The following is a 72,089-nucleotide window of genomic DNA, read 5'->3' as shown; positions in this document are numbered from 1 at the left end:
GTACGTTGGGAAGAAGCACTACATTCCTAAAGTTGTACTTAGAAAATTTATACTCATTAAATAAAAGATGTCTTTGTAGAAAAAGAAATCTGAAAATAGATCTACCATATGACTCAACCATCCCACTTCTGGGAATGTACCCAAATGAAATCATCACTGAGAAAGTTATATGTACTCACATGTTTACAGCAGCACAATTCACAGTATCTAAGACATCAACCCAGATGTCCACCAACTGGTGACTGGATAAAGAAAATGCGATATACTTGCATGATGGAATACTACTCAGCTGTAACAAAGAATGAAATCCTGACTTTTGCAAGCAAAATTATTTAACAGGAGACCATTATGCTTACTGAAATAAGCCAGTCCCAAAAGACAAATATCACATTTTGTCTTATTTGGGATTGCTAATATATAAAGTACAAAAACACCTTAATATCTATGAGTGAGATTACCATAGAGATTAATTAGTGTTTATAACCATTGTATATATTTCTGTTAAACAGTGGACTTTCAACTTTTAATTTGATGAACTCTTTTATAAGATTTCTTTTTTTTATTTGAAGGGAAAATTTACAGATAGGCAGTGGCAGACAGAGAGAGAGAGAGAGTTTTTCTATCTGCTGGTTCACTCCCCAGAGGACTGCAATGGCCAGAGCTTCACCAGTCTGAAACCAGAAACCATGATCTTCTTCTATGTCTCCCACAGAGGTGTAGAAGCCCAAGGACTTGGGTCATCTTTCACTGCTTTCCCAGGCTATAGCAGAGAGCTGGATCGAAAATGGAGCAGCCAGGATATGAACTAGGTCCCATACAGGGTGCTGGAACTGCAGGCAATGGCTTTGCCTGCTATGCCACAGTGCCATCCCCAGTGACCTTTATTTAGTGGGTACATTGAGCCTGTGATTATAAAGTAAATTAAAAAATGTTATCACAAAATTAAAAAGTGGGGAAAAAGAGAAAAGAAGGGGGTGGAGATGGGGAAAGAGGGAAGTATCAGTATATTCTTAGAATTGCAACTAGGAACTACTTGAAATGTTTTCTCTTCAAAATAGTAAACTTGTTATTGAAAATAAAGCATTTTCTATGAAAGCTGAAGATTTCCCATTTCAGGAAGCAAATAGGACACCAAACATACATGATCCAAAAAGAATCTCACCGTTATACCTTATAGTCAAATTCCCAAAAGTGCAACATATAGAACCAAAAAAGTATAAGAATGAAGCTGACATCTGATTATTTCATTATTGTATATATTCCCTGTCTATATTCCTACTTTTTACTTGTTGAAATTTGTGGTTGGTTTTGACTTAAGTCTGGGATCATGAAGTAAATTAAAATTATGTTATTGCAAAAATAAAAAAAAATAAAAGAAGGAAGGATGGGAAGTGAGGAAGGGAGGGAAGTATGGTGACCTTCTTAGAATTTTGTCTATGAATGGGCCATCAAAAAAGAAGGTACCTTTCTCTGAAGGGAGGAGAGAACTTCCGCTTTGACTATGGCCTTGTCTAAATAAGAGCGGAGTTGGTGAGCTCAAGAGGCTTTTATAGCCTTGGCAGCTCATGACTAGAGCCTGGGGAGAGTACTGACGTCATAAACAAGAGTGTCAATTGTGAAATCAACAACAGGAGTCACTGTGCACTTACTCCCCATCTTGGATCTCTGTCCTTAATGTGTTTTACTCTGTGAATTAACAGTATAACTAGTACTCAAACAGTACTTTATACTTTGTGTTTCTGTGTGGGTGCAAACTGTTAAAATCTTTACTTAGTATATACTAAGTTGATCTTCTGTATATAAAGATAATTGAAAATAAATCTTGATGAAGAATGGGATGGGAGAGGGAGGGGGAGATGGGATGGTTGCAGGTAGGAGGGAGGATATGGGGGGGCTGCTATAATCCAAAAGTTGTACTTTGGAAATTTATATTTATTATACAAAAGTTAAAAAAAGAACTTTGTCCATGAAATATTTTTAAAATTTTATTTATTTGAAAGACAGAGTTACAGGGAGAGATAGAGACAGAGAGAGAAGTCTTCCATCAGCTGGTTCACTCCCCATGTGACTGCAACGGTCAGAGCTGCACCAATCTGAAGCCAGGAGCCAGGAGTTTCCTCCAGGTCTCCTATGCATGTAAGGGTCCCAAGGACTTGGGCACCTTCTACTGCTATCCCAGGCCATAGCATACAGCTGGATCAGAAGAGGAGCAGCCAGGTCACAAACCGGAGCCCATATGGGATGCCGGCGCTTCAGGACAGGCTGTTAACCCACTGCTCCACAGTGCCGGCCCCTGAAATCTATTTTCTTCATATTAATAATTTTTTAAGAAAGAGAGAACTCCAAAATATGAAAAAGAAAATCTCCATGCCACTTTTAAATGAACTTCCATTAGGTTGCTTATTATTCATCAGAAATCTTACAGGCAAGGAGAGACACAGTACAAGACCGGAAGAGAAACTTCCCAATCTATAATACTTTATTCAGCAAAGTAATCTTTAATAAATAAAGGATAGTTAAAATATTTCTAAGACAAATAAACACTGAAGAAATTCATGACTAACTGTCCAGCCTTAAAAATAATAATTAAGGATAAATTACATACAGAATAAAGAAAGGTTACATCTGTCCTGACAGTGTTGGATACTATAAAACCTACCAGAAAAAGATCTAAGAATATTTGAAGCAAACAAAAGAAACTTTAAAGGAATAGGGCCAGAAAAAAATCCTTACTTATCAATAATATCCTTAAATGTAAAAGAACTAAATCTTCAATTAAAATATACAGGTTCTCTGAATGAATTTTTGAATGACTTAACAATAAACCTCCCCAAGAAAGTCTCTTTACAAGTAAATGCACACATACACTGAAAGTAAAGAAAAAGATGTTCCATGCAAACACAAACCAAAAGAAGTAGGAGTAGCTATGTTTGTATGAGGCAAAATAAACTTTAAAACAGAAACTGTAAATGAGAAAAAGAAGGTCACTATATGGTGATCAAGGGAACAAGCCAACAAGATGTTGTTATTGTAAATGTAAATGTAAATGCAACTATGCCAGAGCATTAGTTTAATAGAACAAATGTTATTGTTACTAAAGGGAGATGTAAGCTCTAATACATTGATATTGTTGGACTGTAACACCACACTTTGATCAATGGACAGATCATCCAGACAAAAAATCAACACAGAAACCACAGAACTTACACAAACTATTGACGACATTGACCTAATAATATTTATAGAATATTCCATTCTACAACTGCAGAACCCACATTCTTTTCATCAGCTTGTGCAACACTCCTTGAATAGACTATGGACTACAAAATGAATCTCAAGAATTTTTAACAAATCAAAATCATATCATGTATATTTTCTGACTGATAACCACTAGAATTGTAAATCAACACAAAAGAAGCTGAAGACACTAGGGCCTCAGAATGAGACCCTGAGGCATTTGGCTCTGACTAAAAAGCCCATGAGAGTTTTGCAGGCATGGAAAGCAAAGACACTGTGGCAAAAGGAAAATGACCTAAATGAAAGATCTCTGTGAGTGATCCCAGCAGAAAGAATGGGCCATCAAAGAAGGAGGTACCTTTCTCTGAAGGGAGCAGAGAACTTCAAATTTGACTATGGCTCTGTCTAAATAAGATCGGAGTTTGTGAACTCAAGAGGCTTCCATAGCCTTGGTAGCTCATGAGAAGAGCCTCGGGTGATTATTGAAGCCATAAATAAGAGTGTCAATTGTTAAATGGACAACGGAAGTCACTGTGCACCTGCTCTCCATGTAGGAACTCTGTCCTTAATGTGTTGTACTATGCAAATTAACGGTAAAACTACTACTCAAACAGTACTGCATACTTTGTGTGCCTGTGTGGGTGAAGTCTGTTGGAATCTTTACTTAGTATATACTAAATTGATCTTCTGTATATAAAGATAATTGAAAATGAATATTGATGAAGAATGGGATGGGAGAGGGAGTGGGAGATGGGATGGTTGCTGGTGGGAGGGAGGTTATGGGAGGAAAAGCCACTACAATTCAAAAGTTGTACTTTGGAAATTTGTATTTATTAAATAAAAGTTAAAAAAAGAAGCTGGACTTACCTCAAACGGTAGAGTTAGAAACATACCAGGGATTCCAATTCAATCCCATCAAAGTGGCATGTACCAATGCCATCTCACTAGTCCCAGTGATCAATTTCTGTTCACAATTGATCGTAATGATAGGACTAAGAACCAAAGGGATCACATAAACAAGAACAGTGTCTACAAATACTAGCTGATAGAATCAAAAAGGGAGAGAATGATCCAACATGGGAAGTGAGATACACAGCAGACCCATAGAATGGCAGATGTCCCAAACAGCACTCTGGACTCATAATCAGGCCTTAAGGCATGCGATCTGGCTGAAAAGCCCATGAGAGTATTTCAGGCATGGAAAGCCAAGGCACTGTGGGGAAAAAAAAAAAAAACTAAATGAAAGATCTCCGCGAGTGAGATCCCAGTGGAAAGAACGGGTCATCAAAGAAGGAGGTACCTTTCTCTGAAGGGAGGAGAGAACTTCCTCTTTGGCCATGGACTTGTCTAAATATGATCAGAGTCGGTGAACTCAGGGGGCTTCCATAGCCTTGGCAGCTCATGACAAGAGCCTAGGGTGATTACTGATGCCATTAACAAGAGTTAATTTGTTAAGTCAACAACAGGAGTCACTGTGCACTTACTCCTCATGTAGGATCTCTTTCCTTAGTGTGCTGTACATTGAGATTTAATGCTATAACTAGTACTCAAAGAGTATTTTTCACTTTATGTTTCTGTGTGGGAGCAAACTATTGAAATCTTTACTTAATGTATACTAACCTGATCTTCTGTATATAAAGAGAATCGAAAATGAATCTTGATGTGAATGGAAGGGGAGAGGGAGTGGGAAAGGGGAGGGTTGAGGGAGGGAGGGGCGTTATGGGGGGGAAGCCATTGTAATCCATAAGCTGTACTTTGGAAATTTATATGCATTAAATAAAAGTTAAAAAAAAGAAGCTGAAGAAATTATACAACTAAATGGAATAGAAATAGCATGAATTAACCACGAACAATGTTTACTGGAGAAAGGAATAGGAAACTTAAACATTTCCTTGAAATTAATGAAAATAATACATATCATATGTTGAAAAGTTGATTCTGTTGCCAGCATTGTTGTGCAGTGGGATAAGCCACTGCCTGCAAAGCCAGAAATCCACATGATTATCAGTTCAAGTCCAGGTACTCCACTTCCAATCCAACTCCCTGCTAATGCACTGGGCAAGTAGCAGAACATGTCTCAGTGCTTGGGCCCCTATCCTTAGGAAGACCAGTGCAGTGGAGGAGGTACATTGATTAAGTTACACTGCTAGAATTTTTGTTAGTACTTTATGGAAAGGAAAAGGAACCTCAAGTTGATGTTAAGTGACAATTAAGCAATTGAGTGCTAACTGATTCTTTGCTGTGTTCTTTCAACAGGAGGCTGGTAGAGTCTGCTCGGTGGCTGATTACCACCAATCAACTAGTTGAGGGCACCAAGGCACTTAGAAGGGTTGCACACATCAATGGAAAAGAGAGTGCTGGAGAGATCCTGACCCTTGAGGTGGTCTGGAAAGGGGAGCTAGTTACTGGGATAAAATGCCCTGAACTCACAATCACCCTCATCTGGGTTGTATTTTTGGGAGGACACAAAAGCACTCACTATAGCTTAATGGGCTAGGAAAGGATTATGAGTTAGCTGTTAAAAATGATGAAGAAAGGCATTGCAAACATCACAGAAACTGATTGGTAGCTGTGCAACGGTGACTTGATCAGCATAATCCTGACTGTTAATGAACAACTTAATACATTATCCCTCTTAGTAGTTTTTTTGTCTATTCTACTTAATATGACTGGTTTAATTCTGTAATTAATACACAGTTATTCTTAAGTGTTGAAATTTAACTGAAATGTGATCCCTGTTAAACATAAGAGTGGGAATAAGAGAGGGAAGAGATGTACAATTTGGGACATGCTCAAGCTGACTTGCCCCAAATGGTAGAGTTAGAAACATACCAGGGGACTCCAATTCAATCCCATCAGGTGGCATGTACCAATGCCATCTCACTACTCCAAGTGATCAATTTCAGTTCACAATTGATCATAATGAAAGTTCTAAGAGTCAAAGGGAGCACATAAACAAGTCTAGTACCTGCTAACACTAACCGATAGAGTGATCCAACATGGGAAGCGAGATACTCAGCAGACTCATAGAATGGCGGATGTCCTAAACAGCACTCTGGCCTCAGAATCAGCCCTAAAGGCATTCGGATCTGGCTGAAAAGCCCATGAGAGAATTTCAGGCATGGAAAGCCAAGACACTCTGGCAAAAGATCTCTGTGAGTGAGATCCCAGTGGAAAGAACAGGTCTTCAAAGAAGGAGGTACCTTTCTCTGAAGGGAGGAGAGAACCTCCACTTCGACTATGACCTTGTCTAAACAAGATGAGAGTCGGAGAACTCAAAAGGCTTCCATAGCCTTGGAAACTCATGACTGGAGCATGGGGAGATTACTGATGCCATAAACAGGAGTGTCAATTTGTAAAGTCAACAACAGGAGTCACTGTGCACTTACTCCTCATGTAGGATCTCTGTCCTTAATGTGCTGTGCATTGAGATTTAATGCTATAACGAGTACTCAAACAGTATATTTCACTTTGTGTTTCTATGGGGGTGCAAACTGTTGAAATCTTTACTTAATGTATACTAAACTGATCTTTTGTAAAAAAAAAAAAAAGAAATTATCAATTCCCAACTTGACTCTCACTGGGATTAAACATGACAATAGGTCTGATCTGATTTCATCATCATTTAAAAAAATCATCTATTATTTTTCACTTTATGTTTCTGTGAGGGAGCAAACCGTTGAAATCCTTACTTAATGTATACTAAGCTGATCTTCTGTATATTAAGATAATCGAAAATGAATCTTGATGTGAATGGAAGGGGAGAGGGAGTGGGAAAGGGGAGGGTTGTGGGTGGGAGGGACGGTATGGGGGGGACGCCATTGTAATCCATAAGTCGTACTTTGGAAATTTACATTCATTAAATAAAAGTTAAAAAAAAGAGCCTCGGGTGATTACTGATGCCATAAACAAGAGTGTCAATTTGTTAAGTCAACAACAGGAGTCACTGTGCACTTACTCCTCATGTAGGATCTCTGTCCTTAGTGTGCTGTACATTGAGATTTAATGCTATAACTAGTACTCAAAGAGTATTTTTCACTTTATGTTTCTGTGTGGGAGCAAACTATTGAAATCTTTACTTAATGTATGCTAAACTGATCTTCTGTATATAAAGAGAATAGAAAATGAATCTTGACATGAATGGAAGGGGACAGGGAGTGGATAAGGGAAGGGTTGCGGGTTGGAGGGACGTTATGGGGGGGAGTCATTATAATCAATATTCTGTACTTTGGAAATTTATATTCATTAAATAAAAGTTAAAAAAAAACAAATAAAATCAGAAGAATGCAATTATTGTCTTGTAAAATGATACTAGATTATAGGTACCACAATGAGAATTTAGAGCTAGATTGTTCAATGAATATTCCAAATCTGGTGCTCACTGGAGTATGCTATTGTGATTCAACTATTAAAAATTTCACTATGATGAACAGGATGGATTATTGGTGCAGCAGATATACTGGCATATGTATGATCTAGGATTTTTGAAAATTTCAAGAAAAATAATAACTAATAGGACGTTAGCACTGGATAGCTATAGCAAGGGACCATCAATGCAAAAGAGTAGACTCTGATAACAAGGTCAGAAGAGATGTTTACAGTAATGATTAAGATGCCTGTGTCCCACATCAGTGTACCTGGGTATGATTCCTAGCACTGGATCATTCTCCTGTATTCACTTTCTGTTAATGCAGATCCAAGAGGGTCAGTGTTGATTGATAAAGTAATTGGGTTCCTGAAGCACACTTAGTAGACCTGGATTGTGGACTCCTAGTTTCATGGTCATCCCAGTCCATGCTGTTGCAGGCATTTGGAGAATGTAAAAACAGATAAAAGCTCTCCGTGGGCTATTTCTGGCTCGCTCTCTCTCACTCACTCACTCTCTCTCTCGAAAAATATCACAAGGTTTACATATTGTAAAATCAGACAAGGATATTTTCTATCACGTGAAAATGGGGTGGGCAGCTTTGAATCACCACTTCTATACTACTTTCTGGTATTTATACTTCTGTGTAATCCTCTCTTCTCAAGAGACGTTTGCTTCTAATAAACAGAATAGAGCAAGAATCATGGTCTGCTACATCTATGGGTAGATTATAAAAGACTGTGACTTCTGCCATACTGGGTTCCCTCTCCAGCTACATACTTTATCTAAACACTGTCATATTGGAGGGATCCATATGACCATAAAGGAGTCCTCAGTTCAACCATCTGAGAGGAACTTCACCCTTCCAACAACCATGTGAGTAAACTAGCAAGTAGATCCTTCCCCAGTGAAGACTTGGATAATATCATAGCTGCAACAGCTGTCTTGATTGCAAACTGTGAGAGACTGTTAATAACGGACCAAGGTAATCCCTTCCTACATTCTTTAAAGACCCTATATTTTGAGGTCATTTGATTCATGCAATAGAGTACTCTATCTAGTGTTGGCACAGGGAGTGCAGTAGAGCTATTAGAAATAGCTAAAAATTTGCAAATGGATTTGGAATTAGAAAATACATGAAGGCTAGGAGGATTTTTCTGGATTATGATAGAGAATTCATTTAGGAAGTAACTTCAAAACGTAAGTGGAAAATGCAATTGGCCAGCACCGTGGCTCAATAGGCTAATCCTCCACCTTGCGGCACCGGCACACTGGGTTCTAGTCCCGGTCAGGGCTCTGGATTCTATCCCAGTTGCCCCTCTTCCAGGCCAGCCCTCTGCTGTGGCCAGGAAGTGCAGTGGAGGATGGCCCAAGTCCTTGGACCCTGCACCCGCATGGGAGACCAGGAGAAGCACCTGGCTCCCACCTTTGGATCAGCGTGCTGTGCCGGCTGCGGCAGACATTGGAGGGTAAACCAATGGCAAACGAAGACCTTTATCTCTGTCTCTCTCTCTCTCACTGTCCACTCTGCCTGTCAAAAAAAATGCAATTAATAAATTTGTGGGTGCAAGAAGTTTGCAATCTATGCTTAGTTTTTTTATAGTAGGCATATCTATGAACTTTTTGAAGACCATTCTGTTGCCTTGAATGATTCTAGCAGAAATTTGTGTATTCAGCAAGCTCCTTCTGAAGGTATAGAGTAAGTGATAAACATGTAAGAGAAAACACAAATAAAAATACAAAAATTCTGTAGTTACACTACTACACACTTAGGTAGTCTCATCCACATTTGGGCATCATTTAAATGTTATAATTATAGACTTTGAAAATAAGCTATAAGGATATTAGTTTTTCTTGGACATTTGGCAAGTAGCAATTTATTTATCATATAAGGGAAATGGAGTCATACTCAGAGGCCAGAAACATTGTGTTTTCTTTGATCAATATTTTATTCTATGAGACAATGTTTTCCTTTGTGGTTGAATGGGGTTTTATCAGTTGCACAGCTACCAATCAGTTTCTGTGATGTTTGCAATGCCTTTCTTTTTTTGTTTACTTTTAGTTAATGAATATAAATTTCAAAAGTAAGGCTTATGGATTACAATGGCTTCCCCCCCATAACGTCCCTCCCAGGCGCAACCCTCCCCTCTCCCACTCCCTCTCCCTTCCATTCACACAAGATTCATTTTCAATTCTCTTTATATACAGAAGATCAGTTTAGCATACATTAAGTAAAGATTTCAATAGTTTGCTCCCACACAGAAACATAAAGTGAAAAATCATAGATGATTTTTTAAATGATGATGAAATCAGATCAGACCTATTGTCATGTTTAATCCCAGTGAGAGTCAAGTTGGGAATTGATAATTTCTTCTTTTTTTAAGAGAAGATCAGTTTAGTATACATTAAGTAAAGATTTCAACAGTTTGCACCCCCATAGAAACACAAAGTGAAATATACTGTTTGAGTACTCGTTATAGCATTAAGTCTCAATGTACAGCACATTAAGGACAGAGATCCTACATGAGGAGTAAGTGCACAGTGACTCCTGTTGTTGACTTTACAAATTGACACTCCTGTTTATGGCATCAGTAATCTCCCCATGCTCCAGTCATGAATTTCCAAGGCTATGGAAGCCTTTGAGTTCTCCGACTCTCATCTTGTTTAGACAAGGTCATAGTCGAAGTGGAGGTTCTCTCCTCCCTTCAGAGAAAGGTACCTCCTTCTTTGAAGATCTGTTCTTTCCACTGGGATCTCACTCACAGAGATCTTTCATTTAGTTTTTTTTTTTTTTGCCAGAGAGTCTTGGATTTCCATGAAATATTCTCATGGGCTTTTCAGCCGGATCCGAATGCCGAACAGAAGTTGATTTTGGCTTTGACTGCCTGTGCCTCCCGGGTCTTTTCCAGAAATTCTTTGCTGTGCCAATATCTGGAAGGGTTTCTCCAATGTTCTCTAGTAACTTGATGGTGTCAGGTCGTAGATTTAGGTCTTTAATCCATGTTGAGTGGATTTTTGTGTAAGGTGTAAGGTAGGGGTCTTGCTTCATGCTTCTGCACGTGGAAATCCAGTTTTCCCAGCACCATTTATTGAATAGACTGTCCTTGCTCCAGGAATTAGTTTTAGATCCTTGATCAAATATGAGTTGGCTGTAGATGTTTGGGTTGATTTCTGGTGTTTCAATTCTGTTCCATTGGTCTATCCATCTGTTTCTATACCAGTACCATGCTGTTTTGATTACAACTGCCCTGTAGTATGTCCTGAAATCTGGTATTGTGATGCCTCCAGCTTTGTTTTTGTTGTACAAGATTGCTTTAGCTATTCGAGGTCTCTTGTGCCTCCATATAAATTTCAGCACCATTTTTTCCAGATCTGAGAAGAAGGTCTTTGGTATCTTGATTGGCATTGCATTGAATCTGTAAATTGCTTTTGGGAGAATGGACATTTTGATGATATTGATTCTTCCAATCCATGAGCATGGAAGATTTATTCCATTTCTTGGTATCCTCTTCTATTTCTTTCTTTAAGGTTTGTAATTTTCATCATAGAGATCTTTAACATCCTTGGTTAAGTTTATTCCAAGGTATTTGATTGTTTTTGTAGCTATTGTGAATGGGATTGATCTTAGAAGTTCTTCCTCAGCCATGGCATTGTCTGTGTATACAAAGGCTGTTGATTTTTGTGCATTGATTTTATACCCTGCTACTTTGCCAAACTCTTCTATGAGTTCCAATAGTCTCTTAGTAGAGTCCTTTGGGCCCCCTAAATAAAAAATCATGTCATCTGCAAAGAGGGATAGTTTGAGTTCTTCCTTCCCAATTTGTATCCCTTTAATTTCTTTTTCTTGCCTAATAGCTCTGGCTAGAACCTCCAGAACTATATTGAATAGCAGTGGTGAGAGTGGGCATCCCTGTCTGGTACCAGATCTCAGTGGAAATGCTTCCAACTTTTCCCCATTCAATAGGATGTTGGCTGTGGGTTTTTCATAGATTGCTTTGATTGTATTGAGGAATGTTCCTTCCAAACCCAGTTTGCTTAGAGTTTTCATCATGAAAGGGTGTTGTATTTTATCAAATGCTTTCTCGGCGTCTATTGAGATAATCATATGGTTTTTCTCCTGCAGTCTGTTAATGTGGTGTATCACATTGATTGTCTTGCGCACATTAAACCATCCCTGCATACCAGGGATGAATCCCACTTGGTCTGGGTGGATGATTTTCCTGATGTGTTGTTGTATTCTATTGGCCAGAATTTTATTGAGGATTTTTGCATCTATGTTCATCATGGATATTGGTCTGTAATTCTCTTTCAGTGCTGCATCCTTTTCCGGCTTAGGAATTAAGGTGATGATGGCTTCATAGAAAGAATTTGGGAGGATTCCCTCTTCTTCGATTGTTCTGAATAGTTTGAGAAGAATTGGAGTTAGTTCTTCTTTAAATGTCTGGTGGAATTCAGCAGTGAATCCATCTGGTCCTGGGCTTTTCTTTGTTGGGAGGGCCTTTATTACTGTTTCAATTTCTGTCTCAGTTATGGGTCTGTTTAGGTTTTCGATGTCTTCCTGGTTCAATTTAGGTAGGTTCTATGTGTCCGGGAATCTATCCATTTCTGATAGGTTTCCCTGTGTGCTGGCATACAAGTCCTTGTAGTATTTTCTGACGATTTTTTTTTTATTTCTGTGGTGTCTGTTGTTACATTTCCTTTTTCATCTCTGATTTTATTGATTTGGGTCTTTTCTCTTCTTTTTTTAGTTAGTTGGGCCAATGGGGTGTCAATTTTGTTTATTTTTTCAAAAAACCACCTCCTCGTTTGGCTGATTTTTTGGAATGATTTTCTTGATTCAATCCTGTTGATTTCTTCCCTGATTTTAATTATTTCTCTTCTCCTACTAGATTTGGGCCTGGTTTGCTGTAGGTTTTCTAGATCCTTGAGGTGAATTGAAAGCTCATCTAGTTGGTGCCTTTCCAATTTCTTGATGTAGGCACCTATTGATATAAACTTTCCTCTTAACACTGCTTTTGCTGCATCCCATAAGTTTTGGTATGTTGTGCTGTTATCCTCATTTACTTCCAGAAAATTTTTGATTTCTATTTTGATTTCTTCTATGACCCATTGTTCATTCAGGAGCATGTTGTTCAATCTCCATGTGTTTGCGTATGCTCTAGGGATTCCTGAGTTGCTAATTTCCAACTTCATTCCTTTATGGTCTGAGAAGCTGCATGGTATGATTCTAATTCTTTTGAGTTTGCTGAGACTTGCTTTATGGCCTAGTATGTGATCAATCCTAGAGAAGGTTCCATGTACTGCTGACAAGAATGTAAAATCTTTAGCTGTAGGATTGAAAGTTCTGTATATACCTGTTAGATCCATTTGGGCTATAGTGTCATTTAAATCTACTGTATCCTTGTTGATCTTCTGTCCTATTGATCTGTCTATTTCTGAGAGTGGAGTATTGAAGTCCCCCAGTACTATTGTATTGGGGTCTAAGTCTCCCTTTAAGTCCGTTAACAAATCTTTTAGATAAACCGGTGCCCTGTAGTTAGGTGCATATACATTGATAATTGTTATATCTTCTTGTTGTATTGATCCCTTAATCATTATATAGTGCCCCTCTTTGTCTCTCTTAACAGTTTTTGTGGTAAAGTTTATGTTGTCTGATATTAAGATGGCTACGCCCGCTCTTTTTTCATTTCTGTTGGCATGGTATATCTTTTTCCAGCCTTTCACTTTCAGTCTGTATGCATCTTTGTTGGAAAGATGTGTTTCTTGTAAGCAGCAAATAGATGGGTTTTGTTCCTTAACCCAATCAGCCAATCAGTGTCTTTTAACTAGACAGTTCAGGCCATTCACGTTCAATGTGACTAATGATAAGTGGTAACTTTGCCCTGCCATTTGCCAAAGATAGGTTCTAATATATGCTTTGAATTACCTGTGATCTTATGCTGTGAGGTTTCCTTCCTTGGTTTCCTTCCTTTACCTTCTTTGATATTGATGACCGTGTTCCTGTGTTTCTGTGTGTAACACATCTCTAAGCATCTTTTGCAGGGCTGGACGAGTGGCGACAAATTCTTTCAATCTCTGTTTGCTATGAAAAGTCTTTATTTCACCTTCATTCACAAATGATAGCTTTGCAGGATATAATATTCTGGGCTGGCAGTTGTTCTCTCTTAGTACCTGGGCTATATCTCGCCATTCCCTCCTAGCTTGTAGGGTTTCTGATGAGAAGTCAGCTGTGAGTCTGATTGGAGATCCTCTGAGAGTAATCTGACGTTTCTCTCTTGCACATTTTAGGATCTTTTCTTTATGTTTCACTGTGGAGAGTTTAATTACAACGTGTCGTGGTGAGGATCTCTTTTGGTCGTGTTTATTAGGGGTTCTGTGAGCTTCCTGTACTAGGATTTCTCTGTCCTTCTCTAAACCTGGGAAATTTTCTGCTAATATCTCACTAAAAAGGCCTTCTAATCCTTTCTCCATCTCCATGCCTTCAGGAACTCCCAGAACCCGAATGTTGGGTTTATTAATAGTATCCTGAAGATTCCCGACAATATGTTTTAGATTTCTAATTTCCTCTACTTTTCTTTGGTGTGACTGTATCCTTTCCTGTTCTCTGTCTTCTAAGTCCGATATTCTCTCTTCTGCTTCACCCATTCTGTTTGTAAGGCTCTCTATTGTGTTTTTCATTTGATCTATTGAATTCTTCACTGTTTGAGGTAAGTTAGCTTGAGCATGTCCCGAATTGCACATCTCTTCCCTCTCTTATTGCCACTCTTATATTTAACAGTGATCACTTTTCAGTTAAGTTTCAGCACTTAAGAAGAATTGTGTATTGATTACAGTATTCAACCAAAAGTATTAAGTAGAACAAACAAAAAAAATACTAAGAGGGATAACATATTAAGCTGCTCATCAACAGTCAGGGTGAGGGCTGATCAAGTCACCATTTCTCATAGTGTTCATTTCACTTTAACAGGTTTCCTTTTTGGTGCTCAGTTAGTTTTCACCTATCAAGGAGAACAAGTGGTATTTGTCCCTTTGGGATTGGCTTATTTCACTCAACATAATGTTTTCCAAATTCCTAACAGGGATCACTTTTCAGTTAAAATTTAAACACTTGCGTATAATTGTGTGTTAATTACAGAGTGCAACCAATGGTACTAGAACAAAAAAAATACTAAAATGGATAAAGTATTACATTGTACATCAACCATCAGGACTAGAGCTGATCAAGTCACTGTTTCTCATAGTGTCCATTTCACTTCAACAAGTTTCCCCTTTGTTGTTCAGTTGTCACCGATCAGGGAGAACATATGATATTTGTCCCTTGGGACTGGCTTAATTCACTCACCATGATGTTTTCCAAATTCCTCCATCTTGTTGCAAATGACTGGGTTTCATTGTTTTTGACTGCTGTATAGTATTCTATAGAGTACATGTCCCATAATTTCTTTATCCAGTCTACTGTTGATGGGCATTTGAGTTGGTTCCAGGTCTTAACTATTGTGAATTGAACTGCAATAAACATTAATGTGCAGACTGCTTTTTTGTTTGCCAATTTAACAGTAGAGTTAGAAACATACCAGGCGATTGAATTCAATCCCATCAAGGTGGCATGTACCAATGCCATCTCACTAGTCCCAGTGATCAATTTCTGTTCACAGTTGATCGTAATGATAGGACTAAGAACCAAAGGGATCACATAAACAAGAATAGTGTCTGCAAATACTAGCTGATAGAATCAAAAAGGGAGAGAATGATCCAACATGGGAAGTGAGATACACAGCAGACCCATAGAATGGCAGATGTCCCAAACAGCACTCTGGACTCATAATCAGCCCTTAAGGCATGCGGATCCGGCTTTAATGCCCCTGAGAGTATTTCAGGCATGGGAAGCCAAGACACTCTGGGGGAAAAAAAATGAATGAAAGATCTCCACGAGTGAGATCCCAGTGCAAAGAATGGGTCATCAAAGAAGGAGGTAGCTTTCTCTGAAGGGAGGAGAGAACTTCCACTTTGTCCGTGGCCTTTTCTAAATATGATCAGAGTCGGTGAACTCAGGGGGCTTCCATAGCCTTGGCAGCTCATGACAAGAGCCTAGGGTGAATACTGAGGCCATAAACAAGAGTGTCAATTTGTTAAGTCAACAACAGGAGTCACTGTGCACTTACTCCTCATGTAGGATCTCTGTCCTTAGTATGCTGTACATTGAGATTTAATGCTATAACGAGTACACAAACAGTATTTTTCACTTTATGTTTCTGTGTGGGAGCAAACTGTTGAAATCTTTACTTAATGTATGCTAAACTGATCTTCTGTATATATAGAGAATCAAAAATGAATCTTGATGTGAATGGATGGGGAGAGGGAGTGGATAAGGGAAGGGTTGCGGGTTGGAGGGACGTTAATGGGGGGAAGCCATTGTAATCCATATTCTGTACTTTGGAAATTTATATTCATTAAGTAAATTTATATTCATTATATTCATTCCACAGTCAAACTCTGACTCCTACTTCACGCTGGGGAGTTGACTCGTGTGAGCAGCTGCAGTCTTGGAGTAGGCTAGCTGCTTTGCTGTCCTTTCTGCCCCTCCTGAATCTGCACTAAGTGCCCTTGCAACAGGGCAAAGCCACACAGCACACGTCTATTCTGCTACTAACAACACTGTAATCAGGGTCAGGGCAATGCGTACAGCAAAGGACAGATCCCCTGCACCCTGCAACTGGGGGAGTCAGCCCCAGAGCTATGCTCATGCACTCTGTGAGCCGTGGCTGCTGGCCAGGGTATCAGTAAGCCAAGGATGGAGAACTGGTGGTTTGGCAGCTCCTTGGCTCTGAAAGAAGGTAGGCAGTGCTGCCTGATGGCTCTGCAGGGGCATCCGTGGGCTTTGCATTCAGGCAACCTGCTTGGTTACTACCTGGGACTCTCAGAATGAAGGTGTGCTAACTCAGCTGGTTTTTGGACTGGGTGTGATTGAAGGGAGCAGCCGTGAGCTGCCATAAAAGTGGCCTTGATAAAATAGAAAAACAGGAACTGAGACAAACAGTTCCAGAAACAGTCATGGGAAATGGGGGAGTAAACTGGTTCACAGAATAAGCAGTTGGATACTACTCAGAGATACGGGCGACAGAACATCCTGTTATGTACATAAGCCCCCTCCCCTGTGCTTGCTCAAGCTCAACAAAGAAACCGCAAGGCACGTAAGGCACGTAGCCACCCGTTTCTCCTCCTCAACGACCCCTCCCCTTGTAGTTGCCCAATGAACTTACGCCACCCTGTAATATGTTAATCTTGTGGTTTTGCCCTTTAAAAGCTGTGTGAAAAGATTGCTCGGGGCTCTCTCTCTCTTTCCCGCTGCTTGCAGCAGCAGAGGGCCCATTTGCGCAAATGAAATAAAACTGCCTATTGCTTTTTGCATCGCCTGGTCTGGAGTCTGTGTTTCTGGGGTCGTCACAAAAGGGCACCACTTTTTGGGGTCCTTCATGATGAACTTCTGGGGGCAGTTGTTGGCTGTTTTAAGGACACTGAATGGATGGATACTCAAGAAGGCACTGTGCATGAAAGGCCAGAGTGGAGGAAGGCATCACATGGGCTGGGCTATTTCTCTGGGGCACTGTAGCCATGTGTTCACCTAGAAGCTCCTCCAAAAGTTTCAGGGCCTGTGAGGGCTCCAGACATCTCCAGCGGCAAATGCTTCAGATTTCTGTGGCATGAGTAGGAGTCCTGCTGATCATTTTCCTGTCAGTGTCCCTTCTGCTATAGAGTTTCCTGAGTGTTGGGATTCTGAATGCTGTGGGCTTAGTTTCCCTTTTTAAGGCCCTTGTGTATCTCCATGCTTGCAATATCACTCTCACTTCCCTTCTCTGTGGGGAACCACAGGCTGGCCACCTGTGGGAACTTCCTCACTTGGCTGTTTGCATGGCCTGTTGTAACAACTTGTGCAAAACAAGTTAAGGAAGTGCTGGCTGCTGAGAAAAACAAGTCAAGGAAGTGCTAACCACAGGATGTCCTGAAGACACAAACAACCCCGATGGAGCAAGATGGACTTTCATCCTGAGGCACTATGTGCCCTTCGACTTGATTGGACTGTGCCTGCATGGACTGCATGTGAACAGACTTGCCATTGGCTGGGAGCGTCCTGCTAGGGGAACCTTGGGTATATAAGGGGGATTATATTGTGCAGAGCGAGGGCTTGGCTTCTTTTCTTTCACCTTGCATCTGGATGAATAAAGTTCCATGAGAACCGAGTAAGCAGCGATCGTGTCTTTACTATGCTGGACTCTCGCTGGCGAGTGTCTGGCACTTCTCCCCTCCAGAAGTCTGCCTCAGACACTCCAGTGAATAAGCTGTTTTTTTTCCATCATGGGCAAGTCAACATCAAGTCAAATAGTCTTTGAAATGAGTTTTTAGGTAAATCACCAGACAGGTCAAATGATGACAACTTACTGTGAATGAGGCTATGAAATACTCAAACCCTGTTCTCCTGCTAATACTAAGAATGTACACGATATTTTTTTCTTCAAGGCTATACCATATATGGAGAGTAGGAAATAAAATTTGGATATTTTTAAAATACTCAAAATTAACTATTCTAATGGGATTCAGATATTTTTCTTGAATGAAAGATTCACTAAATCACTGCAGGCCTGAAAATGGTGATTCTTAGTATGTTTTTAATGTTTTTTGTTTGTATTAAGGGCCCAATTTTTGTAGGTCTTTCACTTTAATTTTCCTAGAAGGTGCCTCCATGCCATTTCTCAATGCTGCAGAAAGCATACTCTTCTTATGTGAAACACTTACAGAGAAGCTCATTGTCTTTAGTGCAGTGTCACTTACATGGACAAGAGACACCACACAATATCCATGTCATAGTGCCTTCCAAAGTTACATAATTAATGTCATTGCTTCATCACTCCATACATATTGTTTCTATTAAAATAATTTCATAAATAGTTCTTTGTACTGTACTGCAATGATGACTACCAAGTCCCAGTCTCCATTTTGGATTCCCATTCTCTTCCCTCTTCTGAATTTCAAGTAGTTCAATGGTTATTAAGAGACCATGGCTCAGTGTCAGGCTAGTACCAAACATGTTAAATCTCAAGATTTTCCTGTGTGTTCCCACAATAGTTTCCCCATGCTAGTACATACCTGGAGAACAAGGAGAGGACAAACAAGGGTATAGACACAGTCAGATGCAGTGTGTGCCAGTCTCGAATGGCAAAAGCTAATCCTCCCAAGAGTATCTGCCCAACGCCATAGGCATATAACATCAGTGTTACTCCTAAATATTGTGACTTGGCAACTGTCCACTCTGATACTGAAAAATAAATACACAATTACTTCAGTCAAAGGGCAATTTAAAGGTCAATTCAAGGCATAGATACAATGAAAACCTTAAATTTTGAACTTACCAAGAATGAAAGAGTTTGCCATAACAGTTGTGGCAGAAAATCCAGCCAAGAAGCGCAGAATGTAGAAGATGAGGAAGGTGGGAGCAAAGGTGGCACAGGTGTCCATAATGGCCGTCTGGAGGAGACACCATGTGTAAATCCCCTTCCTTCCATACCTAAGAAATAAGATTATTTAGGAAGTAAATATGTGTGGAAAAAAAGAAAAAAATAGCACATCTTACAAATCATGATAAATGTTTCACATTTGGAACACTGCATTGGAGGCTATTGGAAAAATTTTATTTGCAAAAGCAGAAATCACAGATGTGATCCTCCTAGTCCATACAAGACCATTATCAACTCTCTGTCAGTCAACAATCACCGGAAGACTTTTTCCATATGAAAGGCAATGAATTATGAGTAGTTATCCCAAAAGTTTGTTATACAAATGTATGCATTGAATATAGTGAGTATTTGCCTTGTGTTTAGACCAGCGATGAATGAAATCAAGAGATCTGTGCTTTGTCTCTGAACCATCAACACAAAGCCTTTTATAAAATAAGGTACCCATTAAACCACTCCCTGGTCAGATAGAACATTGTGCTAGAAATGAATCCCAATTTGTGCATTCTGTTAACCCCTACTCCCAATAAAGCATATAATTTAAAACTTAAAATAACATATATTAATATGTTTGGTTTCTATTTTAAAAATAGGAATAATATAACATGTGATCCTATGTTATATATATTGTTTCCTGGATATTGATGCATGTGATGATAGCTTATTTTTCTTATTGTTGATACAAATGTACTTGTGGGACAGGCATTACGGTGCAATGCTTAAGCTATCAGTTGGGATGCCTGCCCTCCAAGTAGGACTGCTACCTTGAGTCCCAGGCATTCTGTTTCTCATGCAGCTTTCTCATAATGCATCTTGGAAGGCAGACAATTATGGCTCTAGTTCTTGGGTGACTGCTGCACATACGGGAGACCCAGAAAGATTTCTGGGCTCCTGACTTCACCCTGGTACAACCTTGGCTGTTTTGGGTATTTTGGGTATGAATCAACAATGGAAGATCTCTCTCACTTGGTAACAGCCTTTTAGTAATGAAAACACACTTAACAAATAAACTCAGATGAATATGTCATATTTTAAAATTATACTGCTTAAAAGTGTAACATAAAAATACGCTTGAAGAAAACTTATTCAGATATTATCTAAACTGTTTCATTCATTTGCTCACCTACTCATTCTACAATTTCAATTGTAGTACTGAGGTTGGAGTTTGAAAACTAGGGGCAGAGATCTCAGGTGGTTAAACAGGGAACTACATGTTGACTTTGACCACAGGAAGATACCAGAAGAATTGGGGAGGGACCATATTCCAGGGGAGAGTTGGAAAAAAATTTGTAGTGCAAAGTCAACAGAATAAGGGAATAGACAGAATGGAAAGCTAGGGGCAAGTTAATTCTGTACATGTAATATGTAACTGTGTAAGCTCAAAGTCATAGCTTTTAACAAAGACAAGTGAATGGCAATGAGCTTCTGTAGTTCTCTGGCTGTTCTAGTAAGAGATATCCTGTCGCTCCCCCTCTTCGTGGAGGAATGACACAGGACCCTGCGTTGCTCTTTCGTCTGCTCGGCCCTCCCCGGGTTTGCTGCTGGTTCTTCCCGGGTTTGCTACCGTCCCTTCCACCTCCGTGGAAGGGCGGTTCCCCCTGCCACCTTCCCCACTTCCGCGGGGGAGCGGCACACCGCCAGCCGGCTCTCTCGGGGGCTGCACAGGTGTTCCTTCAGATAGATGTTCCTTGGTGCATGTTGTCTCTCTCCTCCTTTATAGTCCTCTTCCACCAATCCCAACTCTGCTACCCACACGCCGAGTACGCTGCTCTCCTCCAATCAGGAGCAGGTCCTGCTGTTTATTGGTTGAACTGGAGGCAGCTGTGTAGAAGCTGTTTCCTCCTCTCCCAGCGCCATATTGTGGGAGAGCAGATGCATAGAATAAGTCTTAATTCCAGTAACTTAGTCTAGTCCGAGTTGCTCCCAGTTGCTCCCCAAAGATCCCCCTTTCTTTTTATTTTTGGCGTTGAAACGTACCTGTCTTCGGTGCCCCACGGCACACACTCTGCTCTGCTTGCTAGAGTTGCCCACAGGTGCTTACAAGCCCTACCAATCAGGCAAACCGAATCCGGGTCCTCTCTTCGCCATGTTGTGAGGAGGTTTTTAGGCGCTGATGCGTGCCTGTGTTCGGTACCCTGCAGCGCATGCTCTGCTCTGCTAGAACTGCCTGCAGGTGCTTACAAGCCCTACCAATCAGGCAAACCGAATCCAAGCCTTCTCATTGCCGTCTTGTGGGGAGACTTATTGGTGTTGATAACGTGCCTGTCTTCAGTGACCTGCAGCCGCCCACAGGTGCTTATCGTCTTACTAATCAGTCAGACCAAATCCAAGCTCTCTCATTGCCGTGCGTGTTGGGAGGCCTTATTTTTCTCTATTTCTCTATCTCCAGGCATTCCTATTTCTCCTATTTTACTTCTATCTACCAGCATTCTTATTTCTCTCATTTTACTTCTAAACTTCTGTTTCTCTTATCCCTGCAGCTTCCCGGCGCCCGCCCCGAGGCTGCTTCTCGGCGCCTCGCCCCGCGGTGGCTTCCCGGCTCTGATCCGCTTCCCGGCGCCCGCCCTGCGGCGGCTTCCCAGCTCTGCGCGGCTCGGCTTCGCATGCTCAGTGGTCTCCACGCCCTTCGTGCCCGCACCACAGCCTTAGCGCCAGCCCCGTGTTCCCTATCTATTCACGCCCCGTGCTCTCTCTGCACACGGTGGCTTCCGCGAGTCACACAGCCTAGCTCACGTTTCCGCCACTGGTATTCAGTCTAAGTTCCCCGGGCTAACCTGGCGAATTCAACCTAGCTCACGTCTGCGCCTTTCTGTTTGGCTTCCCGTCTTTTGCTCCCTGGGCTAATCTGACGGATTCCAACCTGGCGGCCCACGTCTCTGCCTCTGGTTGCAGATTTTTGCCCCTTGTTCCCCGGGCTGACTTGAAGAATCCCAAGATAGCTTACGTCTCCGCTTCAGCCTGCCCCCGCGGCTTCATCCTCCCTAACATATTTTTCTCTACCAGGTATGTTTCCTAACTTTTCTTCCAACAACATTCCCCTCTCATTTCTCCTGGCCTCTTCCCACAGTCTGTATCCAAGTCTAAGTTTCTTATAGGTTTCACTTTCACTTTCAACCCGCAGTCCGTATCTGAGTCTAAGTTTCTTCTTGCTTTCACTTTAAATCCTAACTTCTTTCCCACAGTCCGTATCCGAGTCTATGCCTAGGCTTTCGATAGCTTCTTCCGGCACCTTTTCCGTCCGGCTTTTCCCTAGGCTCTTTGCTAGTCTCTCTCTCCAGTATTTTCCCACTTCTTCCCGTTTCTTCCCTCCTAGGTTTCTTATCTGAGTCACGGCACCATTATGTCGCTCCCCTTCTTCATGGAGGAATGACACTAAACCTGCCTAGGCTTCATATCCGAGTCACAGCACCATTATGTCGCTCCCCGTCTTCGTGGAGGAACGACACAGGACCCTGCGTTGCTCTTTCGTCTGCTCGGCCCTCCCCAGGTTTGCTGCTGGTTCTTCCCAGGTTTGCTACCGTCCCTTCCACCTCCGTGGAAGGGCGGTTCCCCCTGCCACTTTCCCCACTTCCGCAGGGGAGCGGCACACCGCCGGCCGGCTCTCTCGGGGGCTGCACAGGTGTTCCTTCAGATAGATGTTCCTGGTGCATGTTGTCTCTCTCCTCCTTTATAGTCCTCTTCCACCAATCCCAACTCTGCTACCCACACGCCGAGTACGCTGCTCTCCTCCAATCAGGAGCAGGTCCTGCTGTTTATTGGTTGAACTGGAGGCAGCTGTGTAGAAGCTGTTTCCTCCTCTCCCAGCGCCATATTGTGGGAGAGCAGATGCGTAGAATAAGTCTTAATTCCAGTAACTTAGTCTAGTCCGAGTTGCTCCCAGTTGCTCCCCACTATATCCTTAGTGACAGGCTTGGTTGTCTCTTTCAGGAGAAGCTGTTCAAGACACAAGAAATCTCTAACTTCTTATACCAAACCATGCCATCATAATTTCTTAAGATTATTTACATTATTTTATGGCTGCAAAAAATACCTATTGTACCTATTTCACAAAGATCAGCTCTCAGGTTATTGCCGTAAGTTTTACCACCATATCTACCTAAATCTCTTTCACAAGAAGAGATTTTACAATAACTACCCACTGTACATGTGCATCTATGCTGCAACGCAAAGTGATGCCAGTCTACAAGTGTCCATCCTCAGTGACCTCACAGGTTCCAGGTGTTTCATATCATTGCCAAGGCCAACAACATTATTTCACAATTTTGTGGTTTTGAACATGCCTCAAATACTCTACCTGTCCTTGCATTGAACTAACTCCAATTCATAAATTCCATACTCTCCAATATCCTTTCAAAATCACTCATGAAACTTGCTTGAATCTTATTTAGATGTCTCTTTATGTCTCCTATTATGCACACAATGAATAGATTTGTCATAACAAATTATAATATCCAGGTCATGTAGCAAGTATGCTTATTTTTGTAACTCCCTGAAATCAGACAATTAGGTGAGTATGTAGCCCAGCATAAAGGGCACAGTGTGATGTGTGGATCATGTGATCAACAACCCCAAATAAAGTGAGGTGACACTTACCTGTCTGAGAGATAGCCAAATATCAGACTTCCCAGCAGCGACCCACTCAGGAACAGGGTTTGAACCACTGATTTTTGTGACTGAGATTCACAGACGAGGTCCCACTGGAAGAGCAAACAGCGTAGCAGAGTGTTAGGAGAGCTTCAGCCCTTTGGTGGAGCCTGACCACAAACTCCTCCATATGATACACACGGGCTCCTGCTATGGGGTTCTGCCTTCTTCTCCAATTTCATCTACAGTCACTTCCCTCTGGTTGCCCACACTCTAGAAATACTGAAACTCATATCAACCTTTCAAATGCCACTGCCTCTTTTACGCCATACCCTTCTGATAATCTGTTACCATGTGTGTACACAACTTCAGTCATTTTTCTCCTAGAGCACCAAATCCATTTACTGTATTACTGTTCAACACATTTGTGAGGTACCATAATGAAAATCACATAAAATGTAATTTTAAGAAACTAAATTACCAAAATATATATACTTAGGAAAATCCAGTTTTTTTCCTTTATCATGTCACTAACATGTTATTCAATAATTTATGCTTAATTGTTATAAAATGTTTGGTTTTTCTTTTTAAAAATTTTCATTTTAGATGTTTGAAAAAATAAAGCTAGAATTTTAGTCATGTGAAAAGTTCCCATATAGCCCATTCCCAGCTTCCACTATTTTTTTTAATTTATTTGACAGGTAGAGTTATAGACAGTGAGAGAGAGACAGAGAGAAAGGTCTTCCTTTCGTTGGTTCACTCCCCAAATGGCTGCTATGGCTGGTGCTGCGCTGATCCAAACCAGGGCTAAGTGCTTCCTCCTGGTCTCTCATGCGGGTGCAGGTGCCCAAGCATTTGGGCCATCCTCCACTGCCTTCCCGGGCCACAGCAGAGAGCTAGATTCGAAGAGGTGCAACCAGACTAGAACCTGATGCCTATATGGGATGCCAGCACCAAAGGTGGAGGATTAACCTTGTAAGCCATGGCGCTGGCCCCAGCTTCCACTATTTTTAACGTCAAATATATCTGCCACAACTCATTAGCAACTCCAAATTTTTCCTGTAGTTTTTGAAAATCCAAAATCCCTCTGTGTCTTGCAACTCTCCCAATCTTTAGTAATCAACAACTATTTTTATATTGAGGTTTATTTTAGCTCCCATATATGAGGAAGAACATGTAACATTTGTATTCCTGTGTCTAACTTATTTCAATTAACACGATGTCTTTCATTTTTATTCAGTTTGATGCAAATGACAGGATTTCATTCTTTTTAAATAACTGAGTGGAATTCCATTTACTTTGGAAAATATAACTAATTACATATTTGAAAGTCAAAGTTACAGAGAGTTAGAGAAAGACACACACAGAGAGAAAGATCTTCCATCCACTGGTTCACTCCACAAATGGCTGTAATAGCCAAGGCTGAGATGGGGCAAAAGCCAGGATCTGGAACTCTGTCTCAGGGGCCTAAGCACCTGGCACATGTTCTTCTGCTTTCCCAGGAGCATTAGCAGAGAAGTGGAGCAGTGGGCCAACAAATCAGAGCTTACATTGGATGCTGGCTTTGCAGGTAGCATCTAAACCCACTCAGCCACAATGTTGGCGCCCATATTTATTAATTCATGTTATGATGGAAACCTGGTTGATGTCAAATCCTGGCTACCGTGAAGAGTAATGACCGTGGTAGAACAGAGATGACTTTTTGAAACAATTATTTCAAGTCTTTTGGATATATACCCAGTGGTGAGTTTGCTAGGTCATGTGGCAGTTCTCTTTCTAGTTTTGAGGAAGTCTTATACTGTTGTCCATAATGGCTGTACTAATTTACATTCCAGCAGTAGTGTGTAAGAGTTCCCTTTCTTCCACATTCAGGGCAGCCATAGTTACTTTATGTCTTTTTGATAATATCCATTCTAACTGGATTAGGTTTTGATTTTATTTTCATATTTGTAAGAGCTAGTAATATTGACCATTTCCCCAGCATATCTGTTGGCCATTTGTATTTGTCATGCAAATCAGCTAAAGAGCTTCAACAGGACTGATGCCTCGGTCTTATGTATACAGGTACTGATTTACTTGCACTGTGCATCAGTTTTGCAATCAGTACTTAGTAGCACTGACCTAGCATAAATTTTGCCTGTAGCACTTCAATTACTTTTAACATTTAGGGTTATCCTCTCTATGTAACATGATATAGTAGTAGGTTGAGGTATAGTTTGTTCAATTCATTAACCTCCATAGTAGCACCCTTGATATTGTGGTACAGATAAGGAATTGCTAACTGCTGAAGGAATGAAGACTTTCTTCATTTGATAAAATAAGCTGGTAGAGAATTCTCAGTCCATTCTTTGTGTTAACTCCAAACACCTTCAGTTCACATCACTTCTCTATAAAGAGGTTAAATGAGGACTCTTACCTTAGTCACAATGGTGGAGGAGAAGGAGCTCTGATCGTACACCCAGCCATCCACACAGGGCTCTGTGTCTGACTCACTTACATTGGGGAAGGTCCTGTTCAGATGAAGGAGCTGCCACTGGGGATGGGTGAAGCGACGGCACTTCTCTGGCCTCAGGTTTGAGTCCAGCGGGATGGAGACTCTCAGGAGGGCGTCTTGGCTGAGGATGTCAGAGGCATTGCCAGAGGCGGTGTGGTTGTCCAGGAGGGGGACCCAGCAGCGATGCCCAGGGATGGCTGCAGTGAAGTTCTCTAACAGAATATGAGTGTATGTTATAACATTGGTGACAAAAAAGAAGGCAATCTGAAGGATCTGAAATCTCCCCAGACTTCCAGCTTGATCCAGGAGCACGTCGAAGCCCATTGAGGCTGAGCAGGTTGTCTCCAAGGTGAAGCACAGTGACTATGGAGATAAGTTCAGAGGAAGAGAATGTTTCCTTTCTCCAAGTCCTCTAGTGCTGTGTTGATCTTGGCCCCACTTCCTCAATAGGCCCAGTCTCTGCACTGCAGAAGAGCAGAGATAGGAGTTTCCACAAATTCTTTGATGTTGGCAGCCAACAGGTTAAAAAAAGTCACAGATGTAATTATTTTACTGAGAGATGTCAGTTATTGATGACTGACCCTGCTAAAACACTTCTCCATGAATTTTCGTGACCCCTGAACTTCACAAGATTGGAGCAGACTCTCAGCTGGAAGGAACTTCCATATGACCTAAAGTATACAAGCTCAATGTCTGTGCTTATTTCCAGAGAAGGGTTGTTGGAGACTCACAAGTGAAGTGCCTGCTGGTGTGTCTCTCAAGCATCATAGCAGGACTTTTTTTTGGGTTAGAAATGGATTCAGACTCAAGGTTAATGAAAAGACTCTTTAGTTAAAAGAAAGCAAAGTGGAATGTTGACTGGAAATGCTGACTGCTGGTAATTGATATTCTGCTTCAGTAAATCACACCAGTGTCAGTGATTTTAAGATTTTTGCTAAACAGAATAAAATAGTAATTGTTCCTCAATTGTCAGGACAAGAGCTGATCAAGTCACAGCTCTTTTTCTATAGAAAGCTTTTATTCATTAAATATAAATTTTGTAATTACAACTTTTCGTTTATAGCTGTTGCTCACCCCATACCCACCCTCCCACCCACAACCATGCCACCTCCTACTCTTCTTCCAGCCCATTCTTCATTAAGATTCATTTTTAATTATCTTTCTATACAGAAGATCAACTCCATACTAAGGAAAGACTCAATAATTTGCACCTACACAGGCACACAAAGTGTAAAGTACTGTTTGAAAACTTCTTTTACCATTAATTCTCATAGTACAACACACTAAGGATGGAGGTCCTACATGGGGAACAACTGCACAATGACTCCTGTTGCTGATTTAGCAATTGACACTCATGAGGTTCCAAGATGGCAGAATTGGGAGGGAGCTCAATGATAGTCCAGGAAAAGATAGTTTAATAAAAGTGGAGACACTTTAGTCTCAGGGAATAGGTAGGGAAAAAACTGCAGAGGAAATTCTTTCAGAATTAGTGGGACACAGTGGACCTACGTGGTAGGCATGGGCGCCCATGGCTCTGGAACCCAGCTGCCGAGTCTATGCACCAGAGCTAGAAAGGCAGGTGAGGTGAAAACTCAGTAGTCTAAGACACTGGCAGAAAAGTGGCAGAAAGAGTGTAGAGGGAACCTGGCTTGAAGCCCCATGGGAGAAAGTACACCAGCCTAACTAGAGGAGAGAAAGAAAAAATAAAAGGGACCAGCACAGACATGATTCTCTCTCCACTCACCTTACAAAGACGGGGAAGACAATAGAGCAGGTGCCGTTTTGGACAAATGTAACAGCTGTGCCACTTCAGGCTGTGCCTGCCCTCAGCCAAGCAGAAAAACCTGACTCTGGTGGGGAGAAATAACAGGAGATTTAGACCTTTGGAATGTGTGGAGCTTATGACAGGGACTGTGGATAAAAACTGAGAGTGTGTGGGAGAACTCATGGTGTGGCTGAGACGTGAGTAGTCTTGGTGGGAGACTCCACCAATTCAGGCAGCCTTTTCTACCCGGTGGGAGTTTGCAGGAGAATCTGAGCTTACACTGAGGACTGCAAAGACCCTTTTTGTATGGTCCTTTGGAAAGAGCCAACAAATATTATACAAATACTATACCCACTGGGGCTAGCGCTCAGGCACTGTATGCCATCAAGGAGAAGAGCTCAGCTGAGTGGAATTACTTCCCTTGTAAATAAAAGAGAGAGAGAGAGAGAAGGCTTACCATGCCAAACCAATGCACAAACCTTGGGCACACCCTTAACCCTGAAGAACTGTACAGAGCTCTCTGGCCACACCCACCAAAAGCCTCTAGAGATTCACCAAAAACAGACAGTCCACTTGATCTAGAGTCATAGTATAATGAGAAAAGCCACCACAGCAAGAAAAAAAAAAAGAAGAAGAAACCAAAGAATATCTCCACAATGCCAAACAGCAAACACAGACACTGAGGAAAGAAGTACAAGGAGGACATTATGATGCCCACAAATGAACAGGACACTCTAATTCAAGATTATGAAGGTGATGAGATAGAAGAAATGCAAGATACGATTTCAAAAAATTTATGATACGAACCTTTGGAAGTTATCAGAAACAAATTGATTAACTACAGAAATCTGAAGTGGATAGGACAGAAAATCTCTCTCGTGAAAATGAAATCTTAAGGAGGAATCAAAATGAAATGAAAAATCTAGTAGAACATGAAACTGTGATAGTGAAGAGAAATCAAAATGAAGTGAAGAATTCAATAGATCAAATGAAAAACACATTTGAGAGCCTTAATTACAGAATCAGTGAGATGGAAGAAACAATATTGGACTTAGAAGACAGAGCACAGGAAAGTATACAGTCAAACCAAAGAGAAGAAGAGGAAATTAGAAATCTAAAAAATATTGTTGGGAATCTACAGGATACGATTAAAAAAAAAAACAACATCTTGGTTCTAGGAAATCCTGAAGCCATGGGGAGAGAGAAAGAATTAGAAGTCCTTTTTAGTGAGATACTAGCAGAAAATTTCCCGGGTTTGGAGAAGGAAAGAGACATCCAAGTACAGGAAGCTCATAGAACCCCCAATAACTATGACCAGAAGACATCCTCACCATGATACGTTGTAATCAAACTCACCACAGAGAAACATAAAGAAAAGATCCTAAAATGTGCAAGAGAGAAATGTCAGATTACTCTCAGAGGATCTCCAATCAGACTCACAGCAGACTTCTCATCAGAAAACCTACAGGCTAGGAGGGAATGGCGAGATATAGCCCAGGTACTAAGAGAGAACAACTGCCAGCCCAGAATATTATATCCTGCAAAGCTATCATTTGTGAATGAAGGTGAAATAAAGACTTTTCATAGCAAACAGATTGAAAGAATTTTTCGCCAATCGTCCAGCCCTGCAAAAGATGCTTAAAGATATGTTACACACAGAAACACAGAAACACGGTCATCAATATGAAAGAAGGTAAAGGAAGGAAACCAAGGAAGGAAACCTCACAGCATAAGATCACAGGTAATTCAAAGCATATATTAGAACCTATCTTTGGCAAATGGCAGGGCAAAGTTAGCACTTATCATTAGTCCTGAAGGCATGGAGAGGGAGAAAGGATTAGAAGGCCTTTTTAGTGAGATATTAGCAGAAAATTTCCCAGGTTTGGAAAAGGACAGAGAAATCCTAGTACAGGAAGCTCACAAAAACCGTAATAAACACGACCAAAAGAAATCCTCACCACGACACGTTGTAATTAAACTCTCCACAGTGAAACATAAAGAAAAGATCCTAAAATGTGCAAGAGAGAAACGTCAGATTACTCTCAGAGGATCTCCAATGAGACTCACAGCTGACTTCTCATCAGAAACCCTACAAGCTAGGAGGGAATGGCGAGATATAGCCCAGGTACTAAGAGAGAACAACTGCCAGCCCAGAATATTATATCCTGCAAATATATCTCATTTGTGAATGAAGGTGAAATAAAGACCTTTCATAGCAAACAGAGATTGAAAGAATTTTTGCCACTCGTCCAGCCCTGCAAAAGATGCTTAAAGATGTGTTACACACAGAAACACAGAAACACGGTCATCAATATGCAAGCAGGTAAAGGAAGGAACCGCACAGCAAAAGATCACAGGAAGTTCAAACCAGGTATTAGAAAATATCTTAGGAAAGATGGAAGGGCAAATTTAGTACTTGTCAATAGTCACATGGAATGTTAATGGCCTCAACTCTCCAGTTAAATGCTCAGACTGGCTGAATGGATTAAAAAACAAAAACCATCTATTAGTTGATTACACAAAATTCATCTTTCCATCAAAGATGCATGCAGACTGAAAGTGAAAGTTTGGAAAAAGTTATTCCACTTCAACAGAAACCAAAAAAGAGCTGGCGTAGCCATCTTAATATCAGACAAAATAAACTTTAACACAAGAACTGTTAAGAGAGACAAAGAGGGGCACTATATAATGGTTAAGGGATCAATTCAACAGGAATCTGTAACTATTATAAACGTAGAGGTGCCTACATCAAGAAATTGGAAAGGTACCAAATAAACAAGCTATCAGTGCATCTCTAGGATCTAGAAAAACTGCAGCAAACCAGACCCAAAACTAGTAGGAGAAGAGAAACAATTAAAATTAGGGAAAAAATCATCAGAATTGAATCCAAAAAAATTACAAATATCAGCCAAATGAAGAGCTGGTTTTTTGAAAAATAAACAAATTTCACACCATTGGCCCAACTAACTAAAAAAAGAAAGGAAAAGAGGGAAGTAAACAAAATCAGAGATGAAAAGGGAATGTAACAACAGACACCACAGAAATAAAAAGAGTCATCAGAAATGACTACAAAGAGATGTAAGCCAGCAAACAGGGGAATCTATCAGAAATGGATAGATTCCTGGACACATACAATCTAGGTAATTTGAACATTGAGGACATAGAAAACCTAAACAGACCCATAACTGAGACAGAAAATCAATCAGTAATAAACGCCCTAGCAATGAAGAAAAGCCCAGGACCAGGTGGATTCACTGCTGAATTTTACCGGACATTTAAAGAACAACTAACTCCAATTATTCTCAAACTATTCAGAACAATCACAAGACAGGGAATCCTGCCAAATTCTTTCTATGAAGCCAGCATCACCTTAATCGCTAAGCCTGAGAAAGATGCAGCATTGAAAGAGAAATATAGACCAATAATCCTGATGAACATAGATGCAAAAATCCTCAATAAAATTCTGGCCAATAGAATGCAACAACACATCAGAAAGATCATCCACCCAGACCAAGTGGGATTTATCCTGGGTATGCAGGGATGGTTCTATGTTTGCAAATCAATCAATGTGATACACCACTTTAACAATCTGCAGAAGAAAAACCATATGATTATCTCAACAGATGAAGGATTAATAACCAGAATCTACAATGAGATCAAGAAACTCCACATCAAAACGAACAACCCACTTAAGAGATGGGCAAAGGACTTCAATAGACATTATTCAAAAGAGGAAATCCTAATGGCCAACAGACACAGGAAAAAATGTTCAGGACCACTAGCAATCAGGGAAATGCAAATCAAAACCACAATGAGGTTTCACCTCACCCTGGTTGGAATGGCTCACATACAGAAATCTACCAAAAATAGATGCTGGTGAAGATGTGGGGAAAAAGGGACACTAACCCACTGTCGGTGGGAATGCAAACTGGTAAAGCCACTATGGAAAGTCAGTTTGGAGATTGCAGAGAAACCTAAATATAGCCTTGTGAAAGAGATCAGTGTAAGTTCATAATTGATCAAAAAGATAGGGTTAAGTATTAAAGGGCTTACATAAATAAGACCAGTGTCTGCAAATCATGGATAGAATTAAAAAGGAGAGAATGATCCTACATTGGAATCGTGATACACAGAAGATTCATAGGATGGCAGATATCCTAATCTGCACTCTAGCCTCAGAATCAGCCCTTAAGCTATTTGGATATGGCTAAAAAGTCCATGAGAGTAATTGAGACATGGAAAGCCAAGAAAATGTGGCAAAAAAATGGCCTAAATGAAAGATCTCTGTGAGTGAGATCCCAGCAGAAAAAAATGGGCCATCAAAAAAGGAGGTACCTTTCTCTGAAGGGAGTAGAGAACTTCCACTTTTTTTTGATTTGTGCATGATTTTATTTTTTCACTTTTATTTAATAAATATAAATTTCAAAAATTCAGCTTTTGGATTTAGCGGCTTTCCCCCTCCATAAGTTCCCTCCCACCCACAACCATCAAATCTCCCACTCCCTCTCCCATCCCATTCATATCAAGATTCATTTTCAATTATCTTTATATACAGGAGATCAACTTCATATACACTAAGTAAAGATTTCAACAGTTTGCACACACACAGAAACACAAAGTGTAAAATACTGTCTCAGTACTAGTTATAGCATTACTTCACATTGGACAACACATTAAGGACAGAGATCCTACATTGAGATTAAGTGCACAGTGACTCCTGTTGTTGATTTAACAATTGACACTCTTATTTATGACGTCAGTAATCACCCGAGGCTCTTGTCAAAAGCTGCCAAGGCTATGGAAGTCTCTTGAGTTCACCAACTCCGATCTTATTTAGATAAGGCCATATTCAAAGTGCAAGTTCTCTCCTCCCTTCAGAGAAAGGTACTGCCTTCTTTGATGGCCCATTCTTTCTGCTGGGATCTCACTCACAGAGATCTTTCATTTAGGTCATTTTGGTTTTTTGCCACAGTGTCTTGGCTTTTCATGCCTCAAATGTTCTCATGGGCTTTTTAGCCAGAACTGAATGCCTTAATGGCTCCTTTTGAGGCCAGAGTGCTGTTTAGGACATCTGCCATTCTATGAGTCAGTTGTGTATCCTGCTTCCCATGTAGGATCATTCTCTCCCTTTTTTATTCTATCAGTTAGTATTAGCAGACACTAGTCTTGTTTGTGTGATCCCTTTGACTCTTAGACCTATCATTATTGTGGGGAGCAATTCGGACTAGACTAAGTTACTGGAATTAAGACTTATTCTATGCATCTGCTCTCCCACAATATGGCGCTGGGAGAGGAGAAAACAGCTTCTACGCAGCTGCCTCCAGTTCAGCCAATAAACTGTAGGACTTGCTCCTGATTGGAGAGCAGCATACTTGGCGTGTGGGCAGCCGAGTTAGGATTGGCGGAGGAGGACTATAAAGGAGGAGAGAGACGGCATGCACCAGGAACATCTATGGGGAACATCTAGCTGAAGGAACACCCGTGCAGCCCCCGAGAAAGCCGGCCGGCAGTGTGCCGCTCCCCTGCGGAAGTGGGGAATGTGGCCAGGGGGAACTGCCCTTCCACGGAGGTGGAAGGGATAGTAGCCAACCCGGGAAGAACCAGCAGCGAACCCGGGGAGGGCCGAGCAGACGAAAGAACAGCGCAGGGTCCTGTGTCGTTCCTCCACGAAGACGGGGAGCGACATAATGGTGCCGTGACTCGGATATGAAGCCTAGGCAGGGTTTAGTGTCGTTCCTCCACAAAGAGGGGGAGCGACAATTATGATCAATTGTGAACTGAAATTGATCACTTGGACTAGTGAGATGGCATTGGTACATGCCACCTTGATGGGATTGAATTGGAACCCCCTGGCACATTTCTTTTTCTCAACTAGGGGAAGTCCAGGTGAGCATGTGCTGAAATATACATCTCCTCCCTCTCTTATTCCCACTCTTACATTTAACAGGGATCACTTTTCAGTTAAATTTAAACACCTAAGAATAATTGAGTGTTAATTAAAGAGTTTAACCAATGGTATTAAGTAGAACAAAAAACACAAAAAGGCATAAAATAGTAAGTTGTTCCTCGACAGTCAGGACAAGGGCTGATCATGTCATTGTTTCTTACAATGTCCATTTCACTTCAAAAGGTTTCCTTTTTTGTGCTTAGTTAGTTGTCACCGATTAGGGAGAACATATGATATTTGTCCATTTGGGACTGGCTTATTTCACTCAGCATGATGTTTTCCACATTCCTCCATTTTGTTGCAAATGACCGGATTTCATTTTTTTTACTGCTGTATAGTATTCTATAGAGTACATATCCCATAATTTCTTTATCCAGTCTACCGTTGATGGGCATTTAGGTTGATTCCAGGTCTTAGCTATTGTGAGTTGAGCTGCAATAAACATTGAGGTGAAGACAGCTCTTTTCTTTGCCAGTTTAATTTCCTTTGGGTAAATTCCAAGGAGTAGGATGGTTGTATGGTTGGGCTATATTTAGGTTTCTGAGGAATCTCCAAACTGACATCCATAGTGGATTTACCAGTTTGCATTCCCACCAACAGTGGGTTAGTGTCCCTTTTTCCCTTCATCCTTGCCAGCTTCTGTTGTTAGTGGATTTCTGTATGTAAGCCATTATTGGGGTGAGGTGAAAACTCATTGTGGTTTTGATTTACAGTTTTATATAAATGCTGTGATTTGTTTCTAAATATCTAAGAACAATCTGGTTGTTGTTCCTTTTTTTAGATTTCTATTATTCTATACTGGACTCTGGGTTATTGGCTATTAATTTAATGATCTAATATATATTCCATTTTGGCAAATACAAACATTTTAAAATATATATTTTCTACAGTTACTTTTAGGTGTTTTATATAATCCAACTCATTCAAGAGGACAAAGATGTTGTATAAGACACTGCTCTATTTCTATTTTTTCTTCTAGATTGATTTTTATTACCTTGAATATAGACTCTCCAATACACCTGATTGTGCCATTTTCTTTTTTTTTTTAGAATTTAAAAATTTTTTTTTATTTTTTTAACTTTTATTTAATGAATATAAATTTCCAAAGTACGGCTTATGGATTACAATGGATTCCCCCCAACAACGTCCCTCCCTCCCGCAACCCTCCCCTTTCCCACTCCCTCTCCCCTTCCATTCACATCAAGATTCATTTTCGATTATCTTTATATACAGAAGATCAGTTTAGCATATAGTAAGTAAAGATTTCAATGGTTTGCTCCCACACAGAAACATAAAGTGAAAAATACTGTTTGAGTATTAGTTATAGCATTAAATCTCAATGTACAGCACACTAAGGACAAAGATCCTACATGAGGAGTGAGTGCACAGTGACTCCTGTTGTTGACTTAACAAATTGACACTCTTGTTTATGGCATCAGTAATCACCCTAGGCTCTTGTCATGAGCTGCCAAGGCTATGGAAGCCCCCTGAGTTCACTGACTCTGATCATATTTAGACAAGGCCATGGTCAAAGTGGAAGTTCTCTTCTCCCTTCAGAGAAAGGTACCTCTTTCTAATCCCAGTTGCTCCTCTTCCACTCCAGCTCTCTGCTCTGGCCTGGGATGGCAGTGAACGATGGCCCCAAAACCCACATGTGAGACCAGGAGGAACCCCTTGGCTCCTGGCTTTGGATTGGCGTAGCTCCAGGCATAATGGCCATTTGGGGGGTGAACCAGAGGAGGGAAGACCTGTTACTCTGTCTCTCTATCTCTCTGTCTAAACCTATCTGTTAAATAAATTAATAAGATCCTCAGATCAAGAAAAAATGTTAAAATGCTTGAATCATAAGAGATCCTAAATAACTAAAGGAATAAGAACAAAAACAAAGCCACAGGGTTTTCACTACCAGATTTCAAGACATTGTACAGGGTAGTTATAGTCCAAACACATGGGTACTGTCACAAATATGGACAATAGGGCCAGCGCCGCGGCTCACTAGGCTAATCCTCCGCCTAGCGGCGCCGGCACACCGGGTTCTAGTCCCGGTCGGGGCGCCGGATTCTGTCCCGGTTGCCCCTCTTCCAGGCCAGCCCTCTGCTGTGGCCAGGGAGTGCAGTGGAGGATGGCCCAGGTGCTTGGGCCCTGCACCCCATGGGAGACCAGGAAAAGCACCTGGCTCCTGGCTCCTGCCATCGGATCAGCGCGGTGCGCCGGCCGCAGCGCGCCGACCGCGGCGGCCATTGGAGGGTGAACCAACGGCAAAGGAAGATCTCTCTGTCTCTCTCTCTCACTGTCCACTCTGCCTGTCAAAAAAAAAAAATATGGACAATAGATCTATGGAACAGAGAAGAAAACCCAGAAGTTAATATGCATCTTTACAATCAATTATTCTTTAACAATGAGCTAAAATCAATGACAGGAGAAAGGAAATTCAACAAATGGTGCTGGAAAATATGCATGCAAATTTGAAAATAGATGCTTACCTTACACCATATACAAACATCAACTCGAAATTGATCAAGAATCTACATCTATGACCTCCACCATCAAATTACTAGAAGTAAACATCAGGGAAACTCTGAAAGACATTGGCATAGGCAAGGACTTCTTGGAAAGGACCCCAGAATCACAGGAAATAAAAACAGAAGTAGAGAAATGGGATTACATTAAGCTAAGAAGCTTCTGCCCTGCAAAGGAAACACTCAGCAATGTCAAGAGTAAACTGAAAGAACAGGAGAAAACATCTGCAAACTACACAGCTAATAAAGGATTAATCTCCAAGATCTATAAAAGCCTATGAAATTCAACACCAACAAGAGAAACAATCCAGGTAAGATATGGCAAAGAACTTAAAAAAAGTATTTTTCAAATGATGACATTCAAGTGGCTCAAAGTTGGTCAGGATCTCTAAGCAACAAGGAAATGCAAATCAAAACCACAATGAAGCTTCACCCCACCCCAATTAGGATGGTTATCTTCCCCAAATCAAAAAATAAGAAATGTTGGTGAGGGTGTGGGAAAAAGGTATCCAAATGCACTCTTGGTAGAAATTTAATCTAGTATAACCATTATGAAAAGTCTGAAAATAGATCTACATTTGAAGAGTTATCTGTACCCCATGTGTGTTACAACTCAATTTACAACTAAATAGATATGGAATCAATGTAGGTGTCCATCAAGTGATGACTCCTCAAAGAAAATGTGATATATCTACCCTGTGGAATATTACTCAGCCACAAAAAGCAAATGACATCCTGTCTTTTCCTATAAAATGGAAGCAATTGGAAACCATTATACTTAGTGAAATGATCAAGTCCCCAAAAGACAAACATCATATATTGTCTCTGATACGTGGCAGTTAACATAGAATGCCAAAAATGTATAGGCATGAAAAGGCATCTTGTGGTATGATTGTTGTTTTTAGCCCTTGTTTTCACTCCTGTGAAACTGTGGTCTTCCTACATTTTCCTTGTTGAATATTATGATTAGTGGTGAATTAAGCCTATGATTGTTGAATGTGTTGAAATTATGTTTTTGTAGTAATTAAGAAAAATAGGAAGAGTAAAGGGATTAAGGGAGAGAGTTGAGGAGGCTTGTCTTCTTGAACTATATAAAATATATGAATTCTGTTCTTTTTAAATTAAACATAAAAAGATGAAAAATTAGTTAATCAAAACACATGCTTTAATTTCCACACTGAAACAAGACATTCAGAATATATTTCTAAATATTATGTTTGGAATATATTCTTAATAAAGAACCAAAAATTCACAACCTAATGAAAATAGACAAAGGACAACATAAGGAATTCTTCATGACCATCACCCAGTGTAACTCACCTCAGGAAGCTCAGGTAGAAAATCCTCATGCGCAGTTTGGGTGCCTGGAACACCTAGACCACGGATGGTTTGGTTGAGGCTTTGTCCATCTCCTCCTGAATGGTGGACCTCACAAACTTTGACAACAAAAACAACAACAAGCATTTATGAGATGTCAATGTGTGTAGTGGTGAGTCCTGGAAGATGAGATAGATCCAGAGTTCACTATACTCACAACTCTTCTACATAGGGGGGATGTGAGCATTCAGTGTTCAATCTCTTGTGTGGAGAGTTCCAAAAGGTGTTTAACAGCTGTTAAAAATAACTAAAAATTTTGGGAATAAAATTGGAATTGGGCAGTGGATGAATGCTAGGAGGATTTACCAAGGTTATGAAAAAGAAAGCGTATAGGAGGGAACTTCAAAAAGTAGGTGGAAAATTGAGTTAATATATTCATGTTTTTGCAAGAAGATTGAAATTAATGCCTAGTTTTTCCTATTGGGAATCTTCATGAACTTATTGAAGACTATCTTATTGAATTGAATGATTGTAACTGAAATCTGCATATTGAGCAATCTCCTTCTGAAGGCCAATAGAAAGTGATAAGCATGTTGAGAAGACAGAAGTCCAAATGCAAAAGTTCTGTAGTTAGAGAACAGCACATAAGTGGTCTATCCACAATGGGGCATCAATTAAATGTTAAGATTATAGACTTTGTCTTTTTTTAACTTTTATTTAGTAAATATAATTTCCAAAGTACAGTTTATGGATTACAATGGCTTTTCACCCCCATAACTTCCCTCCCATGTGCAGCACTCCCATCTCCCGCTCCCTCTCCCATTCCATTCACATCAAGATTCATTTTCAATTATCTTTATGTACAGAAGATTGATTTAGTATATATTAAGTTAAGATTTCATCAGTTTGCACCTACACAGAACATAAAGTGTAAAATACTGTTTGAGTACTAGTTATAGCATTACTTCACATTGGACAACACATTAAGGACAAAGATCCCATATGAGGAGTAAGTACACAATGACTCCTGTTGTTGACTTAACAATTTGACACTCTTGTTTATGACGTCAGTAATCTCCCTAGGCTCTAGTCATGAGTTTCCATGGCTATGGAAGCCTCTTGAGTTTGCTGACTTCGATCTAATTTAGATAAGTTCATAGTCAAAGTGGAAGTACTCTCCTCCCTTCAAAGAAGGGTACCTCCTTCTTTGATAGCCCATTCTTTCTACTGGGATCTCACTTGCAGAGATCTTTCATTTAGGTCCTCTTTTTTTTTGCCAGTGTGTCTTGGCTTTCCATGCCTAAAATACTCTCATGGGCTCTTCAGCCAGATCCGAATGCCTTAAGGGCTAATTCTGATAGGTCTAAGAGTCAAAGGGATCACACGAACAAGACTAGTGTCTGCTAAAAATAACTGATAGAATAAAAATGAAAGAGGACAATCCAACATGGGAAGTGGGATATACAGCAGACTCATAGAATGGCAGATGTCCTAAACAGCACTCTGGCCTCAGAATTAGCCCTTAAGATTATAGACTTTGAATATAAGCAAAAATGAAATCAGTTTTTCCTGGACAATGGGCAAATGGCAATTTATTTATCATGTGAGGGAAATGGAGTCATTGTATCAGAGGCCAGAAACTTTGTGTTTCCCTTGATCAACATCTTATTCTGCAAGGCATTGCTTTCTTTCATGGTTAAATGGGGGCATTTTTCAGTTGCACAGCTACCAATCAGTTTCTGTGATGTTGCAATGCCTTTCTTTTTCATTTTAACAGCTAACTCGTAATCCTTTCTTAGCCCGTTAAGCTAGAGTGAATACTACCTTGTGTCCTCCCAAAAAATATTCTGCATATAATCTTAATACCTGTTTTATACAATAAATTCTTAATCCTGTATCCAGTTGTACGATGGGAGTTTCTTGGAGTCAGTGACTCTGAGTTATGTACCTGCTAGTATCTATTACCCTGCTGGTGCCCTGTATGTACATAAATGTTTTAATATGAAACAGTGAGAAGCACGTGGATGAGTCACATCAGGATCTGGCTTCCAAACATGATGAAGGAAACTTTGAAAAAAAAAAAAAAGAAATCCTGTCACACCTGTCAGAATTTTTTCCACACAATGAGGAGGATATAGATAGCATTATCTACCTACCACCATATCCACATTATGTAGATAAGCACATCTTATATGTAGTGCATAAGAAATTTTCAATGAATTATTGAATAAATGCATGAATGTCAAAATTTTGCTTTTAATTTTATATTCTACGTGGACAACAATCTTTTATTTTATAGGCTTTCTGATTACCTCAAAGGGAACTTTAAGATAGTCAAAGAGGAGCAGCCGGCGCCACAGCTCACTAGGCTAATCCTCTGCCTTGCGGCGCCGGCACACCGGGTTCTAGTCCTGGTTGGGGCGCCGGATTCTGTCCCAGTTGCCCCTCTTCCAGACCAGCTCTCTGCTGTGGCCAGGGAGTGCAGTGGAGGATGGCCCAAGTGTTTGGGCCCTGCACCCCATGGGAGACCAGGATAAGCACCTGGCTCCTGCCTTCAGATCGGGTGCACCAGCCGCAGCGTGCCAGTCGCAGCAGACATTGGAGGGTGAACCAACAGCAGAAAAAGGAAGACCTTTCTCTTTGTCTCTCTCTCTCACTGTCCACTCTGCCTGTCAAAAAAAAGAAAGAAAAAGAAAAAGAAAAAAAAAAGAAAGAGGGGCCGGAGCTGTGGCACAGCAGGTTAAAGCACTGGCCTTAAGTCCTGGTATCCCATATGGGCGCCGATTCTAGTCCCAGCTGCTACTCTTCCGATCCAGATCTGCTATGGCCTGGGATAGCAGTGGAAGATGGCCCAGGTTTGGGCCCCTGTACCCAGGTGGGAGACCCAGAAGAAGCTCCAGCCTCCTGGTTTTGGATTGGAACAGCTCCAACTTTTTGTTTTCACTGATTAAGATTTAGGGGTTTCATGTTTCTATATGAATTTTAGGATCTTGTTTTAGATCTCAGAAGAATTTCCTTGGTATTTTGACTGTGGTCGTATTGAATCCATTCATTTTTGGGTAACAAGGGCATTCTGTTGATATGAATTCTTCCAATCCGTGAGGATGGAAGACTTTTCCCTTCTTGGGCCTTCTTCTAGTTCTTTAATGTTTTGTTGAGATCTTGTATATCATTGCTTAAATTTACCCCAAAATATTTAAATTTTTGTAACTATTGTGAATGGCACTGTTCTCACAAATTCTTTTTCAATCATGGCATTGATAGTGTACACAAATGCTACTGATTTGTATGTGTTAACTTTGTACACTGCAACCTTGCCAAATTGTTATGAGATCCAGTAGTCTCTTAGTGTAGTCTGTTTGTTCCTCTATATAAAGAATCATGTCATTAGTAAACAGGGTTAATTTGACTTTGTCTTCCAAATTTGTATCCCTTGAAATATTTTTCTTACCTAATGGCTCTGCCTAGAATTTCAGGAACTATATGAACAGTAAAGCTGGAAGTATGCTTTCTTGTATGGCTTCTAGTCTCAGTGGAAGTGTACCTAGCTTTTTCCTGCTGAATAGGATGCTGGTTCTGGGTTGGTCACATATTGCCTTTTTTGTGTTGAGGTGCCTTCCTTCTACCCCCAAATTTTAAGGTTTTTTTTTTTTATGCAAGGATGCTGTGCTTTATCAAATGCTTTCTCTTCATCTACTGGGTTAATCACATGGTTTTTGTTCTTCAGTTTGTTCGTGTGATGTATCACATTTAGGGATTTGTGTGTGTTGAACCATCCCTACATACCAGGGATGAATTCCAATTGGTCTGGGTAAATAATCTTTTTGAGGTGTGGTAGGATTTGATCACAAAGTATTTTGTAGGGGATTTTTGTAACCACTCATCAGGGAGATTGGTTGATAGTTCTTCGTGTTATCTTTTTCTGACTTTGGAATTAAGGTGAGGTTGGCCACACAGAAGAGTGATTGATTCAAACTTGATCCTGGTTATTATTATTATTCCAGATATATCAGATGTCTTCACTGATGAATTCTGCCAAACTTTAAAAGAAGAACTAATTCCAATTCTTCTCAAACTATTCAAACCTACTTTATAGATAAAAGAGTGTTCATATAAATCATTAAATTAATCCAAATACCTTTTTGTCCACATGCCTTAAATAAGTATCTGATAGATTATTTTAAATTTGTAGGTAGAAAGTTACTAAAGATGTTTTCAGCCATTGACATATTTTGAGTTTGTGTCTGCTGGTCAATCAAAAGTTAGACTTAGGTTTGTTAGATAGTTAAAATCATAAAGCTGTAAGTTTGACATAAGAACAAATAATAAGATAAACATTTAATGCAATTGATACTTTGAGGGTTGTTCTTTGGCAAGAGCAATGAATACTTTCTTCAAATATTTTAGTTTCTCAGGCAATCTAAGCATAACTGTTAAAAATAAACTGGTAGGGGCTGGTATTATGGCTTAGTGAGTGAAAGCCGCCACCTGCCATGCCAGTGTCTCATACGGGCACCATTTCAAGACCCGGCTGCTCTACTTCTGATCCAGCTCTCTGCTATGGCCTGGGAAAGCAGGAGAAGATGGCTCAAGTGTTTGGGCTCCTGCACCCATGTGGGAGATGCAGAAGAAGCCCCTGACTTTGGATCGGGACAGCTCTGGCCATTGTGGGCATCTGGGGAGTGAACCAGCAGATGGCAGACCTCTCCCTTTCTCTCTCTCTGCCTCTGCCTCTCTGTAACCTTGCCTTTCAAATAAATAAATAAATCTTTAAAAAAATAAACTGGCAAATGTTTCCAAATACATGTGTTCTTGGCTTCAAAAATCTATCAAGTACATTGGGCTTTTGAGTAAAAATATTTTCAGAAATTGTTGATTTATTAAAATTCAAAATTTCTTTCTGTAAGTTTTCACTAGAAATAGTTACTGAGGGTAAGAAATCATTGTCAATCAATATATGGGAATTAAAAATTTAAAAGCGAGGCCAGCATTATGTAGCAGAGGGTTAGCTGCTGCCTGCAATGATGACTTCCCACATCAGAGAACCAGTTCCAGGCCTGAGGGCTAAACTTCAGATCCACCTCCCTGGTAATGTGTGTGGGAAAGCAGCAGAAGATAGACCAAGTGTTTGGTTCCCTGATATCCACATAGGAGACCTGGATGGAATTCCTGGCTCCTGGCTTCTGCCTGGCCAAGAGCAAACTATGGCAGCCATTTGTGGAGTGAACCAAAGAATGGAAAATAAATCTCTCTCTCTCTCTCTCTCTCTCTCTCACTCACTCTCTCTCTCTCTTTCTCTCACACACACACACACATACACACACATATTAGCATTCAAATTCACATAACCATGATTTCATCCCCTATTTTAACAAAAGTACAATTTTTTAGAAATATGGATATCTGGGGGAACCACAATGGCCAAATAACTTGAGCTCTCTGGGATATGAAAAGAACAAAGGATCAACTGTTTCCAGGGCCATGACTTATGGATATTTTCTCAAAAAGGAACAAAAACAAAACAAAGACTCTAGGGACAAGAGGAGAGAAGACAGAGACACTACAGCAGGCACCCAGACAGTGTGGCAAGCTGCCAGTGTGAGTCCCCATCTTATAATTCGATATAGGAAGAAATCAGCATGCACCCAGCACTCACAATTTTCACTGAAGGGATTTCCACAGTCAACCTCTGACTCCTAGTTCAGGCTGGAGAGCTGACTGTGGTGTGAGCAGCTGCCAGGGTTGGAGTAGGGTAGCTGCTTTGCTGTCCTTTCTGCACCTCCTGAACCTGCACTAAGTGCAAACTCAACAGTGCAAAGCCACACAGCACACATCTATTCTGCTCCTACCAACACTGTAATCAGGGTCAGGGCAATGCGTACAGCAAAGGACAGATCCCCTGCACCCTGCAACTGGGGGAGTCAGCCCCAGAGCTATGCTCATGCACTCTATGTGAGCCGTGGCTGCTGGCCAGGGTATCAGTAAGCCAAGAATGGAGAACTGGTGGTTTGGCAGCTCCTTGGCTCTGAAAGAAGGTAGACAGTGCTGCCTGATGGCTCTGCAGGGGCATCCATGGGCTTTGCATTCAGGCAACCTGCTTGGTTACTACCTGGGACTCTCAGAATGAAGGTGTGCTAACTCAGCTGGTTTTTGGACTAGGTGTGATGAATTTCTGGGGTCAGTTGTTGGCTGTTTTAAGGACCCTGAATGGATGGATACTCAAGAAGGCACTGTGCATGAAAGGCCAGAGTGGAGGAAGGCATCACATGGGCTGGGCTATTTCTCTGGGGCACTGTAGCCATGTGTTCACCTAGAAGCTCCTCCAAAAGTTCTCAGGGCCTGTGAGGGCTCCAGACATCTCCAGCAGCAAATGCTTCAGATTTCTGTGGCATGAGTAGGAGTCCTGCTGATCATTTTCCTGTCAGTGTCCCTTCTGCTATAGAGTTTCCTGAGTGTTGGGATTCTGAATGCTGTGGGCTTAGTTTCCATTTTTATAAGTCCCTGTGTATCTCCATGCTTGCAACATCACTGTCACTTCCCTTCTCCCCTCCAGAAGTCTGCCTCAGACACTCCAGTGGACTAGCTGGTTTTTTTTTTTCCTTCATGGACATGTCAACGTCAAGTCAAATAGTCTTTGAAATGAGTTTTAGGTAAATCACCAGACAGGTCAAATAATGACAACTTACTGAGAAGGAGGCTATGAAATAACTCAAACCCTGTTTTCCTGCTGATACCAAGATAAACATGATCTCCATGACATAGTGCCTTCCAAAGTTACATAATTGATGTTTTTGCTTCATGACTCCATACATATTGTTTCTATTAAAATAATTTCATAAATAGTTGTTTCTTCTGTACTGCAATGATGACTACCAAGTCACAGTCTCCATTTTGAAGTCCCATTCTCTTCCCTCTTCTGAATTTCAAGTAGTTCAATGGTTATTAAGAGACAATGGCTCAGTGTCAGGATAGTACCAAAGAGATGTGAAATATCAAGATTTTCCTGTGTGTTCCCACAGCAGCCTCCCCTGTGGTTGTACATACCTGGAAAGCAGGAAGAAGACAAAGCAGGGTACGGACACAGTCAAATGCAGCATGTGCCAGGCTCGAATGGCAAAAGCTAATCCTCCCAAGAGTATCTGCCCAACACTGTGGGCACATAACATCAGTGTTAGTCCTATATAATGTGACTTGGGCACTGTCCACCCTGTTACTGAAAAATATATACACAATTATTTCAGACAAAAGGGAATTGAAGTTCAATTTAGGCAGGGATACCATGAAAGTCTTAAATTGTTAATATACCAAGAATGAAAGCATTTGCCATAACATTTATGGCAGAAAACCAGCCAAGAAGCGTAGAATGCAGAAGATGAGGAAGGTGGGAGCAAAGGTGGCACAGGTGTCCATGACGGCCGTCTGGAGGAGACACCATGTGTAAACCCCCTTCTTCCATACCTAAGAAATAAGATTATTTTGGAAGGAAATAATGTGTGTAAAACTTAACACAAGATGGCACATCTTCAAAGTCAGGATAAATGTTTATCATTTCTAACACTGCATTGGAGGCTAATGGAATAATTATATTTGTCAACAGCAGAAATCACAGATGTAATCCTCCTAGTCCATACAAGACCATTATCAACTCTCTGTCAGTCAGCAGTAACCAGGAAGTCCTTTTTCATATGAAGCCATATGGAAGAAAATCAAATATGGAAATTTACCCCAAAAGTTTGCTACACAAATGTATGCATTGAATATAGTGAGTTTGTGCCTTGTCTTTAGAGCAGATAGGAGTGAAATCAAGAGATCTGTAATTTGCCTCTGAACTATCAATAAGCTTTTCATTTCTTTTAACTTTTATTTAATGAATATAAATTTCCAAACTACAGCTTATGGAGTACAATGGCTTCCCCCCCATAACGTCCCTCCCATCGGCAGCCCTCCCTTTTCCCGCTCCCTCTCCCCTTCCATTCACATCAAGATATATTTTCAATTCTCTTTATATACAGAAGATCTATTTAGCATATATTAAGTAAAGATTTCAACAGTTTGCACCCACACAGAAACACAAAGTGTAAAGTACTGTTTGAGTATTAGTTATAGCATTAAATCACAATGTACAGCACATTAAGGACAGAGATCCTACATGAGGAGTAAGTGCACAGTGACTCCTGATGTTGACTTAACAAATTGACACTCTTCTTTATGGCATCAGTAATCACCCTAGTCTCTTGTCATGAGTCACCAAGGCTATGGAAGCCTTTTGAGTTCACCGATTCTGATCATATTTAGGCAAGGTCGTAGTCAAATGGAAGTTCTCTCCTCCCTTCAGAGAAAGTACCTCCTTCTTTGATGACCTGTTCTTTCCACTGGGATCTCCTCATGGAGATTTTCATTTTGGTCATTTTTTTTCCCCAGAGTGTCTTGGCTTTCCATGCCTGAAATATTCTCATGGGCCTTTCAGCCGGATCCACATGCCTTGAGGACTGATTCTGAGGCCAGAGTGCTGTTTAGGACATCTGCCATTCTAGGAGTCTGCTGTGTATCCCACTTCCCACGTTGCATCATCCTCTCCCTTTTTTGTTCTATCAGTTAATATTTGCAGACACTAGTCTTGTTTATTTGCTCCCTTTGGCTCTTAGTCCTATCATTATGATCAATTGTGAAGAGAAATTGATCACTTGGACTAATGAGATGGCATTGGTACATGCCACCTTGAAGGGATTGAATTGGAATCCCCTGGTATGTTTCTAACTCTACCATTTGGGGCAAGTCAGCTTGAGCATGTCCCGAATTGCACATCTCTTCCCTCTCTTATTCCCACTCTTATATTTAACAGTGATCACTTTTCAGTTAAGTTTCAGCACTTAAGAAGAATTGTGTATTGATTACAGTATTCAACCAAAAGTATTAAGTAGAACGAACATAGAAAATACTAAGAGGGATAACGTATTAAGTTGCTCATCAACAGTCAGGGTGAGGGCTAATCAAGTCCCCATTTCTCATAGTGTTCATTTCACTTTCACAGGTTTCGTTTTTGGTGCTCGGTTATTTGTCACTGATTAGGGAGAACATACGATATTTGTCCCTTTGGGACTGGCTTATTTCACTCAGCATAATGTTTTTCAAATTCCTAACAGGGATCACTTTTCAGTTAAAATTTAAACACCTAAGAATAATTGTGTGTTAATTACAGAGTTCAACCAATGGTACTAGAACAAAAAAAATACTAACATCGATAAAGTATTAAATTGTACATCAACCGTCAGGACAAGAGCTGATCAAGTCACTGTTTCTCATAGTGTCCATTTCACTGGCTCAATTCACTCAGCATGATGTTTTCCAAATTCCTCCACCTTGTTGCAAACGACCGGGTTTCATTGTTTTTGACTGCTGTATAGTATTCTAAGGAATACATGTCTCATAATTTTTTTATCCAGTCTACTCTTGATGGGCATTTGGGTTGGTTCCAGATCTTAGCTATTGTGAATTGAGCTGCAATAAACATTAATGTGCAGACAGCTGGTTTGTTTGCCAATTTAAATTCTTTTGGGTAAATTCCAAGGAGTGGGATGGCTGGGTTGAATGGTAGGGTTATCTTCAGATTTCTAAGGAATCTCCAGACTGACTTCCATAGTGGCTTAACCAATTTGCATTCCCACCAACAGTGGGTTAGTGTCCCTTTTTCCCCACATCCTCGCCAGCATCTGTTGTTGGTAGATTTCTGAATGTGAGCCACTTTAACTGGGGTGAGGTGAAACCTCATTGTGGTTTTGATTTGCATTTCCCTGATTGCTAATGACCTTGAACATTTTTTCATGTGTCTGTTGGCCATTTGGATTTCCTCTTTTGATAAATGTCTATTGAGGTCCTTGGCCCATAAGTGGGTTGTTTGTTTTGGTTTTGTGGAGTTTCTTGATCTCTTTGTAGATTCTGGTTATTAACTCTTTATCTGTTGCATAGTTTGCAAATATCTTTTCCCATTCTGTCCGTTGTCTCTTCACTCTCCTGTTTCTTTTGCAGTACAGAAACTTCTCAATTTGATGCAATCCCAAATGTTAATTTTGGCTTTGTCTGCCTGAGCTTTTGGGGTGTTTTCCAAGAAGTCATTGCCAGTACCTGTATCTTGCAGGGTTTTTCCAATGCTCTCTAATAATTTGATGGTGTCAGGTCATAGATTTAGGTCTTTAATCCATGTTGAGTGAATTTTTGTGTAAGGTGTAAGGTAGGGGTCTTGCTTCATGCTTCTGCACGTGGAAATCCAGTTTTCCCAGCACCATTTATTGAATAGACTGTCCTTACTCCAGGGATTGGTTTTGGATCCTTGATCAAATATGAGTTGGCTGTAGATGTTTGGATTGATTTCTGGTGTTTCAATTGTGTTCAATGGTCTATCCATCTGTTTCTGTACCCGTACCATGATGTTTTGATAACACCTGCCCTGTAGTATGTCCTGAAATCTGGTATTGTGATGCCTCCGGCTTTGTTTTTGTTGTACAAGATTGCTTTAGCTATTCGAGGTCTCCTGTATCTCCATATGAATTTCAGCACCATTTTTTCCAGATCTGAGAAGGTCTTCGGTATCTTGATTGGTATTGCATTGAATTTATAAATTGCTTTTGGGAGAATGGACATTTTGATGATATTGATTCTTCCAATCCATGAGCATGGAAGATTTATTCCATTTCTTGGTATCCTCTTCTATTTCCTTCTTTAAGGTTTTGTAATTTTCATCGTAGAGATCTTGAACGTCCATGGTTAAGTTTATTCCAAGGTATTTGATTGTTTTTGTAGCTATTGTGAATGGGATTGATCTTAGAAGTTCTTCCTCAGCCATGGCATTGTCTGTGTATACAAAGGCTGTTGATTATTATGCATTGATTTTATATCCTGCTACTTTGCCAAACTCTTCTATGAGTTCCATTAATCTCTCAGTAGAGCTCTTTGGGCCCCCTAAATAAAGAATCATGTCATCTGCAAAGAGGGATAGTTTGAGTTCTTCCTTCCCATTTTGTATCCCTTTAATTTCTTTTTCTTGCCTAATAGCTCTGGTTAGAACTTCCAGATCTATATTGAATAGCAGTGGTGAGAGTGGGCATCCCTGTCTGGTACCAGATCTCAGTGGAAATGCTTCCAGCTTTTCCCCATTCAATAGGATGATGGCTGTGGGTTTTTCATAGATTGCTTTGATTGTATTGAGGAATGTTCCTTCCAAACCCAGTTTGCTTAGAGTTTTGATCATGAACGGGTGTTGTATTTTATCAAATGCTTTCTTGGTGTCTATTCAGATAATCATATGGTTTTTCTTCGGCAGTCTGTTAATGTGGTGTATCACATTGATTGTTTTGCACGCATTAAACCATCCCTGCATACCAGGGATAAATCCCACTTGGTCTGGGTGGTTGATCTTTCTGATGTGTTGTTGCATTCTATTGGCCAGAATTTTATTGAGGTTTTTGCATCTATGTTCATCGGGGATATTGGTCTGTAATTCTCTTTCAATGCTGCATCTTTTTCTGGCTTAGGAATTAAGGTGATGCTGGCTTCATAGAAAGAATTTGGGAGGACTCCCTCTTTCTCAATTGTTCTGAATAGTTTGAGAAGAATTGGAGTCAGTTCTTCTTGAAATGTCTGGTAGAATTCAGCAGTGAATCCATCTGGTCCTGGGCTTTTCTTTGTTGGGAGGGCCTTCATTACTGTTTCAATTTATGTCTCAATTATGGGTCTGTTTAGGTTTTCTATGTCTTCCTGGTTCAATTTAGGTAGGTTGCATGTGTCCAGGAATCTATCCATTTCTGATAGGTTTCCCTGTTTGCTGGCATACAAGTCCTTGTAGTAATTTCTGATGATTCTTTTTATTTCTGTGGTGTCTGTTGTTACGTTTCCTTTTCGTCTCTGATTTTATTGATTTGGGTCTTTTCTCTTCTTTTTTTAGTTAGTTGGGCCAATGGGGTGTCAATTTTGTTTATTTTTTGAAAAAACCAGCTCCTCATTTTGCTGATTTTTTGTAATGTTTTTTTGGATTCAGTCCTGTTGATTTCTTCTCTTCTCCTACTAGATTTGGGTCTGGTTTGCTGTAGTTTTTCTAGATCCTTGAGGTGAATTGAAAGCTCATCTAGTTGGTGCCTTTCCAATTACTTGATGTAGGCACCTATTGATATAAACTTTCCTCTTAGCACTGCTTTTGCTGCGTCCCAAAAGTTTTGGTACGTTGTGTTGTTATCTTCATTTACTTCCAGAAAATTTTTGATTTTTCTTTTAATTTCTTCTATGACCCATTGTTCATTCAGGAGCATGTTGTTCAATCTCCATGTGTTTGTAGATGCTCTAGGGATTCCTGAGTTGTTAATTTCCAACTTCATTCCTTTATGGTCTGAGAAGCTGCATGGTATGATTCTAATTCTTTTGATTTTGCTGAGACTTGCTTTATGGCCTAGTATGTGGTCAATCCTAGAGAAGGTTCCATAGTACTACTGAGAAGAATGTAAAATCTTTAGCTGTAGGATTGAAAGTTCTGTATATATCTGTTAGATCCATTTGGGCTATAGTGTCATTTAAATCTACTGTATCCTTGTTGATCTGTCCTGTTGATCTATTTCTGAGAGTGGAGTATTGAAGTTCCCCAGTATTATTGTATTGGGGTCTAAGTCTCCCTTTAAGTCCCTTAACAAATCTTTTAAATAAACCGGTGCCCTGTAATTAGGTGCAGATACATTGATAATTGTTATATCTTCCTGTTGAATTGATCCCTTAATCATTATATAGTGCCCCTCTTTGTCTCTCTTAACAGTTTTTGTGGTAAAGTTTATGTTGTCCGATATTAAGATGGCTATGCCCGCTCTATTTTCATTTCTGTTGGCATGGTATATCTTTTTCCAGCCTTTCACTATCAGTCTGTATGGATCTTTGTTGGAAAGATGTGTTTCTTGTAAGCAGCAAATAGATAGGTTTTGTTCCTTAACCCAATCAGCCAATTGGTGTCTTTTAACTGGACAGTTCAGGCCATTAATGTTCAATGTGACTAATGATAAGTGGTAACGTTGCCCTGCCATTTGCCAAAGATAAGTTCTAATATATGCTTTGAATTCCATGTGATCTTTTGATGTGAGGTTTCCTTCCTTTACCTTCTTTCATATTGATGACCGTGTTTCTGTGTTTCTGTGTGTAACACATCTTTAAGCATCTTTTGCAGGGCTGGATGAGTGGTGAGAAATTCTTTCAATTTCTGTTTGCTGTGCAAGGTCTTTATTTCACCTTCATTCACAAATGAGAGCTTTGCAGGATATAATATTCTGGGCTGGCAGTTGTTCTCTCTTAGTACCTGGGCTATATCTCGCCATTCCCTCCTAGCTTGTAGGGTTTCTGATGAGAAGTCAGCTGTGAGTCTGATTGGAGATCCTCTGAGAGTAATCTGACATTTCTCTCTTGCACATTTTAGGATCTCTTCTTTATGTTTCACTGTGGAGAGTTTTATTACAACGTGTCGTGGTGAAGATCTCTTTTGGTCGTGTTTATTAGGGGTTCTGTGAGCTTCCTGTACTTGGATTTCTCTGTCCTTCTCCAAACCTGGGAAATTTTCTGCTAGTATCTCACTAAAAAGGCCTTCTAATCCTTTCTCCCACTCCATGCCTTCAGGAACTCCTAGAATCCGAATGTTGGGTTTTTTAATAGTATCATGAAGATTTGTGACAATATGTTTTAGATTTCTAATTTCCTCTTCTTTTCTTTGGTCTGACTGTATCCTTTCCTGTTCTTTGTCTTCTAAGTCCGGTATTCTCTCTTCTTCACCGATTCTGTTTGTAAGGCTCTCTATTGTGTTTTTCATTTGATCTATTGAATTCTTCACTTCATTATGATTTCTCATCACTATCACAGTTTCCTGTTGTACTAGTTGTTTCATTTCATTTTGATTCCTCCTTAATATTTCATTTTCACGAGAGAGATTTTCTGTCTTGTTCATTAAGGATTTCTGTAGTTCAAGAATTTGTTTTTGAGAACTTCTTAATGTTCCTATCAATTTTTTGAGATCTGCTTCTTGCATTTCTTCTATCTCATCATCTTCATAATCTTGAATTGGGGTGTCTTTTTCATTTAGGGGCATCATAGTGACTTCCTTGTTTTATTTCTTCGGTTTTTGCATTTGTTATTTGGCATATTGGAGATATTTGGTTTCTTCACTGTGGTGCTTTTTCTTGTTATACTATGACTCTAGATTAAGAGGACTGTCTGTTTTTGATGGAGCTTTAGAGGGTTGAGATGGGTGTGGCCTGAGAGCTCTGTTTGGTGTGCCAAAGGTGACACTCCCAGGTTAGGGGTCGTAAACCTCTCTCTCTCTCTCTCTTTCTTTTTTTTTTTTTTTTGATTCAAAAGGGAAGTAATTCCGCACAGCTGAATGAAGTTGGAGGTAGTTAGCAGGCAAATGATATACCCACAGGAGCCAGAGATCGGAAGCTCTTTCCCAAGGACCACACAGGGAATCTGTTCTGCCCTCAGAGTGGGCTCAAATTCTCCTTCAGCCTCCCACTGGGTTGCCAAAGTTATGGAATTGTAGCGTCTCTGGAGAGTACTCACGTGAATTCCATGAGTTCTCTCCCCAACCATCTCTTTTTTCACAGTCTCGGTTCAGAAGCACCACAAATTTACTAGGTCCTAATCTCCTGTTAATTCACCCCGCCCAGAGTCAGGTTTTTCTGCTAGGCTCAGGGCCAGTGCAGACCTGAGGTTGCTCTGCTTATGACGTATGTCCAAGATGGCGCCTGCTCTTTGTCTTGCTTGCCCTTGAGAGGTGAGCGGAGAGAGAGAAACCCGTGTCCGTACCAGTCACTTTTTTTCTCTCTCTCTCTTCTAGTTAGCCTGGTGAACTTTTCTCCCCAGGGTCGTTCCCTCTAGTCTCCTCTTTCTGCTTGCCTGCCAGTGTCTCGGGCTATTGAGGTTCGGCTCACCTCACGTTCCAGCGCTGGTGTGTTGAGTCTGCCGCTGGTGTCCCGAACTGTGGGCTCCCACGCTCTCCACGCAGGTCCACTGTGAATCACTCGTTCTGGTAGAGTTTCTTCTGCTGTTTCTTCCCCTACTCTTCCTTGAACCTGCAATATCTCCACTTTTATTAAACTGTCTCTCCCCGGACTATCAGTGTGCTCCCTTCCTATTCCGCCATCTTCCTAATATCCAAAAATTAAAAAGTCACATGTGCTAGTGAGGATGTGGGGGAAAATATACCCTAATACACCATTGGTGGCAATGTAAACTAATGCAACCATTATGGGAGACAGTTGGAGATTCTTCAGAAATCTGAAAATAGATCTACCATATGACCCAGCCACCCCACTCCTTGGAATTTACCCACAAAAATGAAATCTACATATTCCACGTTTATAACAGCACAATTTACAATAGCTAAGATATGGAATCAACCCATCAATTTGATAACTGGATTATCCATAAATTAATTACTGGATAAACTGTGGTAAATGTACACCACGAAATACTACTCAGCCATAAAATAGAATGAATTCCTGTCTTTCACAACAAAATCTATGCAATTGGAGACCATTATGCTTAGTGAAAAAAGCCAGTCATAAAAAGACATGTGTCATGTTTTCTCTGATTTGTGGTAACTATTATGTAGAGTACAATAAATGCAAAGAATGTGAGCAAAATTAACATTTTAACAAAAAGATTTATTTATATTCTTGAGGATCAGTGGTTTTTCTACTTACTACTTATTGAGTTTTATTTAGTGGAGGAATAATATTATAATTATAAAGGAAATTGAAATATGTCATTGAAAAAATGAAAAGAAAAAGAAGAAAGTAAGGAGGATGAAGGATAGGCACGAGGGATGGAAAATGTGTAGTGGAAGGTGTCATTATGTTTTTAAAACTGTGTATATAAAATATGAACATTTTCCCTTTATATATAAAAAAGAAAGCTGGGGCAAGTTAATTCAATACATGTAATATTTTACTGTGTAAACTCAAAGGTCATAGCTTTTAACTAAGACAACTGGATGGCAATGAACATCTGTAGTCCTCTGGTGGTTCTAGTAAGAGACATCCTTAGTGACAGGCATGGGTGCCTCCTTCAGGAGAAGCTGTTCCCGGACACACAGAATCTCTAACTTCTTATACCAAACCATTTCATCAAAATTTCCTAAGATTATGTACATTTTATGGTGGCAAAAATTACCTATTGTACCTATTTCACAAGGTTCAGCTCTCAGGTTATTGCTGTAAGGTTTACCACCATATCTACCCCATGTTATTTCACAACAAGAGATTTTACAACAATGACGACCCACTGTACATGTGCATCTATGCTGCAGACACAAAGTGATGCCAGTCTACAAGTGTCCACCATCAATGATCTAACAAGTTCCAGGTTTCATATCATTGCCAAGGCCAAAAACATTCTTTCACAATTTCGTGGTGTTGAACCTGTCTCAAATCCTCTACGTCTCCTTGTATTGAAGTGACCCTCCAATATGCTTTGAAAATCACTCATGAAATTTGCTTGAATCTTATTTATAACTTTTTATGTCTCCTAATTAGCACACAATGAATAGATTTGTCATAACAAATTATAATATCCAGGTCATGTAGCAAACATGCTTATTGTTGTAGCTCCCTTAAATCAGACAATTAGGTGAGTATGTAGCCCAGCATAAAGGGCCCAGTGTGATCTCATCAAAGTCTTCTAAAATACATGAATGTGTGGATCATGTGGTCAACAACCCCAAATAAAGTGAGGTGACACTTACCTGTCTGAGAGATAGCCAAATATCAGACTTCCCAGCAGCGACCCACTCAGGAACACAGTTTGAACCACTGATTTTTGTGACTGAGATTCACAGACGAGGTCCCACTGGAAGAGGAAGCAGCACAGCAGAGTGTTAGGAGAGCTTCAGCCCTTTGGTGGAGCCTGACCACAAACTCCTCCATATGATACACACGAGCTCCTGCAATGGGGTTCTGCCTTCTTCTCCAATTTCATCTACAGTCACTTCCTTCTGGTTGCCCACACTCTAGAAATACTGAAACTCATATCAACCTTTCAAATGCCACTGCCTCTTTTACGCCATATCCTTCTGATAATCTGTTACCATGTGTGTACACGACTTCAGTCATTTTTCCCCTAGAGCACCAAATCCCTTTACTGTATTACTGTCAACACATTTGTGAGGAACCAAAATTAAATTCACATAAAATATAATTTTAAGAAACTTAAGTTACCAAAATTTAAATACTTAGGCAAACACAAGGTTTTTTTTCCTTCATCATATCATTAGCATGTCACTCAACAATTTATACTAATTATTACAAAATGAGGCCAGTGCCGTGGCTCAATAGGTTAATCCTCCACCTGTGGCACTGGCACACCAGTTTCTAGTCCTGGTTAGGGTGCCAAATTCTGTCCCAGTTGCCCCTCTCCAGGCCAGCTCTCTGCTACGGGACTACAGTGGATACTTGCACAAAAATACAGTGCTTGGGCCCTGCACCCCATGGGAGACCAGGAGAAGCACCTGGCTCCTGCCTTTGGATCAGCGTGGTGAAACGGCAGCAGCGCGCTGGCCGCAGTGGCTATTGGTGGGTGAATCTACGGCAAAGGAAGACCTTTCTCTCTGTCTCTCTCTCTCTCACTGTCTACTCTGCCTGTCAAAAAGAAAGTTTTAGTTTTTCCTTTTAAAACTTTTCATTTTAGAAGTTTTAAAATTAAAAAACTGAAATTTTAGAGCTATGTGAGTTTCTATGTAGCACACTCCCAGCTTCCAATATTTTTAACATCATACATATTTGCCACTCTCCATTAGCCACTCTTTATTTTCCTGTGTTTTAAAATCCAAAGTCCAATCTGTCCCTCACATTCTTCTTAGCCTCTAATGATCAACATTCTATGTTCATGTTGAGGCTTATTTTAACTCCCACATGTGTGAAAGAACATGTAATATTTGTCTCCCTGTGACTGACTTATTTCATTTAATATATGTCTTTAAGTTCCATCCAGTTTGATGCCAATAACAAGATTTCATTCTTTTTAAATAACTGAATGGGATTCCATTGTGAATATATATTTCATTTGAAAAATATTAACTAATTACACACTTGAAAGTCAGAGTTACAGAGACTTGGGGAAGGACACACACACAGAAAGATCTTTCATCTACTGGTTCACTCCACACATGGATATAATACCCAAGGTTAGGACAGGTCAAAGCCACGATCTGGAACACCATCAGAGGCTCCCACATGAGTATCAGGGGTGCAAGCCTGCTTTCCCAGTGGCATTAGCAGAGAAATGGAGCAGTAGGGAGTGAAATCAATGCTCACATGGGATGCCAGCATTGCAGGTAGCATCTTAACCCACTCTACCACAATGTGGTCTCCCATATATTCTTTATTAATTCATGTGATGATGGAAACCTGGTTGATTCCAAATCTGGACTACAGTGAAGAGCAATAACCGTGGTGGACAGAGATGACTTTTTGAAATAATGATTTCATGTCTTTTGAATATATACCCAGTGATGAATATGCTAGATCATATGAAAGTTCTCTTTCTAATTTTTTTTCAAGTTTGCAGTAACTTTATTTTTTTAAAAAAATCCATGCTACGAATATGCTTTCTAATTTTTGAAGAAGTCTTATACTGTTGTCCATAATGGCTGTACTGATTTACATTCCCAGCAGCAGTGTATAAGATTCCACTTCCTCCACATTCAGTCCAGCATTAGTTACTTTTTGTCTTTTTGATAATAGCCATTCTAACTGGGGTAGGTGATTTATCAGTGTGGTTTTTATTTTCTGTTTTTTTGTGCTAATTAGTACTATTGACCATTTTTCTCCACATATCTGTTGGCCATTTGTATTGTCCACTCATCAAATCATCTAAAGAGCCTCAACAGGACTGTTGCCTGGATCCTATGTATATAGGTTCTGATTTACTTGCGCTGTGCTTAAGTTTTGCAATCAGTACTTAGTAACACTGACCTAGCATAAATTTTGCCTGTAGCACTTCTATTACTTTTAACATTTAGGGTTATCCTCTCTATATAACATGATATAGTAGTAGGTTGAGGTATAGTTTGTTCAATTCATTGACCTCCATAATAGTACACTTGAATATTGTGGTTCAGCTAAGCAATTGCTAACTGCTGAAGGAATGAAGATTTTCTTCATTTGATAGAATAAGTTGGTATAGAATTCTCAGTCCATTCTTTGTGTTAACTCCAAACACCTTCAGTTCACATCACTTCTCTATAAAGAGGTTAACTGAGGACTCTTACCTTAGTCACAATGGTGGAGGAGAAGGAGCTCTGATCGTACACCCAGCCATCCACACAGGGCTCTGTGTCTGACTCACTTACATTGGGGAAGGTCCTGTTCAGATGAAGGAGCTGCCACTGGGGATGGGTGAAGCGACGGCACTTCTCTGGCCTCAGGTTTGAGTCCAGCGGGATGGAGACTCTCAGGAGGGCATCTTGGCTGAGGATGTCAGAGTCATTGCCAGAGGTGGTGTGGTTGTCCAGGAGGGGGACCCAGCAGCGATGCTGTTGAAGTTCTCCAACAGAGGTTGAGTGTATGTTATCATACTGGTGACAAAAAAGAGAACAATCTGAAGGATCTGAAATCTCCCCAGACTTCCAGCTTGATCCAGGAGCACATCGAAGCCCATTGAGGCTGAGCAGGTTGTCTCCAAGGTGAAGCACAGTGACTATGGAGAGAAGTTCAGAGGAAGAGAACGTTTCCTTTCACCAAGTCCTCTAGTGCTGTGTTATCTTGGCCCCACTTTCTCAATAGGGCCCTTCTCAGCACTGCAGAAGATTAGACAGGACTTCCTCAGGTTCTTTGATTTTAAACAGCTAGATACTTCCAAAATGTCACAGATGTAATTACTTGGAAAAGAGATGTTCAGTTGGTGACAACCAGTCCTGCCCAAAACATTTCTCTGTGAGTGATCTTGAACCTTGAGCTTCATCTGAATTAAGTGTACTTTTAGTTGGACGGAATATCCCTATGACCTAGAATAACCATGCTCAATGATATTTATTTTCAGAAAGGGGATTTTTGGTCTCATAAATGAAATGCCTGATGATATTTCTTTCCAAATAATAGGGAAATTCATTTTCTTGGTTAGAATTGAATTTTGGCCAAAATTTAATGAAAAATATCTTTAGTTAAATCTAACTGGAATGTTGAATGTGATGGCTGACTTTTGGTCATGGCAGTTCTGCTTCAGTTAAATCATATCAGTGATAGTGACTTTTAAGATTTTTGCAAAGGTGAAATGACACAAAAAAGGAAATTGTACTTATATATAATTATTTATTTTATCAAATTTATTGGTTGATTCTAATTGTACTTGTATTACCTTTCTACTATTGTTGCTAAGCATAAAGTGACTTTGTTAACTCATACTTATGTATAAATTTATAAATAAATCATGAAGTCAATGTACAAAGTCCCATTTTTCAGTTACTAAGAGATTGGTACATACATATTTTACATCATATGAAAACCACAAGGAAGACATACAGTAGTCTTTGAAAGAATTAAACAGAAAATGTGGAATGATTCCTGGGTATTATTCATGTAGCAGAGTGACATCCTAATAGTAGTGAACCTTTACTTACTCTTGAGAGGATATTATTGAGTAGAAAAGAAAGGAGTAGAAAAAAAAAACAATTTCTGGACATGATAATAATAAGTCGTAATTACAGTAAAAGCACTCTGGCCTCAGAATCAGCCCTAAAGGCATTCAGATCTGGCTGAAGAGTCCATGAGAGCATTTTAGGCATGGAAAGCCAAGACACTCTAGCAAAAAAAGACCTAAATGAAAGATATCTGCGAGTGAGATCCCAGTGGAAAGAATGGGAAATCAAAGAACGAGGTACCTTTCTCTGAAGGGAGGAAAGAACTTCCACTTTGACTATGACTTTGTCTAAATAAGATCGGAGTTGGCAAACTCAAATGGCTTCCATAGCCTTGGCAACTCATGACAAGAGCCTAGGGAGATTACTGACACCATAAACAAGAGTGTCAATTTGTTAAGTCAACAACAGGAGTCATTGTGTACTTACTCCCCGTGTAGGGTCTCTGTCCTTAATGTGTTGTTCAATGTGAATTAATGCTATAACTAGTAATCAAACAGTACTTTACACTTTGTGTTTTTGTGTGGGTGCAAACTGTTGAAATCTTTACTTAATATACACTAAATTGATCTTCTGTATATAAATATAATTGAAAATGAATCTTGATGTGAATGGAATGGGATAACAAGCGGGAGATAGGAGGGCTGTGGATGGGAGGGACGTTATGTGGGGAGAAAAAGCCACCGTAATCCAAAAGCTGTACTTTGGAAATTTATATTTATTAAATAAAACTTAAAAATAACATAAATAAAATGAAAAAAGGAAATCATATAACTGTGCACCAGTATGGGATATTCTAAAGTTAGAAGCTAAGGAACATGTAGGGTAGTCATGGGAGAAGATAGATTAATTTAAAAACAACTAAACCAACAAAGCAAGCAAACAATGAAACAAACACCACCTCTAGAAGTTATTCTAGAGGCTCTTATTCTTTATTTTCTTATTAATTATCCCTAGCAATATTAAAATATTTTCTCCATGTTTGAGGATTTAGCAGCTTTGTAACATGCTTTATTTTATATCCCACCTTCCCAGTATTGTACAAATGTCCATTTTATTGTACTTCACCCACCCCAAAAATGCTGCATTTAAAAATCTTTGTGGCTTTGGAAATTCACTGATGGAATTTCGTTTTAATGTATGTTTATTTGATCACTATTAAATCTGTACATCTTTTTACCATTCTTTTATTGATTTATTTGAAAGGCAGAGTAACAGAGACACAGTGGGACAGATGGACTGTTTTTCTGTAATAGGATTACGTTGGTCCAGTTTGATACAGTCACAATTGTTCAGTTTTGCTTTTGTTGCCTTGCTTTGGGGGTCATGTCCAAAAAGTCACCTCCTACATCAATGTCTTAGAGTGTTTCCCCTACATTTTCTCTCAGCAACTTCATAGTCTCAGGTCTTTACTGAATTGGTTTATCAATTCTAATAGATTTCTGGTGGAGTGTTTAGGTTTTGTCATGTACACACCATATATTGGCAAAAATGGATAATCTGATTTCCTTTCCAAGTCTGATACTGTTTATTACTTTCAACTCCCTAATTGCTCTTGCTAACTCTTCCAGTACTATATTGAATAAAAGTGATGAAAATTTACATCCTTATCTTGTACCAGATCTGAGGGGAAATACTTTCAGTTTTCCCCCATTTAGTATGATATTGGCTGTCTGTTTATGATATATAGTCTTTATAATTTTGAGGAATGTTCCTTTTCTAATCATGAAGGGATGTTGAATCCTATCAAATGCTTTTTCTGCATCTATTGAAATGACCATATAGTTTTTCTTCTTCATTCCATTCATGTGATTTATTATGTTTCTTGATTTGTGAATGTTGAACCACCCTTGCATTTCTGGGACAAATCCTACTTGATGAATATGTATGATCTCTTTGATGTAGTTTTGGATTTGATTTGCTAGTATTTTGTTGAGAATCTTTGCATCTATGTTCATTAAGGATATAGGTCAGTAGTTTTCTTTTCATGACATGTCTTTGGTTTTGGTATCAAAATAATGAAAAGAGTTTGGCAGAGTTATATCCTGTTCAATACTTTGGAATAGCTTGAAAAGTATTGGAGTTGCATCCTCTTTTAAAGTTTTGTGGAATTCAGTAGTGATGTCATCAGTTCCTGGACTGTTCCTTGATGGAAGACTTGATTATTGCCTCAGTCTTAGCGCTTGTTATGTGTCTGTTTAGGTTACCTTCTTGATTTAATCCTGGTAGGTTATATGAATCCAGGAATCTATCCATTTCTTTAAGGTTCTCCAGTTTATTAGGATATAGTTCTTCACAGTAATTTCTTACGATCCTTTGCATTTCAGTGGTGTCAGTTATAATGTTCCCCTTTTCATCTTTAGCTTTCTTTATTTTTTATTTTTTTCTTTGTTCCTCTGGCTAGAGGTTTATCTAGCTTATTTTCTCAAAAAATCAACTTTTTTGTTGACCTTTTGTATTGTTTTTGTTTCAGTCTCCTTTATTTTTGCTCTATTTTTACAATTTCTCAACTCCTGCAAATCTTGGGATTTATTTGTTCTTGTTTTTCCAAGTCTTCAAGATGTATCATTAGATCTTTAATTTGAGACATTTCTCTTTTTTAATGTAAGCACTTAATGCTACAAATTTGCATCTTTTTTAAAAAATATTTCTTTATTTATTTGAAAGGCAGAGTTACAGAGACATGGACACAGAGAGAGGGAGAGAGAGAGAGAGAGAGGTCTTCCATCCGCTGGTTCACTGCCCAAATGTCTGCAACAGCTGGAACTATGCCACTCTGAAACCAGGGTCCAGGAACTTTGTCTGGGTTTCCCAAACAGGTGCAGGGGCTGAAGGATTTGGACCATCTTCAACTGCTTTCCCAGGCCATAGCAGAGAGCTGGATTGGAAATGGAGCAGACAGGACTTGAACTGGTACCCATATGGGATGCTGGCACTGCAGGCAGAGGCTTTACCCACTACGCCACAGCGCAGCCCCTAAACTTCAATTTCAATATTGCTTTTACTGTATAAATCAGGTTTTGATTTTGTGTTTTTATTTTCATTTATTTCAAGAACGTTTTTGATTTCCTTCTTAAATTCTTCAAAGATGATCATTGTTTAAAACGACAAATTGACGAAATCTTCACTTAATATATACTAAATCGATCTTCTGTATATAAAGAAAATTGAAAATGAATCTTGATGTGAATGGAATGGGAGAGGGAGCAGGAGATAGGAGGGGTGCGAGTGGGAGGGAAATTATGGGGGGGGAGCCATTATAATCCATAAACTGTACTTTGGAAATTTATATTTACTAAATAAAAGTGAAAAAAAGAAAATAAATAAAATGACAGATTGTTTAAGTTAACAAAGATATTTAATTTCCAGGTATTTCTGAGTGTACTATTGTTTTTGTTGATTTCTACCTTTATTCCTTTATTTCTGAGAAGATACATGGTATGATTTGCTGAGACTTATCTGTGGCCTAATACATGGTCTATCCTGGAAAATGATGGATATTTCCATTAGGTGATGAGAAGTATGTGTATTCTGTAGCTACTTGGAAATGTCCTGTAAATGTCTGTTAGTTACATTTGCTTAATAGCATTTTTCAACTCTGATGTTCCATAATTGATTTTCTGGCTGGATTATCTTTCTATTAATGATAGTGTGGTGCTGAAGTCACCATTATAGTATTGCAATCTATCTCTTCCTTTGAGTTTATCAGTATTTGCTGTATATATCTGGGTGATCTTGGTTTGGGTGTATACATATTTATGACTATTATGTCTTCTTGCTGAATTGAACCTTTTATCAAAATATAAGGACCTTCTTTAGTTTTTACAGCTTTTATTTAAAGTCTGTTTTATCTGCTATTAGTATAGCTATGCCTTCTCACTTTTGGTTTCCATTTGCCTGGTGTCTTTTTCCAACCCTTCACTTTCAGTCTGTGTGTTTTTATTTGTGAAGGCAGCATATAGTGGGGTTGTAGTTTTTTAATCCAGTCAGTCAACTGAAGTTTATTGGTTGGTGAATTTAATCCATTTATATTCAAGGTAAGTATTGACAGATGAGAACTTAGACCTGTCATTTTTTGATTGGATGTTTCTACCTGCTATGCTAGTGATTTGGCGGTGTCTTGTGTTTCTTGGTTTTAATTTCTAATGCAGGATGCCATTTACAATTTCTTATAAGGCTGGTCTGGTGGTGGTAAATTACGTTGTTTTTTTTATCTAGAAAATAATTTTTTCTCCTTCATTTTTAGAGGATAGTTTTGCTAGATATAAAATTTTTATTTAGAAGTATTTTTTAAGACCTTAAATCTATCATCCCACTTCCTTCTGGCCTGTAGGGTTTCTTTTTAATATTTTATTGTAGGTAACTAAATTTCATGTATTTCATATTTACAGATTTAAGAACATAGTGATACTTCCCACCCTACCATTGTTCTCACCTATGCTCCCACCTTTTCTCCTCCTTCCTCTCTTATCTGATATTAATCTATTTTTATTTTATATGTAATTTGATTCTTTTTCCTTACTGTCTTCAGGATTCTCTTATTGTCTTTGAACAGTTTGGATGACAATATGCTTGGAGAAGACTTTTTTTGATTGAGTCTGCTTGGAGTTCCTTGAACATTTTATATCTGAAAGCCATTGTGTCTTTCAAGACCTGAGAAATTTTCAATTGTTATTTCACTTAGCAGGTTCTCAACACCTTTTTCTTCTCCTTCAGAAATACCTATAATACAAATATTTGGTCTTTTAATTGTATCCCATATTTCACAAAAACGTTCTTCATTCTTTTCAATTATTTTTTCTTTATTTTTGTCAAAACTCTTGTTCTCAAGATCAGAAATTCTTTCTTCCATGTGGTCTATTCTGACCTTAAAACTCTCAATTGTAATTTTTATTTCACTGATTGAGATTTCAGCTTCGAAATTTCTATTTGGTTCTTCTTAAGGAGTTCCACCCCCTTAGTAATATTTTCACCAATGTCACTCACTGATTTCTTCGTTTCTTTTAATCAGTAGATCTGCATTCTCTTGCATCTTCCTTACAATCATTATTTTGAATTATAATTGCCATTTCATAGATTGCCTTCAGTTCAGGAGCTAATTCTGGAAAATTATTGGGTTCTTTTGTAGGTCTATTTATTTTAACTTTTATTTAATGAATATAATATTCCAAACTACAGCTTATGGATTACAATGGTTTCCCCCCCCCCATAACTTCCCTCCCACTCGTAACCCTCCCCTTTCCCTCTCCCTGCCCCCTTCCATTCACATCAAGATTGATTTTCAATTCTCTTTATATACAGAAGATCAGTTTAGCATATATTAAGTAAAGATTTCAACAGTTTGCACCCACATAGAAACACAAAGTGGACAATACTGTTTGAGTAATAGTCATAGCATTAATCACAATGTGCAGCACATTAAGGACAGAGATCCTACATGAGGAATAAGTACACAATGAATCCTGTTGTTGACTTAACAAATTGACACTCTTGTTTACGGCATCAGTAATCACCCTAGGTTCTTGTCATGAGTCGCCAAGGCTATGGAAGCCTTTTAAGATCACCAACTCTGATCATATTTAGACAAGGCCATGGTCAAAGTGGAAGTTCTCTCCTCCCTTCAGAGAAAGGTACCTCCTTCTTTGATGACCTGTTCTTTTTTTTTTGACAGGCAGAGTGGACAGAGAGAGAGAGAGACAGAGAGAAAGGTCTTCCTTTTGCCGTTGGTTCACCCTCCAATGGCCACCGTGTCTGGCACACTGCTGCCGGAGCACCACGCTGATCCAAAGGCAGGAGCCAGGTGCTTATCCTGGTCTCCTATGGGGTGCAGGGCCCAAGCACTTGGGCCATCCTCCACTGAACTCCTGGGCCACAGCAGAGTGCAGGCCTAGAAGAGGGGCAACCGGGACAGAATCCGGCGCCCCAACCAGGACTAGAACCCGGTGTGCTGGCGCCGCTAGGTGGAGGATTAGCTTAGTGAGCCGCAGGGCTGGCTGATGATCTGTTCTTTTCACTGGGATCTCACTCGCAGAGATCTTTCATGTAGGGTTTTGTTTGTTTGTTTGTTTGTTTTACCAGAGTGTTTTGGCTTTCCATGCCTGAAATACTCTCATGGGCTTTTCAGCCAGATCCGCGTGCCTTAAGGGCTGATTCTGAGGCCCGAGTGCTGTTTAGGACATCTGCCATTCTATGGGTCTGCTGTGTATCTCACTTCCTATGTTGGATCTTTCTCTCCCTTTTTGATTCTATCAGCTAGTATTTGCAGACACTAGTCTTGTTTATTTGCTCCCTTTGGCTCTTAGTCCTATCATTATGATCAATTGTGAACAGAAATTGATCACTGAGACTAGTGAGATGGCATTGGTACATGCCACCTTGAAGGGATTGAATTGGAATCCCCTGGTATGTTTCTAACTCTACCGTTTGGGGAAAGTCAGCTTGAGCATGTCCCGAATTGCACATCTCTTCCCTCCCTTATTCCCACTCTTATATTTAACAGCAATCACTTTTCAATTAAGTTTCAACACTTAAGAATAACTATGTATTGATTACAGTATTCAACCAATGTATTTAGCAGAACAAACAAAAAAAATACAAACAGGGATAACATATTAGGTTGTTCATCAACAGTCAGGGCAAGGTCTGATCAAGTCACCATTTCTCATAGTGTTCATTTCACTTTCACAGGTTTCCTTTTTGGTGCTCAGTTATTTGTCACAGATCACGGAGAACATACGATATTTGTCCCTTTGGGACTGGCTTATTTCACTCAGCATAATGCTTTCCAGATTCCTAACAGGGATCACTTTTCAGTTAAAATTTAAACACCTAAGAATAATTGTGTGTTAATTACAGAGTTCAACCAATAATACTAGAACAAAAAAAAATACTAAAATGGATAAAGTATTACATTGTACATCAACCGTCAGGACAAGGGCTTATCATGTCACTGTTTCTCATAGTGTTCGTTTCACTTCAACAGTTTCCCCTTTGGTGCTCAGTTAGTTGTCGCCGATCAGGGAGAACATATGATATTTGTCCCTTTGGGATGGGCTCAATTCACTCAGCATGATATTTTCCAAATTCCTCCATCTTGTTGCAAACGACTGGGTTTCTTTTTTTTTGACTGCTGTATAGTATTCTATAGAGTACATGTCCCATAATTTCTTTATCCAGTCTACTCTTGATGGGCATTTGGGTAGGTTCCAGGTCTTAGCTATTGTGAATTGAGTTGCAATAAACATTAATGTGCAGACAGCTTTTTTGTTTGCCAATTTAATTTCCTTTGGGTAAATTCCAAGGAGTGGAAAGGCTGGGTTGAATGGTAGGGTTATATTCAGGTTTCTGAGGAATCTCCAGACTGACTTCCATAGTGGCTTAACCAGTTTGCATTCCCACCAACAGTGGGTGAGTGTCCCTTTTTCCCCACATCCTCTCCAGCATCTGTTGTTGGTAGATTTCTGAATGTGAGCCATTCTAAACGGGGTTTTGATTTGCATTTCCCTAATAGCTAGTGATCTTGAACATTTTTTCATGTGTCTGTTGGCCATTTGGATTTCCTCTTTTGAAAAATGTCTATTGAAGTCCTTGGCCCATCTCTTAAGTGGGTTGTTTGTTTTGATGTTGTGGAGTTTCTTGATTCCTTTGTAGATTCTGGTTATCAACCCTTTATCAGTTGCATAGTTTGTGAATATTTTTTCCCATTCTGTTGGTTGCCTCTTCACTTTCCTGACTGTTTCTTTTGCAGTACAGAAACTTCTCAATTTGATGTAATCCCAATAGTTAGTTTTGGTTTTGACCGCCTGCACCTCCAGGGTCTTTTCTAGGAAGTCTTTGCCAGTACATGTATCTTACAGGGTTTTTCAAATGCTCTCTATAATTTGATGGTGTCAGGTCGTAGATTTAGGTCTTTAATCCACGTTGAGTGGATTTTTGTGTAAGGTGAAAGGTAGGGGTCTTGCTTCATGCTTCTGCACGTGGAAATCCAGTTTTCCCAGCACCATTTATTGAATAGACTGTCCTTACTCCAGGGATTGGTTTTGGATCCTTGATCAAATATGAGTTGGCTGTAGATGTTTGGATTGATTTCTGGTGTTTCAATTCTGTTCATTAGTCTATCCATCTGTTTCTTTACCAATGCCATGCTGTTTTGAAAACAACTGCCCTGTAGTATGTCCTGAAATCTGGTATTGTGATGCCTCCGGCTTTGTTTTTGTTGTACAAGATTGCTTTAGCTATTCGAGGTTTCCTGTGTCTCCATATGAATTTCAGCACCATTTTTTCCAGATCTGAGAAGAAGGTCTTCGGTATCTTGATTGGTATCGCATTGAATCTGTAAATTGCTTTTGGGAGAATGGACATTTTGATGATATTGATTCTTCCAACCCATGAGCATGGAACATTTTTCCATTTCTTGGTATCCTCTTCTATTGAGGAATGTTCCTTCCATAACCAGTTTGCTTAGAGTTTTGATCATGAACAGGTGTTGTATTTTATCAAATGCTTTCTCGGCATCTATTGAGATAATCATATGGTATTTCTTCTGCAGTCTGTTAATGTGGTGTATCACATTGATTGCTTCGCGAATGTTGAACCATCCCTGCATACCAGGGATAAATCCCACCTGGTGTGGGTGGATGATCTTTCTGATGTGTTGTTGCATTCTATTGGCCAGAATTTTATTGAGGATTTTTGCATCTATGTTCATCAGGGATATTGTTCTGTAATTCTCTTTGAATGCTGCATCTTTTTCTGGCTTAGGAATTAAGGTGATGCTGGCTTCATAGAAAGAATTTGGGAGGATTCCCTCTTTCTCGATTGTTCTGAATAGTTTGAGAAGAATTGGAGTTAGTTCTTCTTTAAATGTCTGGTAGAATTCAGCAGTGAATCCATCTGGTCCTGGGCTTTTCTTTGTTGGGAGGGCCTTTATTCCTGTTTCAATTTCTGTCTCAGTTATGGGTCTGTTTAGGTTTTCTATGTCTTCCTGGTTCAATTTACGTAGGTCGCATGTGCCCAGGAATCTATCCATTTCTGATAGGTTTCCCTGTTTGCTGGCATACAAGTCCTTGTAGTAATTTCTGATGATTCTTTTTATTTCTGTGGTGTCTGTTGTTACATTTCCTTTTTCATCTCTGATTTTATTGATTTGGGTCTTTTCTCTTCTTTTTTTAGTTAGTTGGGCCAATGGGGTGTCAATTTTGTTTATTTTTTCAAAAAACCAGCTCCTCGTTTGGCTGATTTTTTGGAATGTTTTTCTTGATTCAATCCTGTTGATTTCTTCTCTGATTTTAATTATTTCTCTTCTCCTACTAGATTTGGGTCTGGTTTGCTGCAGATTTTCTAGATCCTTGAGATGCTATGAAAGCTCATCTATTTGGTGCCTTTCCAATTTCTTGATGTAGGCACCTATTGATATAAACTTTCCTCTTAACACTGCTTTTGCTGTATCCCATAATTTTTGGTATGTTGTTCTGTTATCCTCATTTACTTCCAGAAAATTTTTGATTTCTCTTTTGAATTCTTCTATGGCCCAGTGTTCATTCAGGAGCATGTTGTTCAGTCTCCATGTGTTTGCAAATGTTCTGGGGATTCCTGAGTTGCTAATTTCCAATTTAATTCCTTTATGGTCTGAGAAGCTGCATGGTATGATTCTAATTCTTTTGAGTTTGCTGAGACTTGCTTTATGGCCTAGGATGTGGTCAATTCTAGAGAAGGTTCCATGTACTGCTGAGAAGAATGTAAATTCTTTATATGAAGGATGAAAAGTCCTGTAGATATCTGTTAGTTCCTTTTGGGCTATAGTGTCATTTAAATCTACTGTATCCTGTTGATCTTCTGTCCTGTTGATCTGTCTATTTCTGAGAGTGGAGTATTGAAGTCCCCCAGTACTATTGTATTGGGGTCTAAGTCTCCCTTTAAGTTCCTTAACAAATCTTTTAAATAAACCGGTGCCCTGTAATTAGGTGCATATACATTGATAATCATTATATCTTTCTGTTGAACTGATCCCTTAATCATTATATAGTGCCCCTCTTTATCTGTCCTGACAGTTTTTGTGGTAAAGTTTATGTTGTCTGATATTAAGAGGGATACACCTGCTCTTTTTTCACTTCTGTTGGCATGGTATATCTTTTTCCAGCCTTTCATTTTCAGTCTGTATGGACCTTTATTGGAAAGATGTGTTTCTTGTAAGCAGTGAATAGATTGGTTTTGTTCCTTGACCCAATCAGCCAATCGGTGTCTTTTAACTGGACAGTTCAGGCCATTAACGTTCAATGTGACTAATGATAAGTAGTGGCTTTGCCCTGCCATTTGCCAAGATATTTTCTGATATATGCTTTGAATTCCCTGTGATCTTTTGCTGTGAGGTTTCCTTCATTTACCTGCTTTCATATTCATGACCATGTTTCTGTATTTCTGTAATACATCTTTAAGCATCTTTTGCAGGGCCAGACAAGTGGCAACAAATTCTTTCAATTTCTGTTTGCTATGAAAGGTCTTTATTTCACCTTCATTCACAAATGATAGCTTTGCAGGATATAATATTCTGGGCTGGCAGTTGTTCTCTCTTAGTACCTGGGCTATATCTCGCCATTCCCTTCTAGCTTGTAGGGTTTCTGATGAGAAGTCAGCTGTGAGTCTAATTGGAGATCCTCTCAGAGTAATCTGATGTTTCTCTCTTGCACGTATTAGGATCTTTTCCTTATTTTTCACTGTGGTGAGTTTGATTACAACGTGTCGTGGTGAGGATCTCTTTTGGTCATGTTTATTGGGGGTTCTATGAGCTTCCTGTACTAGGATGTCTCTGTCCTTCTCCAAACCTGGGAAATTTTCTGCTAATATCTCACTAAAAAGGCCTTCTAATCCTTTCTCCCTCTCCATGCCTTCAGGAACTCCTAGAACACGAATGTTGGGTTTTTTAATAGTATCCTGAAGATTCCTGAGAATATTTTTTAGATTTCTAATTTCCTCTTCTTTTCTTGGTTTGACTGTATCCTTTCCTGTTCTCTGTCTTCTAAGTCCTATATTCTCTCTTCTGCTTCACCCATTCTGTTTGTAAGGCTCTCTAATGTGTTTTTCATTTGATCTATTGAATTCTTGACTTCATTATGATTTCTCGTCACTATCACAGTTTCCTGTTGTACTAGTTGTTTCATTTCATTTTGATTCCTCCCTAATATTTCATTTTCATGAGAGAGATTTTCTTTCTTGTCCATTAAGGATTTCTGTAGTTCGAGAATTTGTTTTTGAGAACTTCTTAATGTTCTTATCAATATTTTGAGATCTGCTTCTTGCATTTCTTCTATCTCATCATCTTCATAATCTTAAATTGGGGTGTCTATTTCATTTGGGGGCATCATAGTGCCTTCCTTGTTCTTGTTACCTCGGCTTTTGCGTTTGTTTGGCATATTGGAGATATTTGTTTTTTTCTCATTATACTGTGACTCTAGATTAAGAGGACTGTCTGCCTTTGATGGATCCTTAGAGGCTGTGATGGGTGTGGCCAGAGAGCTCTGGTTCTGCAGGGTTAAGGGTGTGCCAAAGGTGATTCGCCCTGATTGTTTTTTGCTCTCTCTCGCTCTCTCTCTATATATATATCTTTTTTTTTTTTTCGACTCAGTTGGGAAGTAATTCCACACAGCTGAGTGGAATTGAGAGTAGTTGATGTATGAAATCTGGCCCCTGTGGGTATTCGTTTGCTTACCAGAGTTAGGTTTTTCTGCTTGCCTAATGAGGGGCACCCGCTTTACATATGCAAAATGGCGCACTCCTCTTTACTTATGTAAAATGGTGCCTGCCCTTTGTCTTGCTCCGCTTTGTAAGGTGAGTGGAGAGAGAGGCTAAATGTCCATGCTGGTTCCCCTTATTTATTCGATTTTTTCTCTTCTCCAGCCAGCCTGGTGAACTTTCCCTAATGGGGTTTCAGGCCTCATTCTCTGCCGGCTTTTTCTGCCTTTCGCCGCCAATGTCTCGGGTTACTGAGAGGTTTTTAGCTCACCTCCCCTTCCAGTGCTGGCGCACAGACTCTGCGGCTCTGGCGGGTCCAGCGGGTCTGGCGGGTCCAGAGGCCCCGGCAGCTCCCGCAGCTCAGCTTCCACGTGGTGGGCGACCTTGCTCTCCCCGTAGGTCCTCCGAGTCACAGCCACTAGATCCGGAAGAGTTTTCTCTGCAGTTTTTCCCTGATCCTTTTCCTGAGGCTACCGTAACTCCACTTTTATTAAACTATCTTTTCCCGGACTGTTGGTGCGCGCCCTCACTATTCTGCCATCTTGGCTCCGCCCCTCTTTTGTAGGTCTTATGCTACCTTGATTCATCATTTCTCTGTGTATCCCTATATTGGCATATACACATCTGGTGTATTCATCCCTTCTGATTTCTGGAATATTTTTATTGGAAAAAAGTATATGGTTTAACCAGAATTCATGTGTCACGTGGCTTGTTGCTTTGGCTTTGGTTCTAGGTGAATCTCTGAATGAATTATTTTGTCTTAATGTCAGCTATGTCTATAAGTGACACAAAGGACTAGTCTGCTGCAGTTACAGGGATACAAGTATGGCTTTGAGATGAATATGTTTCCTAGTGTGTGTATCTTTGGTTCACAGTGAACTGTCAGTCTCCCTGGCAGATGTGACAGCCAGGGCCTTATTTTTGGTGCTGAAGGAGGCAAGGGTGGCTGCCTCCTTGTCCTACAGGCAAAACTGAGTGATGCTAGGGCTTGTGGCATCAATTGCTGTGGGTCTAGGACTATGTGATATGGACGGACCCTTCCTTAGGTCTGGATAGGAGAGTCCAAATGGTGCTGTGGCTTATAATATAAATACCCCTAATTTTAGGATTAAGGGATGTGAGCTTGACTCTGATCTAGTCCTACAGAGTGACTACAATGCATATAGAATGTTCTACTCTGAAGTCAACTCTGAAATGTATGAGTCCAGAAAAGCAGAATGCATGCAGGTTCTTCCCCTATGTCCACTGGGTAGATTCCATTGGCACCAAGAAATTTAGAAGGAATTATTACTGTCTTGGTGTTGCAGGGTATAGTGGGGCCACTACTCAAGTCTCCCAGGATAGCAGTAGATTTTTATGGGCTGCTTCTAGTATTACCCTCCAAGAAGCTAAAGTGAATTTACCTGGGTCATGTAGAACACCTGAGCATAACACTGGGGCTAATGCCTAAAAACCTGCACAGCTGCAGGATGCAGGGTGTCTCTTTTGCCCCACACATTGCCTGGCTCTGACTATGATGCTGGTAGAACATAGGCACACTGTATGATATTTTGCTGCTAAATATGGCACTGTGCAGGAGTGGAGAGGGGAAGGAAGCAAGGTCACTTCCCTGCTCCAAGCCCAATCCTCACTCAACTCTCCAGCCTGAAGTAAACGTCAGTGAGTGACTGTGGAATCTGCTTTCAGCTAAAACTGTGAGAGGCAGGGCTCATGGCAATTTCTTTCAACTTTCATGTGGCTCACACTGGCTGCACTGTGCCTCTGGTTGCAGCAATATCTTCCCTGCTCTTGTCCCATGGAGTCTCTTTCTCACTTCTTCCCTGAAAATTTCCATCAGTTAGACCCCTGTCTCCTTCCTTTGTTCTTTCCATATCCCAAAGCAGTTTAAGTTTGCATGGCTTTACCCTTTTCAGCCGTCTTGGATCCTTTTTTTACACATTGATTACTCTAGTGGGTTTTTTTTTTCACTATGAAAAACA

The 72,089-nt window shown here is 39.9% G+C and overlaps 1 protein-coding gene and 1 pseudogene across 1 annotated transcript; both read right to left on the bottom strand.

The window, feature by feature from the left end:
* Window positions 1-18,687: 18,687 nt before the first annotated feature.
* Window positions 18,688-26,512, bottom strand: LOC138844121 (steroid transmembrane transporter SLC22A24-like). Its single transcript, XM_070051006.2, has 4 exons — window positions 26,111-26,512; window positions 23,704-23,807; window positions 19,009-19,163; window positions 18,688-18,914 (listed from the first exon to the last, which is right to left on the bottom strand). The coding sequence occupies exons 1-4, from the start codon at window positions 26,510-26,512 to the stop codon at window positions 18,688-18,690; spliced, it is 888 nt and encodes a 295-aa protein (XP_069907107.2).
* Window positions 26,513-26,750: 238 nt separating this feature from the next.
* LOC149128269 (steroid transmembrane transporter SLC22A24-like) lies at window positions 26,751-57,407 on the bottom strand (annotated as a pseudogene).
* Window positions 57,408-72,089: the final 14,682 nt, after the last annotated feature.

Source organism: Oryctolagus cuniculus, chromosome 1 (assembly GCF_051225735.1).
Source record: "Oryctolagus cuniculus isolate XC-2025 breed Fujian yellow rabbit chromosome 1, ASM5122573v1, whole genome shotgun sequence".
Classification (NCBI taxonomy): Eukaryota; Metazoa; Chordata; class Mammalia; order Lagomorpha; family Leporidae; genus Oryctolagus; species Oryctolagus cuniculus.
Note: the sequence above shows the minus strand (reverse complement) of the source record. Positions and strands in the feature narration are given on the sequence as shown.

Excerpts from the sequence above, each read along its gene's own strand:
- LOC138844121 (XM_070051006.2), bottom strand. The coding sequence starts at position 26,512 with ATGGGCTTCGACGTGCTCCTGGATCAAGCTGGAAGTCTGGGGAGATTT. Across the intron at positions 19,164-23,703 it reads TTTGGCTATCTCTCAGACAG|GTATGGAAGGAAGGGGATTT; the intron begins GTAAGTGTCACC and ends CTTATTTCTTAG. Across the intron at positions 18,915-19,008 it reads GGCAAACTCTTTCATTCTTG|TATCAGAGTGGACAGTTGCC; the intron begins GTAAGTTCAAAA and ends TTTATTTTTCAG.